Genomic DNA, 61,382 nt, shown 5'->3' with positions numbered 1-61,382 from the left:
TAAACAGAAAAAATTCAAAATAGCGCCAACAAACTTGTATTATTCGGGCGACTTTAAGCTTGTAGTTTTAACTTATTGTTAACTTAAAAACTATTTATTATGATTATTATTATTATTGCCTCGTATAAAGTATGTTTTGTGTATATTTATGGTTTATTTCATTATATTTGCAAGTTTAAAAGATTTTAAGTTTGCCAAAATTGTGGTTACACCATTTCGTTTCTTAAAAAGGGGGACAAACAGAAAAACAGCTTTAGAAGTACGATTTGGAAACGTTCTCCATAGTCAAAGAATGCACTGCTATATTTAACTAATTGAAGTGTATAAACATACATGCTGTGTGCTAGATGTTATGCCTTTACTGCCTGTGTTCTGTTTGTCTTGTTAAATGAAAATCTTTTAATTATTTAATCTAATCACAGTCTTGTTTTTTCAACCACTCTGTGAACCCCTGAGACATGGGACAGCCCCTGTAGCGAGGCTTTGGCCCATTTGAGGGTCCAGCAACTAGCCAGGAACAAAGGGGGTGTCCTAGGTTTGATATGCTCACAAAAAGCTTTCCTGTTTATGCTGATGGATTGAAAAAAAGATATTAAAGGGTTGTAATACTGAAATCATCTGTATCAATTTCAATACCAATTTGTGCTATTGAAACTAAGCTATTCTTTAGAGCCAAGATGCATTTGGAAACCCAGCCAAGAGCTTCAGCAAAATATTACAGAGATCAGAAAAGCTGCAGGAAGGTTTTCTTGGGAGTCTCTAGGGTAGTAAAGGGGTGAGTGGTCCTTCTGTTTCTCAACCAACTGTATTTTGTGTCTATTTATTTAGAAGAGGGGACGCAGTAACTTAGTGATGTTTTTCTTACATTTTCCTGGAATGGTAGAACAAATCAAAGAGTGAAAATTATCAAAACAGGTTCTGCTGACACAGATGTCAGTGGAAGAAATACAAAATCTCATACTTCCAAACATGACCAAATGAACAATGTCAAAATTGAACAAAGAAAAAAAAATAAACCTTTCAGTTTAGTCTAGGATATTTATTACTGGGATTTCAGCTGAAGATGCTTGAAAACTTTTTCATGGAATTGTTTAATTATTTGTACTTTACATGCCAGAAAAAAAAATAAAATAAAAGTTACAAATATTGAGTGACCCAATTTTTATTGACTGTCAAAACAATATTGAATGTTATGACCAACCATTTCTGTCTATACTACCGGTAAGTTGTTTCCTTACCCTCACCAGTTAGTTTTATAATAGGTCTTTTATAAGTAGGCATATATTTTATATTAATTCAATTAACGGTTTGAGATTATGACAGAAAGAATGGAATATATCTCTGCTTTAAATATGGTATTTGTAGGTTTTCTACACAGGTCTTCCTAATGTGTTATTTACAGATATGTTTTAAAAGTATATTTAATTATTACAATTAAAATCAAATGTTTTTAACCAGAATTAAAAATGGACAAAGGTTTTTGGAATATGATAAAATTGACTTTATTTGAAAACAATGGAATGACTACATTTGACATAAATCAGAGAAATAACACAACAGGTAGCAGTGGAAGTCGGATGTGTAGACGAGATAACTACTCATTGGAATTTCCATTGTTTATCGACGCCAAGGTGGTGCCGCTCAATGCATGGCAACTTCATGTTGCTGCAGTGACTGTGGTCCCTCAAGAACAACCTGCAAAAGTGAGCACATACACATTCATTTCAATGGCTTGTTTGCTTAAGTCATGACTTCCTAGTTGTTAAAAAGTAAGGGCAATTTAGTTGCAATTAATCCCGAGAGGTTTCTTTTCCGAGGACTAAGCATTAAGCACCAGAGCTGTATTTACTTCTTGCGTTATCTTTGAGTCAGCACTTACATTTGGGTTATGCTGTGTTTTAGGTCCACAGTACATAAAAAAAAAAAAAAAAACACAACAACACCTTCTGTTGTCCCAGACTGTCTCACCTTCACACTCGCATGAATGGACCTAAAGTCAACCACACTATCATTATAATAAAGCTCAGCTTTGTTCAATACCCCATCTACAATATCACCATCAATAATAAAAACCAAACAGGAGAGGAGAAACCATTACCTTGCTCTTGTTGTCTTGCTCTTCTTCTAAAGGGAAGCTGTAACTGCACAAAGGATTTTCTTCGCAACAAAATGTTGATATGCTAAACCTTCCCATTACGTAGCTCTGACTGTCATTGTTTGTTTGTTTTTTTACTTTGAGTAAGCACCATTCAGAAATGGTGATCAGTTGATCTGTAGGTGCAGTATATTTTCTCTTCTACACAATCTTGGGCCAATGGGTCCAAGATTAGGATCCTACTGTGAAAAATATATGGTCCTGCAGCAGACCACCCTGTATGTGCCTCACACAATACAGTGTATTGTCTCAATTCATTTTTATTTTAAAGTTTGCCAAGAAACACAGAAAAATTGGAGTTACTCACAAATCCGGAGGATCTAGAGCTCTTCGTGCTCAGGAAGCACTGAAACCTGGCTCGAGGGCTCCTGGCAGACGGCAGGGCTGGTAAACTCCATCAGGTATTCACAGCGACTGGGCTCTGAGGTCGATGTCAAAACTGTCTCCTTTCCACACGTTAACTTAATCTGAAGGACAAAGAAAATAAATTTTCTGTGCTTTGTCGAATGACAAACATTAATGGGCTCAGGGCTGATTGGTGGAGACTCACTGTGGTGGATCTGTTAGGGCCTTGCCAGCACCCTGTTCCATGTTCATACTTCATTACAGAGTAAGGGTTATCCTCAGGACCTGCCCATTGTCCCCATGTACTACAGAAAGCAAATGATGGAAAGTATGGGACGAGTAAAGGATTTAAAAAAAAAAAAAAAAAAAAAAAAAAAAAAAAAAAACATAAAATAGTAAGAAAAAACACAGATATTCTCTTACCCAAGGTTAGTTTCTGATCCACCATACTTGGGTTTCTGGGATACTCTGTTGAACGGACAGAGCCTGTAGATGTACCTGAAACCAAAACATTAATTTAGTCCTTCAGAAGTAGGAACTTATAAAAAAAAGAAATAAATAAAAGACATGTTCTTCCAAAGTCAAAGTGTGCACATACTCGCTAGAAGTCAACTCATAACACTGGCTATAGAGGTAGGCAAACTCAGCAGTGGGTCCAAAGTCAAAGGAGATTTCCTTCTCAAGGTTCCTGCAGACAGAAAGCAAATCCAAAATGTAATCTTCTTTAACTAACAACACACTGCAACAAAATAATCCTTTGTAGCTGTTAAAAGTTAGACTGCAGTCGTGGTTACAAACACTGATTGCATTACTGCTCCTTCCGAGTTATTCAGAGTACTTACTTGATCTGATCATCAACTTCCCGGAGAGCTCTCTCAGCCTCATCAAATGCATCCCTGGCTTTCTGAGCAGCTGGGAATCAAAAGTACAGAATAAAAATATACCCTTAAAGTAAATTCAGTCCTAACCCATAGCTACATGTGTTTACATACAGACTTACAAAAAGTCAGAGCAAATCATGCCCTCCTGTTAATGCTTTTGATAAAAGGCAAGCAATACACCTCTGTCATATAAAAGCATCACATCTGTTCAATAAATCACATTGTTCTTCTGAAAAACGATTTATTTCTGCTACCACAAGGAGTGTTCACTTTCACGTTAGCACATTCAAACTAATAAGTATGCAGTCACATCTGTGCCTTTTTCTGTTAGTATTTCACAGCATGACTCACTAATAGCTGAGGACTGGCTGAGTCAGTCACTTTCATACACACTTACCATCAATAAGGTTCTGCGTTTCTTGGTCGTAGGGTGGCATGGTCCCCTCATCTTCGTCATCCTTCTTTTCTTGGGTCTGCACCGTAGGAGGGCTCTGCATATCAAACACAGATAAGAGTGACTTACTAAAATAAAATGTAGTCATTCAGCATACTTTGGAGAAATACAGTGGGCTTACTTTATAGTCCCCATCATCTGGGTCATCATCTTCATCCTCTTCATCATCATCCTCTTCATCATCTGGGATGTCCTCTTCAGGGTACTGCTCAGACTCATTGTCCCTCATCTCCGCCGGTGGAGTCTCCACTGGTACTGGGCTGTCTGTGTTGGCCTGATGCACAGAAAGCTGCACATTTAGAAGAGCTGAGGCTTTTCAGACATGGAACTTATTGGAATAATCATCAGGTTCTTACCTCTGATATGTATTTTTCTTTGATGTTAATCCAAACAGACTCAAATGCTACGGCGTCCACTTTGTCCACTCCTCCCAACAGTCCCTGTACAAACCAAAGACAAAATTCATATTCAATATGCTGCGTTTTAAACTGCGCCTGTTACGTTAAATAAAACACATTATTACATTCACACGAACCGGCATAGCGCGGCAGTAAATAGAACGGTCATTTTGGGAGTCTTTGGAAATCTACCTGTAATGTCGATTAGGTATGAAGATGTGTTGCTTCATTCTCTTCTGAGAAGAATTAATCCACTATATCTTTGCATAGCAAATGTGTGTTCACTGCTATATTAATGTTCTGAATGTCAAGTACAGCCCCTTTAACATTAGTGTTTTACAGACATGGGGGACTCAAGTCACGACTTGACTCGAGTCGCAAATTTTAGGATTTGAGACTTGCTTGATAAACATTCATAAAAGACTCGACTTGGACTTGATATTCATGACTTGAGACTTGAGTCAAATGACTTGACTTTATGTTTAATAAATATATATTTTTCCCCTCTGATATTGATGAGGAATTAACTTTATGATTTTAGTGCTGTTGCATGCGTGGGAACCCATTGATACGATGACGTGGTGGCAGACCTGCAGTAAACGAGACTGGCTACGGCTAGTAATTTAACGTCATGGATCCCTCTGCACCAAAAATAATGAAGTTTGGCTATAAAGATTAGACATCGGACCAGGCAAAGAAGAAACGAACGGCAGTTTGCAAGGTCTGCACCAAAAAAAATTTCGACATCAACCACCACCACGTCGAATTTCATCAGACACTTCAAATTGGGAGAGATTCGGGTTCCAGTCCCCATATTCAGCTGAACCACTATTTGGACGTTTGTGATAGACAGAACTCCCTTTTTTGGGCCATGAATAAGCACACACTCCCCTCTTTGTTCAGGTTGGCGGTAAGAGAACGAAAACACACACACACACACACACACACACACACACACACACACACACACACACACACACACACACACACACACACACACACACACACACACACACACACACACACACACACACACACACACACACACACACACACACACACACACACACACACACACACACACACACACACACACACACACACATCTTTAAGAGAAGGAATGGTTAAAGGATGTATTTCTGTCTCATAAAAGTGAGGCATGTTTGAAAAATATTATTTGACTTAGAAACCATTATACTTGAATTGTTTGAATGAATTTCATGATTTGATGTCATGTTTGAGTCATATTGAACAAATATGTTTTTTATCTGTATAAATTTAAACTGTTCAGATGTATGTGGCTTGGACTCAATGTCTTTTGAATATTGAGTAGGAAAAAATGCAAATAAAACTCCAGCAGTTCATAACCACTGTCTTTAGCTTGTTTCAAAATGGAAACATTTGTATGACTTTATTGTCACAAAAAATGACTTGGACTTGCTTGAGACTTGAAGGTTAAGACTTGAGACTTGCTTGTGACTTGCCCATGTGTGACTTAGTCCCATCTCTGGTGTTTTATAAGGAACAATACAAAAGAAAACATTTACCTGAGCCTCTGCTTCTGTGAATGAAACATCTGAATCTGGGTCGAGCTCAGAGTGGGACAGAAGCTCAGCCACTGAGACACTGAAACAAACAAAAATACATCATTCACTGAGTTATGGTAACAACAAGGCCAGCTACAAAAACACTAAATTACTACCACACTAATGATAACCCAAAGTTTACATATGAAAGGAATGAACATGTTATAAAACTATTCTCAGACATTTTTTTGTTCAGAAAAAAATTATTTGGTCTCCATAGATTTCCATCAGGGTTTAATTCTGCAACAAGACAACTTATTAAAAAAAAAAAGAAAAAGCAAAATAAACTATCACTCCAGATTTATAAATGCTGCATTTCTTCTTTGCACTATTGTATTTAACTTTTAAAGTTGTCCGTGGTAAGATTCACAACACTGTCTTCCCTCATTAGGGGTGCTAATCATTCTGGAAGGTGCTGATACTCACAAGCCATCTGCATCATCATCTAGTTCAAGAAACACCTCAGCCTTTCTAGCCTTGTCCTTCTCCATTTGAATAACAGCCTTTTGCTCTGAAACAAACAATTTTAATTTTGAGTTATCAGTACTTCTGACGACACGTTATTTACAGTGTTATTACATGTTTTGAAATTTTTTAACTTCAGGCCTGACGTTTGAGAACTACTAGTCTATGTGGTATCAAGGCAACTTAGTCTAGCTAAGAAAATGTCGATAAGAGAGACTATACTATATGTAATATAATGCTCTGTACAAACAGTAGATGGTGATATGCTTTCACATCCTAATTTACCTTCCCAGGCCTTCAGGTGGCGTTCTTTGGCCTCTTTCTCTGGCTGCTCTGCAGTCTCTTTTATAGTTCTCAGAGCCTCCACTCTCTTTTCAAAATCATTCTTACTGAGCTGAACATCTGCATATTTGGCCTGTTGAGACAAATCAAAATAATACAATAAAAAATTTTAATACCTGAAAACTCTATTCAATTTACGAAACAATGTCTATTTTTACAATGACATTTCCATAGATGCACTGGTGGGTAAGAAGGAGACCTTATATTCAATCCTGGCAGAAACAGGAAGCCAGTGAAGTGAATGGGTGTGATGTGGTTGTATTAAGATGGCCAGCCAGCGTCTAGTTTCTGGATGGGAACCAGGCCCATTAAGAGTAAATGAGTGGTATGTGCTCAACATTTGGTCACTCCTACTACTGCTTTCAGTTTTTCTGTGTATAATAACAATAGGCAAAACATATGTCACGTGATATATAGGGCTGGGCAATATATCGTTATATCGATATGAGGCTAGATATCGTCTTAAATTGTGGATATCGTATTAGGACACGTGTTGTCTTTTCCTGGTTTTAAAGGCTACATTACAGTAAAGTGATGTAATTTTATGAACTTACCAGACTGTTCTAGCTGTTCTATTATTTGCCTTTCCCCACTAAAGCGTGATTTATGGTCCTGCGGAGGCTCCACGCAGAGCTTTCGCCATAGCATACATAAGTGTCCTGAAGTTTATACTTGTGCGTTGGCGTGTGCGTCAATTTATTTAAGAGAATAGCAGGGCCGGCATGTGTGTGTGTGTGGGGAGTGTGTGGTAGAGCGAGTGAGAGAGTGGTGGCGATTAGATTTGGAGAGAGTAGCGACTCTAGAAGCATAGTGAGAGAAACAAAGTGTCTCCCCTGTGCTTCCTGACCACGGTCGGAAAGCTGTGGCAGGAAAAGTTAACCATCTCCTTGATTTCAGTCAGGGGAAATGCTACCAAGCCACGGCAGGCTACAGCATAGGGTCCAGCGTAGGGTCTGTGTCTCCATGTACCCACGGCATAGATTTAACGCAGAAGCATAAACCACGCTTTAGTCATTATATCCACTGATGATTATTTATCAAAAATCTCAATGGGTTATTATTTTGTATAAGCACCAATTGTCAACCATACAACATCGCCGCAATATCGATATTGAGGTATTTGGTCAAAAATATCGAGATATTTGATTTTATCCATATCGCACAGCTCTAGTGATGCAACTAGATATGCAACAGTTGGCGTAGACACCTTCAAACATTTCCACTGAAGTGTCAGTATCTCTGTATAACAACATATTTGACAATGCGATAATCAAGGTTTCAGAGCTCTCTTAATTATTACACAAACAAATACCAAAAGGTTTTCTTGTCATTCACACCTTCTTATCCTCTAGGCCCCTCTTGGCCTCCTGGATAAGTTGTTGTTTAAGCAGAAAGCCCTCCTTAGCGATCTCTGCCATCTTCTGCAGGCTCTCCCTTTCTTTGCGCCCCAAATCCCTGCAATCGCACATGATGTAAAGAAAATACAAAACATTTAACATTTTCTGGAAACTAAATGTGTATTTAAGCACATGTATAGGATCTATGGAGAAGCCAGGCTTACACTATGAAGCATGCTTGAATTATTAGCGTTATAACCCAAAACATTCCCACCTGCAGGTGTTCTGACAGGCAGCACCACTGTTGTATTCATCGGTTGTGTCACAGCAGTCTGTCCAAGAAACACAAGCGTTTAACAAAACCCTGCCCCCACAACACACCTGAAAAGAAACAGTCAGCAAAGTTCGAAACTCATACCACAGATTCCGTCATTGATGCGGGAGGAAGGGATGAAGCCTGGTCGGAAACCTGCATTAGTGCAGTGAAAGCTGCCATTGGGACAAGCAGCAGTGCCTGCAAATAAATGTGTTATTACTGTAGATATACAAAACGGCTGCTGGATATTGTCATGACCTTGCAAAATGAGAATTATCAAAATCAGCTTTAATGGCAAAGTATGTGTAAGTACACATACAAGGAATTTTAATACATTTGTGTTGCTCCTAATGTACATACACAGAAATAGACATATGGCTAAAAACAAGAACAACAAACAACCCTACAAACAATAACTACTATAAATATTAGACTATGTAGATATAAATATATATTAAAAAGTATCACACACACACACATATGTATATGTATGTATGTATGTATGTATGTATGTATGTATGTATGTATGTATGTATGTATGTATATATATATATATATATATATATATATATATAAATAAATAAATAAAACACAACAATGAAATGTGTAAAGAGTAATACTAAGTGCAAATGGTGCTGGAATGAATATGGATGATTAATGTTAACAGGTTGTTTTATATACATGAGGTAGGTGGATATGACAGTATACAGTGTATACAGTGATGTTTCAATTTATATAGAGATTATATTAATGTTAAATGTTAAAGAACAGCGAGTATTTAAACTATGAAATATATAATTTACTGGTAAAGTGGATGCTTGGTGTCATAGGGTTATAGCAGTGATTTTCGTTGCACTATGGACTGGTGTTTACTGTTCATTAATTCATTATACAGACTAAGCAGGGCTTCTACACATTTATTAGTAACTACTTTGTTTAATTCAGTGAATTATGGGGAAGAAAAATAGTACTAGAGTAGTACAGGAGTCGCCTGCATGCAGGATATACGCACCTGGCTCATCAGAGCCGTCTTGGCAGTCACAGTAGTCATCATTCACCCTGTCAAAAGGAATACTGCGGGAGCCATCCAGGCAAGTGAAAGGTTTGTCTTCTTCATAGAACTGCCGTTCTTTAGAGGTTGAACAGAAGAAGCGGGTCAATGCCATGGCAGCTTTAAAACTACAGGAACTCAATGTGAACTTTCACCCCAGCGCAAAATATACAACTGTACTCATATACCTGTCTTATTATAGTTGTGATTAAATTAAATCCTTACTTGACAAAGGGACACCGCGAGGGCGTTGGACTTCCACCGCTGAGACTCCTCCTGAGACACCTAGCAGCAGCAGCAGAATGTACTGACAGCACATCATGATGGGGCGGGCTCCACACTGGATCAGTATTTAGCAAGATTCAGCTGCACCGGTAACCGCCTCAATCACACAGATTTAGTAGTTTAATACAAGAAGCACTCTGTAACAACTAACATGCCATGACAAGGACGAGAGCGTTATAAAACACAACATTGACAAAACTGCGCCCGTTCTTACGTAGGCCTATTTCGACAAATAACGTAGCTAGCTAGCTAGCTACAACAACGTCTTGTCAACGTAACGTTAGCCGAGAGCTAACAAATGAATGCTATCTAGCGAATTTAGCTAAAGCTTTTGCTATAAGCAGCCCATACAAAATACCAAGAGTACGTATATTGTTACAATAAAATCACAAAACATCACAATACTATAAGGTTAATAAAGTGGGTAAAGACAAATAAAACGTTTTCTTAGAACAAGCTAATGATTATTACCAGTAAATACGCCACCTAGTTCCGTAGTGTCAGAGCGCATGCGTTTATCACCACTCCGCTCTGTCTTGTTTCACTCTGATTGGACGACGCTTTGTTTAGCCCCTGTGATTGGCGGAGAGCCTTGGCACCCGTCTGAAGTAGAGGATTCTGAGGGGAATGCAGCCATCTCATGCCAGAGCCAGTTTTTTACATCCATGGAGCCAGACAGGTGCAGGCCTTCTCTTATCCATGGGTTCAGGTAGTCATAACTCTTTGCACCGTTATCGTTATCCTTAAACCATAATTAATAACGGCGTAAAAACTAACGAGTAGGTAACGTTCAAGTGGACAGTTATAATTTTAAAACTACCACTATCATTAAAATGTATCTAAAAACTAGTATAAATGTCTTTAACAACCAAGGGGCGTTGCCTGCAATATCCAGTTAATAATACAGTCTTGCTGGTCTTGCTACAAAAATAAGATTTGGCTACCAGCCCCTGGATAAATAACAATATAATACATAACAAGTATAATGCTGACATTTGATTTGTAACAAACCACCTAACAGTGGACAAGCATACAAGGAAACTGTAATAACCGCAAACACGACAACTGTATTGCATTTAATTTAAAAATCTTACTTTATTTGTATTTTTAACACACTTTACAGTACCGAACAGTGAAATAAAAGAAAAAATATACTGATATACTATAACATTGTTTTATATATAGATGTTTGCTTATTAAATGCATTTATTCACAAAATGAAACCTCAGCTCTGTTAAGAGGAAAAACCTTTCATAAAAATAATATAAAAAATAACTTGGACACATTTTACACATTACAGCAAGATCATTTACAAATATTACAATCATTTCATGTTGTTTTTTCCCTTGAATAATCTTTCTTACTCGTGAATAAACACATGAATTAAAGCCCAGAGAGTTATTCACAGAGGGAGTCAGTCTGCGACAAAGTAACCTGACAGCAACCCAGATGGGGACCAAAGTTACTAACAAATTGAGGTGGTGAGAGTACTAGAGATGGCCAAGTTAGATAAGGACACATTTATTTCCTTTGAATATGTCACATCCTATGTGACTACATCAGCTTACATTTGACTTTATCAGTCAAATTAGTTCAATCTCACATTGACTGTTAATAGAGAATGACAAGTTTGTTTGATTATGTCTCTGGAAAGGGGTTAACATTGACTACTGCACAATGACGGTTTGTGATTTGGCCCAATGGAATATAATCAACAGGTGACTGCCAATGACCAAACCACTAGCACAGACTGTACACTACCTGAAACACACTGTCTGCCTTAAAACCTGGTGAAATAAAGTGCTGGTACAAATATAGTTGATTTTAACAATAGATGTGGACAATTAAAAAAATGTCAGCACAAGTGAGCGAAAACATAACCAGAGAATGAAAAGGTGATGATGTGGCCTGCAGTGTTTTAGTGGTTCAGTTAACAACCTTTTTATTTGTCAACCATTATGACTTTGATAAATTTATAATTTACAATCCAATATTACAATATATACAAGAATGATAATGTTTATAGCTATATCATCAACACGTGATTCATTTTCCAGACCATCCACCAGAATGATATAAAAATAAACTGTACACAAACTGTTCAAAGAAAACACTACCTATGGTTTTCTTTTCATCATTTAAAAAGAATGGCAGCAATCAATCAATTGAATAATTTTCTTTTAAGAAACAATTGCTACAGTATCGTGTTTGTATGGCAAGTAAATATTAACGTTTTTATAGCTTATGACATAACAAGAAGCCACAAAAACAAAGCAACATATTTAAAGTAAAATGCCGATGCAAATGGGAATCTTTTATTTAAATCACTGCAATAGTAATCCTGGATTCCCATTCCACAAGATGAAAGCCTGTGTGGTGGCCCGGCAGCTCTGCTCCATCCTGCAACAGAGCGGGTCAAACACACAGGCTTGTGTTGCACCGAGCTGTGGTGTCTTCAGATAAGCTCAGTTACTGACCTGCAGAAACTTGCTCTTACCCTTCAAAAGAACCACACTTTTTAATAATTTTTTTACCCTGTGAAAAACAAACACCTAAACAAACTGTGACCTATTTAAGCTGAGCTGATAGAATCATGAACAGCATTCAACAACATGTGGTGATGCCAGTGAGGGACCTGTGACACATATGAGAACATCTTTAGCATATACCCTCTGTTTCTGTTTCTCACTCGCTTACTCATGACCACACAATAAGCCACGCAAACAAATACATGCATCAACTCCATCATGTCAACAAATCAATATCTGTTCAGATTCAAACAAAGGACATCCATAGTCATTCTCTTAACTCCCATTCTTACTTCCTCTGCATGCCTCCAGGTAGCTATAAGATAGTCCTTTTTCCATCCTGATTAAAAAACAACACATTCTTTATGTTGGTCCGAGCACAGCAACAACATAATAACTAATTGGCAGCAATGTTTCCCTTTTACCCTCCAAATGCAATGCTGGATACATTGTGTATTGACACACTGATACTCACAGAAATAAGCATACAGACGTGATATAAATATACTAGGATATCTATTATATCTTATAAATCTACATACTGGCAGGTATGTATCCTGCATCTGACATTAAGGCAAAAAAGCATCAAACATAACAAGGATGAATAGGGACTGCCAGACCACCTTAATCACGCTTCTTTCTACTGACATTCTGCCACTCTGATTTTCTTATTCATCTATGTTCCTTTAAATCGCTTCACCCACTGAAGTTTCTCATCGTTTACTTTGGTGAGAATCATTGTTCATGAGGAGACATAACCACACAGTGCAAGTGGGTGTGAGATGGCGAGTGGAAATTTGTTCTGCTGATAAAATAATGATGTATCCCTTCAACATTTTTAGCAACTGTTAAATAGAAAATAGGCAAAACTTATGCTTCAAAGCATTACATGGCTTATTCTCAGAAAGTTTAAAAAAAGCATTCTAATAAGAAAAAACATAAGCTGGAAAGAGTCCACTGGTGGTTGTGGTGGTGGTGGTAGTGATTGCTCTGCATCTACAGTTCTGAGTTATTAGATTACCAGAAGAGCAACAAAGGAAGACTTACAGCTTAAAACATATCACCACAGAAACTGTACGTATGAGATACACACCACAATACCATGAACAGTAAAGAGAGACAATCAAAAATGATAACAAAATCAGACACTCCTGTACCACAATGCATTGCTTCACGACAGCTCCATTCAGGAAGCTGGTGTTTCAGAAAGGCACAGAGCCATCTTGCACCAGTAGCACTCTCCTCGTAAAGGGAAAAGGGGTAAGGGACCTGGCGGCCCCTTCGTCGCAGCATCTTATTTTTCTTCATTATCTTCCTCTCTCCTCCTCCAACTCTGTGGATGTTCTTATTTTTCTTTCCGACAGAAATGGAAAAAAAAAAGTCACTCGGATGTGTAGCTTTTCTGAGGAGAACAATTTCTGTTGAGGTTCTAAGAAACATGAATTACTAATACTGACTGAACACAAGTTAATACTCCATTAAGAGATGGCTTTTTCCAAAGAGATTCATTACTGGTCAATGTCCTCATATACATGCACACATACAAACATACTGTGTCTGTGTGTGTGTGTGTGTGTGTGTGTGTGTGTGTCACTTTCTGTGTGTTTGTGTGTGTGCATCCAGTCTCAGAGTGCTACGCTTTCTGCAGTTGCCCATCATTCATGCTCTCCTAAATTCCTCTTAAGTCTAAAGTTCGTTGTGGAATCAGTCGGAGGACTTGTCACCAGTCCAAATCTACAGTTGCTGTGTAATTACCTTCTCTTTAAGTGATTTTAATTTATTCCCTTTTTGAAAAATATATTTAAAGGTCTGTATTGTCATTGCAGTCTTATTTGTTCTTGGTTTGGCCATTGAAAGGATGAACAAGATAATGTGTGCAAGTGAAGAGGGAGATACGGGAGCAAAACTCATGTATCTTCAGCTTGTGAAGAAGAGTCTTCCTCTTCCTCTACAGGACTTGTGTCAGAAAGTCTCTCCTTTTCAGATCTCACCTCTAACTGAGCTTTCAGCTCCTCCTCCACCTCCTCTTCCTCCATTGCCACCTCATCTTCCTCTTCTATTATGTCCTCATTTTCCTCCTCTACCATTATGTCTTCCTCTTCCTCTTTTTTACCCTCCTCTTCCTCCCCCTGACTGCAGTCATGTGCCACATGGTTCAGCGTAGGCTTGTCCCCCTCATCTCCCTGTTCTCTCTGAGAGCTGTCTTCGAGGGTGAGCTGAAACTGAAACTTATCCATGCAGGCATTTAGATCCTTATCCTGACATACAGGAGGTGGCGAGGGGCTTTGTGGGATAGTGCTCTGGTACCAGTCCCTGTTGTCCTCCAGAGTGTCCAAGATGTCCTGGGCATCAGGGTGCACAAGGTCCCCCCATGTCTCCCACAGCGGGTGGACAATATAGTCAATAAAGCCCACCTGCGTCCAGAAAGAAAGTATGATGGACATAATTTAAATCACAGTGGTGTAATTTCCCGACAAATCAGCATTAAAAATGTATGAGGGTGACTGCTGTGATCAGAGATGACAGATTACTCTGCACTGTGCTTATCACCTTTCTTAAAGCACTAACACACAGTTATGCACAGAATCATATTCATGCATTGTATATTTCAGGGCTGGTTATTTACCTGGCTCTTTTCCACAGATGCAGTGTGTTTGTCGCACATGGGACTGATCTCCATCCCTCGCTCTCTCTCCTTATCTCCCTGCCTGAAGAACTCCTCCATGATTCTCTCCGTCCATTGTCGATACACAGCCAGGGGTTTCGTGGGATTGCTCAGGTCAGCACAGTGCACCATGTTCCTCAACACCTGCACAAACACACAGGCACATGTCACACACTATATTATGTACATGCAAAGTTTTAAGCACTGAATTTAGATATGCATAGAGGTCATCTGCCAACAAATGTTTTAGCAGCTGAAAGGAGGTAATGCACAAGCAGCTTTCTAATTATCCTCTTTCATTTTGACTTTATTCTCAATTCCTTTGCTCTTCTATTAATTGCTAGTACAACTCCGAAATCTTGTCCCACTGCTTATAAACCTGGAAAGCTTTATCAACTTGTATCCTCCATCTACACCTGCTCCTCCCTTATCCATTTCCTTTTGCAAAGATTTGTTTTTATTGAAAGATGCTCAGTTTACAGTGGAATTGCAATATGTAAGACACATACACATTTCCATTTGTGCATGCCCTTTTTCCATTTCTGCTCACGATTTTGTTACCTACTTACAGTAAGTATGTATATCATTTAAAATGCTCCACTTATTAGTGTATTCAGTCTGGCTTAACTTCATTGGCCCTCTTTCACCTGGTATTAAAATTTGATATGGTTGTTCGGATCACAAGTGAACAGTGTGAAATACAGGTGAAATGACACATTGAGGATGCATTGAGATCCGATCACTCAAACCACATTCGGAGGTGGTACAAACCACATGTGTCCACATTCGTGAAAACGGGTATGTGTCCTCGGCCACATTAAGGACCGCCTATTCAACTGTGAGTGGAATTACGTACTCATTCAAAGTATTTCTCATGTCACAGAAACCAATGAGAGTGAATCATGTGTTCCGGTGCAGCCTGCTCTTATATCCCTGGCTGTCTGGAGCTCTGTGCCCCACAGTTGCCTGGAAAAGGCAGCCTCTGGTACACAATAACCTTATTTTAGTTTCATAAAACGTTCTCGAATTCACTAATATGTAAGATATCACTACAAACATTCCTGTTCTTATGTTGTCTCCTTTTGTTATTTATTAGTCTCACATTGCCAGACCTATCTCCACAGCGCTGTTTAGAGTAAGCTGGCGAAGTGAGTGGTCAAAGCAATGGCTGTGAAACGGTTTCATTTCCTATAAATTCCTTACAATAAAACTTTTTAAATGTGTTTATTAATCAGCAGTAACGAGAACTTTAGTTAGAAGCTACAAATGTACTGAGAGCTGAACACACTGAGTCTTTTAAAAACCTATTTTTCTCCTGCACATGTCCCGCCGCCCGTCAGTAGATATCCTTATGTCGGCACTTTTCTAATTAATGATTTATGTGAGAGTAACAACTGACATTAAAACCAGGTCAAAACAGGCCTATTCTTTCCTCTTCCTACCAAAAGGTGCAGAAGCTTTTATGTTTTAGCACAGCAACTCTACCTGCACTATTAACCCCATCCTCCTCACTCCCTCTTTTAATGTCAATCTTCAATTCTTTTGTGACATTTGGCTGTGTGCCTTCAAGTCATCTAGTTTCTCCAATGGTCATGAAGAACTCTTCATCCATCTAATATCAACAACTAACAAACTAGTGTTGTTTCTTTAATAATTTCCAAAACTCTTGAATAAAAGAATTGTCATAGAAACAAAAGTTGTACCCCAATCAGTCAGGATTCAAACTGGCATACTAAACCAACACTGCGCTCCTCCATGTTTCTGAGTTTCCTCCTGACCTCAGTTTAGATGACAACAGCAACCTCCTTCTTAAAACTCTTATGCTGCTTAGTAACTCTTACTTACTTACTCGACTCTACTCTACTCTACTCAACTCACTCACTTATTTTAGTACTTCCTCGGTCGAGGTTCCAAGGGAGCAGAGCCGATACAAGAACGACATTTTCAAGTAGCGAAGCTGTGACTATCAGCTGAGAATCCCGCTTACACTGAGGGAGTACTGATGGAGTACTATCTGCAGTGGAAAACAAAAACAAAAGTACCTGGTACTAACAAAAGTGAGTTGAGTCAACAGAACCATACCATGTAATGAAAACACAGCTATACAGACAGTGGGATCGCTGGGCATGTTTCTCTTCCTGCCTTTCCATGGTCCTCTCAATGAAAACCCGGATTCACTGTATCACAAATATTTGACACAAATCAGGTCAAATATATTCACGCATGCCGGGCTGTCATCAACCAGTCCAGAGATAACCTTTCTGTAAAACCTTGCCGTGCACTGGAGTTCTCTGTCATTGACAGCATAAAGTAATACCTACTTCATCTATCAAATGCTTAAAAGTCCCATGGCATGAAAATGTCACTTTATGAGGTTTTTTAACATTAATATGCGTTCCCCCAGCCTGCCTATGGTCCCCCATTGGCTAGAAATGAAGATAGGTGTAAACCGAGCCCTGGGTATCCTACCTTGCCTTTGAGAAAATGAAAGCTCAGATGGGCCGATCTGGAATCTTGCATCTTATGAGGTCATAAGGAGAAAGGTTACCTCCCCTTTCTCTGCTTTGCCCGCCCAGAGAATTTTGCCCACCCATGAGAGAGAGACATCATGGCTTTCAAATGAGCAAAGTGGCCGTTGGTCAAGGCCACGCCCCCACTCTCTACCTTGCCCCCCCCCCCTCTCTCCTCCGCAATAGCTACAGACACAGAAATACTAAGGAAAAGCAGAATTTTGGGAAAGAGACTTCAGATACAGTATTAGGGGACCACTAAGGTCTATATAAAAGCATCCAAAGAGCACCATGTCATGGGACCTTTAAGCACAATCCTCGATAACCAGATCCTACAGATGTCAATCAGTGGTGCATCTTATGGCTCTACCTCTTACAATGCCCAAGCTACTAAAACATACTTTAAAAGAAGAGACTACATAACCTTTCTTAAGCCTGCTCCATGTTGTCTTAACTGTCAACAAACATTACCAGCACTGGAAACATGGAGAAAATACAAAAAAACCCAGACAGACAAATCACAGTTCTGGTGGTGTCCATGTACACAGTGCTACGTCTACATGCCATGACATTTTAAGGAAATTGAGGAAAGGAATTAACTGTCAATGCTTCAGTAAATGCTAAGTTATTTTGTAACAGGCTCAGAACATCTGCTAAATGGCTAAATTGTTAATTGAAGTTTCTTGTAAATGAACTGGAAAATGACGTCTCACCTGTATCCTGTCAGTGTAATGGTCGAGCAGCAGTACTCCAGAACTTGTCACTTTCTTGGTTTCCACCATAGTCTTAAGGTCTGCCAGCAAACTCATGTGTTTAGACATATCTGTTGCCAAAACCTGGGAAGAAAATTCATATGAATGCATTAGAGAACACCATAGAACGATGGAGAATAGAAAGGTGGTAGGAGACAAGTGAGATCTTCATGATACAGAATGAGTGTGTTGACAACACTTACCATATCAATGACAAGTTTCCTTAGGCTCTGTCTCTGCCTCTTGCTAAGGTTCTGGAAGATGTCACAGTTGTCCTCATGAAGCAGCTTGAAGCCCACAGCTAGGTGATGGTTCTCCAACACAGACTCATCGTTGTACATCAGAGCTAGCTCGGAGTCTGAAGAAAGCACCATACAACACATACAAGTTAAAAACACAGACTGTGGTGGCATTATGTCAAAATGTACAACAGGTTAGTAGATTTAAGGAAGAAGCACAGTGCAAATAAAGCTTTAGGTACAAATATCTCCATTTAGAACAACTAAAAGCACACAATGTAAAGACTAAACAGATTAATGTACTAAAAACAACGAGCAAACTGAGGATGACTGCAGTACCAAAGGCAAAAAATATAGGATAATTTCAACTAAAGTGAGTGTATTATACTGAACAGAAACATAACTTAAATAATTACATAGACTAAATCTATGTCTCTAAATCTATTTCCCAATCCTTTACAGCATAATGATAAATAATAATTTGATTTAGAAGACAAATACATTTTATCATGAGGAAACTGAAACAAAAACTGACATCATATTTAAAATAAGAGTTTAAAAAACAATATTTAAAGGGGTGATAGAATGCAAAACCGATTTTACCTTGTCATAGTTGAATAACAACAGTTCGGTGGGTAAATAGGACATACATAGAAGCTCAAAATCCCATTGACACCCCTTTACTATGAAAATCTCATATTTTGAAACTGCCACTGAAAACGGGCGAATCTCAACAAAGCTGGAAGCTTACGTAAGCATCTCAAGACCTGTACCTTTGTCACGCCCATGGGTGTATTAAGAGAATGGTCACGCCCCAACATCTACATAGGCTACACAACTGACCTGAGATCAAGTAGTCTTCTGAATCTAGGTCGCGCAGATCTCTGCTATTCCATTACAAAATTCACTTCTGAAACTTTTTTATGCGAGAAATCAACCATGTAAAGCTCAAATATGGGCTGTTTTACGAATATTGATGGCTAATTGCAAATTTTGTCCGACTGTGTGTCGGAGTTCAGCGGCCGGTGCTGCCTGGGTTGCTACATCACCGCTATACCCGTCCTCCTTCACAGACCCCGGCCTGCTGTGAGCTCGATAGAGCTCTGTCACGGCCGGGAGCCCGGTGCTCAATACCCACGCAAACTCACCCTTTTCTGGGTGACTGGACTACCAAACGCTGCTGCCCTGACCGAGCTCCAGGGCCTGCAGCTTGCTGTTCTCCCTCCCTTCTTCCTGCTAAATGGTCGGCCGGTGAGTGACTGAGAGCGCAGTCAGCGAGCTTGTTACACCCGCAATCTCTTACCGCAGGTTCCAGTTAATCTTATAATGGATATGTGTGTTGAGATATTTAAACAAACAATCAGGGAAATAAACGCCTCTTGTCCGGGCGTCTCATTGATAGAGCTGTGATGGTGGTGAGCTGGAGTCCATCAATGAGAGCTAGCTAGCCTCCTCCTAACACCTCTGACATTCACAAAAGTGCATTCAATTGAAATCCGAAATCGGACAAGTGTTAGCTAAGACCTTGCCTTAAAATCAAATCGGACACAACGGTTAGCTTTATAAGATATTGGGGTAGATGTTATATAAGTGGCGTGACGAAATTCAAACCGTAAATATATTATAGTTATGCCGGCAGCCGGCCGCGGAGACCCAGTAGTTCAGTATCCACACAGGGTGACTTTGCCCTTGGTATGGAGCCCAGCAGGCTGCCGCTTTCTCGTCAGACTGTGTGGAGCTTCTAAAGTCCGACACGTCTTACCAAATTTTCAATTAGCCATCAATTTTTGTAAAACGGCCCATATTTGAGCTTTATATAGTTGATTTCTCGCATAAAAAAGTCTCAGAAGTGAATTTGGTAACGAAACATTGCAGTGTCTGGAATATGAGATTCTGTCGCGTCTCTAATGTGTGTGTATTGGGGATTCGTTCAACCAATCAGCGCACGTCTCTAATGTGTGTGTATGGCGATTCGCTCAACCAATGACCACGTAGCTCATCTAAATATTCATGAGCATACCATATTTGGAAGAAAAGCTCTTGTTACAAATAGGGCCAAAACACAGGGATGCATAAGGGCCAAAATATCAACCAGGCCATTTTCAGCCCAACCAATGTTACATACCCCATTAGGAGACCTTAAGGAACAGTGTGAAATACCCTATATAATCATTCTATCACCCCTTTAAGACAAACCTTTACTGGATCGAAAGAAATTGAATACCAGGTATTATCAGAATAGCTGACCTAGAAAAGTGGCCTTTTGGTGATTATTTTCATTGTGGATTAATCTGTCAATTATTTTCTCGATTAATCGATAAGTTGCTTGGTCTATAAAATTTCAGAAAATGGTGAATCATGCCGATCAGTGTTTTCAAAGCCCAATATGACATCTTCAAATGTCTTGTTTTGTCCACAACTCAAAGATATTCAGTTTATTGTCATAGAGAAGTGCAGAAACTAGAAAAATATTCACATTTAAGAAGCTGGAATCAGAGAATTTCTGAAACCGATTAATCAATTATCAAAATAGATGGCGATTCATTTAATAGTTGATTAATCTTTGCAGCTCTAGTGGCCTCATCTAATTCTTAATATTGGATCTTAGCTACGTGCTTCATGATCTTTCTAAAATCAGAGACTTTCACAAAGTTGGCAAACGACGAGACCTATCATTAGTACACTGGTTCTTTTATAGCTTCCCTCCCTTTGTTGGAACTTACTAGTTTTAGTCATATACAACACGTATCAGGGGTATTCAATCCTGAACCAAAAGTAGCTTTTTGTTTGTCCTTGCCATCATGATGATTGTTTTTCCCAATGTATTTTATATATTTTTTATAATTTATATATCTTTGTGTGTCATATCTTAATCTCATTTCAACTCACTTGTGTTTATGAGGAATTGGTTGGACACTCCTGGATGGTCCACATCGTGGATGGCAGCGGCAAATAACGCAGCTAGTATCTCTAAATCAGTGAACACAGCCTGTCAGAGAAATAAGAGAGAAAAATAAGCAGTTAATGCTGTTTACAAATGCCTATGACTACTATATTCTGTATAGATGGCCTGGTATCTCTAAAAGTCTGTGCATGTGAAGTTAGATGTGTATTGGCAGTATTGACGAGTAGAGGTATTTACATCTAAAGCCGGTGTGGATAGCAGTACATGAGTAGACTGAGTGACATCTGCAGCGTGGAGGCTGTTGTGGTAGGCCACATTGGCATGGTAGTGGTCCTCCAGGGTCATCACATAGGTGACAAATGTATCCACAGGGATCCGAAAGGTCTTCAGTAGATCTCTTTCCTACAGCCACAGGGATCATCATAGTCACAGATAAGTAATGCTACATGATAAACTATATAATCCATTTTTAGTTAAAGTTCAATCTTCCTGTCTCTCACCTGGAAGATGGCAAACATTATGCAGCTGAGGGGTCGGTTATTAGAGAACTCTGCCACACTAAAGATATTAAGGCCCCATATGTTCAAGTCGTTCAATTCCTAAAGGCACAACAGACCACATTAACACGCATCAGTACCACAATCTAGCAGTTTTCCATCTAAATTCACCCATAAAGGTGCAAAGATACAACAGTTGTGTGTTATTTAGATTAGATTACAATTAGGTTGCATGAAACTTGCAACATGCAACATGTTTTGAGGCAACATGTCTTTGTGATGCCATTGGTTTCTCCTCTACTTCAAAACATTTTTCCACAATGAGAAATAAAAAAGCACTTGCACTGACTCTGATGGACCAATGCCAAAAAGATTTTTTAAGTTGTGGAAACATTTGCTGCTTTTAAATTCCTTTGCAGTTGTGATATCACATCATTGCATTTTCCTTTTAACTGTTCATATAATCGGGTATACAGATGGTCAAAGAAAGCTACGGAAATGTGAACTGAAATGCATGTGTGCATAACAAATTATATTTACATAAAGAGGTAGAATATGTAGAGAAGAGTGACAGGAAATACATGTCTGTTTTCCTTCTTTTGTGTTCTTTTGTTATCTCCTGTGTGGCTTTGTTTGTGCATGTCTATGCAATAACTTGCTTCTCAGCTGCTTTTTCATCCATCCATCCATCCATTTAGTTCGGTTCAGATCTTTATGGTCACACAGCAGCATAAAAACATAAATCATGAACACAATAAAAACACAGTAAGATAATGATGTATTTACCCTGGCTAACGCATCCTCGTGTTCAGTCTTCACACCGAATCGAGGCATGGTGGAGTTTGAAAGGCTGGAACTGTGTGTGAGCTTCTTCACACCGCTGATGTGACACATGGGTTTCTCCCTCTCCCTCAAAGTCGGGGATGGGATCTCCACCTCGTTCTGCTTATCTGGGAGGGGGGTTCAGAGTCAGAGGTCAGCCAGGATGGGTCAAAGCTTATAAAGACTTGCTATCGAGGTTGGTCACAAATGGATGTTTTCTTTACCTAGAAAGGTAGTGGAGATGTATTCTGACACCTGGTTCCCTGAGCGACTCATCTCTGACAAATGGGACAGCTCCCTGTTCAACATCCTCTTGAACTGAGGGGAGGACAGACAGACACAGAAAGTGAGTGATTTGAACAGTACAAAGTAGAAGAAAGGTTTACTAACATATCCAACAATGTAGAGACTTGCAGATTGGTAAACCCTCAGAATTATTACCATTGACCTTATAGATTCCATTTGTACCGACACATTCCAACAAAGCATTCCTCTGAGTCCAATATTAAAAAATAAATGATCACCCTCATTCTGGCTTAATTCACTAAAGGGTGAGAAAATCAATGATGAATCATGCCTCCTCTTTTTGAGAACATACTGTTCAAAACCCCTATATCAGTGTGCTTGCATTTTGATTGCCATGTATTTATATGCTGTAGCAATGTGGCATTTTAATACGTATTCTTCTCCAGACATATACAGTGGCAATCATGAACAACTTGTCTGCAGGTCCTCGCAGTACAAAAATACTGAATTTTCTCTCAGCTTGAGCATGTGATTATTTTATTTCTATAGATAAAGGTGGTGTTCGGAGGCTTGATAGTTACCTGTTGCACAAGTCATGTGAAGGTACAATACGATACGGACAAGACCCCTTTGGTCTGTGTCCTACCGACTGATCTTTCACACCTAACAGTCTCCATGGCAACCAAAGTGGTTGCCGTGGCAACTGCCTCCTCACAGTCAGTCCTTCAGCGTGATATGAGAGCGGTGGCTGCTTGGGTGACAAACTGAGGGAGTAGGCAGGTGTCTCTAACCTTTACCAAGGTCACCCCTTAGTTCCTCTGCTGTCTTCCTCTCCACGCCTCTCTGTTCCTTAAATCTGCTCCCCCCTCCCTCTCCAGGTAAACAACTCTCCACTACTGCCCTTGAGTCCCAAAACCCTCCTCTATCACAGGCTCCACTTTGCCTTCCTGCCATTTCCCACAAGCATTCCCTCCATCTTTCACTCTTTCCCTCTCAGTTATCTCTCTTTTTCCACCGATCCCACCCAGCCTTGCGCTCATTACATGATAGGCCAAGCAAATAGGTATACTCTGACAGCAAAATAGAAATAGAACTGTTAAAAGCCCTCCTAGGGACAGGTGTTGCGAATTAGCCATGGCTATAAACACTGTGATACAGGCATGGGATTGTTATTTATGTAATAATCTATGTTTTTTGTATCTGTCCCTATTTAAATAAACTACAAATAAATAATAAATAAAATCATTGAAGCAGTTGGGGAGAATCAGTCAACAGTAGCCAGGGAAGCAAGTCAAGCCCTGTGGCACACTTAGGCAACAGGCTCAGCCCAACCTCCTCCTCTCTTTCTCGCTTTCTCTCGTTCTTTCCTTCCCTAATGCTGTACTGCTGAGTCATAGCTGCCAACCAACACTTCCACAGTGCCAGTCCGAGTGCCAGGACAAACAACACTCTTCTGACACTGACTAATGAAGCAAACATGCAAACGCTGCACAGACATGGCCACCAATACACACACACACACACACACACACACACACACACACACACACACACACACACACACACACACACACACACACACTTATACACTCGCATATGTGAGGGACCCAGGAGGGCTTTATTTTTTCTTACCGTACATGATTAAGAATAACAATAACCGAATAACACACGTGCTAAATGTGACCCTTCTCTGAACTAAAACCTGTACCGACTCAGACTGTAAAAATATCGGCAGAGAAGAAACTCATGTATCCTAATGTGCCCAATGTCTTTCAAATCTTAATTTTTTTTATGTATGTAACATGTTGGCACACCTGAGGACAAAAGAAATATCTACTGAGTTTTGAAACAATAAGCATTGTCCTTCACTGACAATACGCTTGGCTTCCTTGAGGTCTGTAATGAGGCCAGCCTCAGGGTAGCAGGAAAGAGACACAGAGGGATGTGGGACGCAGGTGTGGAGGATGGAAATGGACATTATGTGACACTGCATTATACCTGCAGTAAAGATGGCTAGACTACTTATCACAAAGTCCCAAAGCTATTTCTAAGATTTGAAGCAGCTCGGTGTATTCTCAAAGGACAACAGTGTAGACCAGATATAGAAGGATGAAGAATGAGAGTGAAATTGTCTTTTTGTTTACAATGCTGCTGCAACGTAGGAACACTGAGCAGAGTTATTAAACTTTCTGCCTTCATTCCTGTTCCCCTTCAGTGGATCATGTATAAAATATGTACAGGAACATACTGCCTTACAGTTACTCACAAAGCCATTGTCAGACCCACAAAACCTTCCTTCACCACATAAATTCAGTATATAATGTCCCCATGTAGCACCGTGTAAGACTCTCCTATATAAACACATACAATTCTCACATTTTTAAACCATAACTGCTGGTTTAAAAAAAGACATAAGAGCATGGTGTAAGCAAATAGAGTTGTTAATGCATGCTTAGATGTAACAACTTGAAGAGTTCACAGCATCTATCCAAGATGGCCACTGCCAGGCCTTGTTTGCCCTCTGCAAGCTCTCCGAGCCCTACCTGGTCCCACCAGCCGATGAGCCAGGGCCTGGAGCAGGTCTCACAGAACAGGTCCACGAAGGGCGTCCTGCGCTCTGCCGCCGTCCCACTCCCCTCCAGAACCCCTCCAGCAGCCGCACCAAGATCCAGCTCTGCCCCTGCCCTCCCCTGCAGGGGGCTGTAGCTGGAGGAGCGGGGCAGCCTGTAGCCCCCTGGTACAGGCGAGGGGCAGGGGGATGGCACTGGCTCAATGGCCTCTACCACACCCATGTTGAGGGTGACAGGGGGTTTGGGCCGATGGCACAGGCAGGATGTGCGGTAGTGGAGTGGAGTAGGGGCACTGCGGGTGCCCCAGTGGCATGAGGGCGTCGTCAGGTTTTGTGAGGAGATGCCACAGCCAGTCAAGCCGGGACACTCCAGAGTGACGGCTGCCCCGAGAGGGGTCGAAGGAAGGGGGGAAGGGGGTGAGGGTAGGGGCTGCTGGTACGGACTGTCTTTGCCTACATGCAGTACCCCAAAGCAGGCCCCCCAGTCAGTCCAGAGTCAGGCTCCAGCCTCAGTGTGGTCCAAAGATGAGGGTCCCGCTGATGGGCAGACCAGGAGCCCCCTGGATCCAGCTGCTGTAGAGACTACATCTCATCCCATTTGCTGAGCAGACTGACCCAAATCTACAGTCACTGCAGGGTAGAGGTGGATGGGAGCCGAAAGAGGGAAGATGGAGGGGAAAAGAGAGGGAGCGAGGGACCGTCTGAAGGGCACAGAGAAGAGTCGATGGAGGAGATCAGTGGGAATGGGAGAGAGATGTAAACAAAAAATTATGTTGCAAGAGCTAAGCCTCTTGACAAACAGTAATAAAAGATTTAGATGATGGAGGGGAGAGAGATTGGAGTGATTACGACGGCAGGACCGAAAGATGACCATAGAACCGAATGATGGAGGTAAAGGGTAAGGATGACAGCAGGAACATCGGGGAAGGAATAAGGGAGAAACAAATGACAAAAGCAAGAGAAAAACAAGGATGGAGAGGATGAGAGAGAGAGAGAGAGAAAGAGACAGAGAGGGATGCAGGCAGGCCTGAAGCTGACGGCCAGGCTGAAGAATCACACCAGAGCTGTGGTCTGGAAAAACAGGCTCCCTCTCCCTGCGTCGACTGCCCCTCCCCCACAGTACAGATCCAGAGGCCCGGCCCAGTCCTACCGGTGCGTCAGCCCGCCTGTGCCGTCTCACACAGATCCCAGCAACACACAGTCAGTCCACAGTCAGACAGGCTGCCTCCTGATAGCTCCGTATCCCAGTCCCCTGCTCTGTGTCAATCCATGCCTCAGCTGGCCAAATTGCCAGAGGTCTAATCCTGCCGCTTTGGGTTGCCGTTCCTCCTCCAATGCTCTGCCTCTTGCGCCATTTCCCTGGATGCTGTAGACAGCTCTCGCAAGCTAATCAGGCAGTGTGGCTGCAGGCGCATGCATGTGTGTGTATGTCTGTGCTTGCTTCTGCTCTCAGCCTGAGTGCGCATGTGCGACAAGGCAGCATGTACGTCTGTCGAAAATATGTGTGTGTGCAAGGCTGTGAGTAAGAGTGAGAGACTGAGTGGGAATATTCATGTGTACCTCCATGTTGGCACAGTGCGGAGGATTTCTGTGACTTAGTTGCAGCTCTGAAAAGGCAGTAACATATTCACAGATACTCTGTTTACCCCAGGAAACTGTATGTGCACACACTCTAAGCACTCTCCTGGTATCTCTCCCTCTGTCCTTTCATCATAAGCCTGACTGATTCTAAACATTAAGAACCTTGCCATTCAGTAATAGTGATGTGCAACATGGGAAGAATATCTGGAATGAAACAAACCATGTACACGATGCTGTCTCTTTAAGACAGAACACTATTAAAGGAGCATCACCTCTATTTCATTGGTTCTTGCCTTAACCACATGGCTTGTGGTCAGAGTGGCAAGCCAATGACTAAAAGGGAAGGGCAGACCCTGCTGCTGTTCGATAGCAACCCATAGCCAAGGTTACAGCAGAGACATCAGCATCAGGGCCCATTCCCCCTCCCTCTCATGTCCTCCATACCCACAGACCGTCATCCTCCCTTCCCTCAATCTTTTCCTCTGCCCCCGTGCCCCCACAAATACAAATGCACACCTAAGAAGTCTGCATACATCGAGCATGTACACAAAAGCTTAACTAGATATGATCAGTGTGTTTAGTCTAACAAATGCCATAAAGCCCAGAGATGCTTGAATTCATTTAATTATTTATCAATACAATTACAACCACTGGATTGCAAATAAACCCAGGAAACAAATATTTTCAAGAATTACTACTTCTAATGAACACCGCTTTCCAAATTGAAGCAATCAACAGTAGAAAAAGCAGCTTGATTACTTCAACAGCTGATAAGTTCCAAACAATATTTGAGGAAAATGTATGAAGGTTCAATGTGACGGGTGTTAGGGGAGGCTGGACAAGCCAGATGAAGGATTTTACAACCAAATGCAGTGTTCTTAAAAGTATTTTTAATGAGTTAGTTTTACAAACTACTCCTGCACATTGTTGTTGTTGTTGTTGTTGTTGTTGTTGTTGTTGTTTTCAATTCATTTTAATAATTGACCTTGGTGGAGCTGCATTGTTTGTATTTATTTGTAGAATGAAAGCTTGAACAGAAGGTTAGCCATAATGGTTTTTATACACTGAGTGATACAGCTGCAATTCAATAGTAATCAGTTCTCATGAAGTGATTAAATGTCCTTGTGAACCATGAAATACACAGTTTATACGTTGTACCTCAAAAAGCTTGGCACCATACTGAATTAACGTTGAGGCCGACGGACAGTGAAAGTGAACATGTTTGTGTGTAGACAGGTGTGCACCTTGTTGGAGGCCATCTCGCTGACCGAGCGGTGGGTCTGAATGGTCTCCAGCTGGTCCAGACACCAGTCCAGTTCCTCCAGAGTCTCCCGAGCCATCTGCTGGTATGTCTCCTCTGGGGAGGACAGACAATATACAAACAGTGATGACCTGATAGAATATCCTCTATTTAAAATGACCTGTGGCCGTAGCTCAGTAAGTTAGTTGACACAAATGATAGAAAGTGTATGCATTTACTTGCTTCAACTAGTAATCCATATGTGTACAAATAACACTTGAACACAACAACTGAATCAAAGTTATTTGTGTTTTCTGATGCGGTCACATTGTTTTTTAATCAGTATGTTTGTAAACAGAGTAAAAAGGTCAATATTTTAAATTATGATCAGCTGAACAGCTGATTCAAAACATATCACTCTAAACTTCATTGACAGCTCTAAATATATGTATTCCCATTAGAAAACAATCATAGGTTATTTGTGTTTTCTAGGCTGTAGAAATAATTTCATATCAGTAATATGTATTAACACAGTAAAGTGGGCCTATATTTCTTTTTTAAGATAATTTTTGGGCATTTTAGGCCTTCATTTGACAGGACAGCTGAAGACATGAAAGGGGAGAGAGAGGGGGAATGACATGCAGCTGCGTCGAGGAGTAAACCTCTATATATGGGCACTCGCTCTACCAACTGAGCTATCTGGGCACCTGAGTGGGCCTATATTTTAATTATGATTAGCTGAGTTACATAAAAAGTACAGGTCATTTTAATTTACATACAAAATTAGATGACTAACTTTAAGTTTTTCTTGAATTCCGATATATATATATATATATATATGAAAATATCAGAAACTGATTCTTAATACTTTGGCGAAAACATGTCCCACTAAGAAAAGTGCCAATTCTATTGGAAATTAATTACATTTTCATGAATAAAAAGAATCAAGGTTATAATCAGGGGGTCCTTTGCACATATGTAAGGTTCTTTTATAGTTTTATTTTGAATTTTTATTAATTTAATGATTATTTGCTGGCCCATTGCCTACAAAATCAGTTGTCCTCGGATAGGAGATAATCATTTCAACTTGATTAACTTAACTTAACAACTTGATCTTTACCACATGAAATAGTACATTGTAATATGTTTTAAAAACTATAAACAGTGAGTTTTTAACAATATTAACTATTATTTTGTGGTTGCTCAAAATGTGTCCCACATATTCGTCACCACCGTCAGATATTTATAAAAAGCAATAAAGTCAGGCAACTAAAAGGTCAACTACATTCCTGAGGACCCCATTTTCAAACCTTCAGCTCTACTGCATGCTTCAAGATCACTCAAGCACCCTTAAATTTGCTATTTTCTCTTAAACTCTCTTTTGTATAAAAAATATTAGATTAGATTATGACATAAATGTATACTTTTTAAGAAGAGGTCTGAAGTAGCGAGCAATAGAGGGGAAACAAGATGGCTAATGTGAACAACTCATGCATATCATGTGAAAGATTAGGTTTTTGTCACCACCGTCAGACGTCACCACCGTCAGGTTTTCGTGGATATCCTCACAGCTGTGGTTCGGCCTTGAGGCTGCGGCCGAACCACAGCCATGAGCCCGTATTTATTGTGATCAACAATTATATTCTAGCCTCCGTTAAGGACTATTTGGAGGTTTTTGTCACCACCGTCGGACAAAAAACCTGACGGTGGTGACAAAAACCTACTCTTTCACATGATATGCATGCTCAGGATTGTTATTTTTTGGAACCAATGGTTAAATGAAGTTGTTAAGCAAGAAGCCATCTTGTGTGGTATACATTTTGGAATTGTATGTTGTTATGAGGCCACTGTCACCAGATTAGAGTCACCACCGTCAGTTTTAAAGTCACCACCGTCAGAGGGAGTTTTATTTGTTTTAAATGAATATGCTTACAATATGTTTCTTCAGTGCTGTTGAGTTATTCAAGTAAAAGTCTCTTTTAATACAAATATATGTTTGTTAAATAAAAAAACATTACTTTTTTCTATTTAGGCTTAAAGTAAACATTGTATGATGTTAGATCTTTTAGAGGAGTACACGTGAAACAGTATAAAAAATGAAAAAAAGTGAATATTCAACATTTAACAGCATATCTGTGTACAACAAATATCAGATAATGATTTAAAAACTCTAAATACATATTGGACCAAATAAATAAAACATAATATGCTTTTTATTGTGTCTGACGGTGTTGACAAAAACAAAGTAATAACTGAAACGTCTATTTTATGAAAAAAATACAAAATGAGGAGGTTGCACCAGTACATTGCTGAACAGCCAACACTTTGGTCTATAATGATATACCTTCAGATTTTGTAATTTAACTAACTTTTTATTTTCAAAATTAAAACCTGTTTTATCCAAATTCCCAAGAATCAGTGTTCTGCTTCCTAAATACTCACAAAACTGTAGAATGCTCCCTTTAAATTTCAATTAATTTGTTTTTAAACTTTATTAACAGAAATCACCGTACATTTGTGGGAATAGCATCCAGGCAAGAAAGATGTACATGCTTTCTGAACACTGATTGCACTTTGTATAAACACAGTAAAACAGGGCTAAATTTGAAATTCAGATTTCAGAAATCAGCTTAGTAACAAAATATATATTATGTATACACACATATATCTATTGGACAGATTCTGTGATTGTGCCTCTAATATTAATTGTTTAGTTAAAACTATATGCAAATTTTCATGTCAGACATGTTACAGTTGAAGCATCAAATTCTGCAGTGTAAATTAAAAGAGTTTGTGGTCTTGCAATGCTGCTTGCCCAACATTTTTACAACTGTATACAAGGTAAAGGGGACTGTACAGTGAAAACGAAGCTTTGCATTCATGTCCTTTATACATCTAGAAGTAAAAAGGGATTCAAGTCTCTCAGCATCAGCTTTGGGTATTTCATAACACACATATCTTTAGTAGCTTTAGCATCATATGTTGAGTAATTTAAGATCTATACAATATCATTAAATGTAGCCTTTGCAGCACAGTTAATTAAAAAATCAGCCATAATAGCCACATGATGTTCTGTAGTGTTCTGCAGTAATTTTCATTACTGATGATGCATTCTAGGAGTGTTGGAGCCTTAGTGTGTCCATACAGCCGTGTAAGGGGACCGTGGGACTTTTTGGACTAAGAGTTTTAATTAGCTGACAACATACCAGAGAGTGTAGCTTGGGGAACAGTGGGTTGGCTTGTCACTGGTGACCTCCTGTGGACAAACACATCATTACATCAGAGTGAGAACCACACGGTGCTGCCACCTGCTGGGGTTCAACACACATTCAGCATTACAGGATAAGGCAACAAAAGGCTTGGCTCACAGAGGGGGTATACATATTTTTATGTACAGTATGTTATTCATTTATATGCCCCTAAAAAGAGACCAATGGAGGAGTGCATGTCGAGATTAAAATGTCTTTGAATATTGAATAAAACTGCAATGTGGGAATCGTTTAAAGTGCATAAAAATATCCTTGTTTCATTTAAAATATTCAAGTATCCAAAAATAGTCAAAGACAAAGCCTTAGCTCTGCTCTCCTTTCAAGAAGCCTTCGTGGTTTCATAATTGTGTAGTGAGGGAGGCATTTTCAGGGCACAACACTGAATAATTATAGATGCTGATAATTTTGTGGTGCATTGCTTTATATATCATATTGACATGGTGCTAAAAGCATGCCAACTCAAGCTCCTTTTATCTGCTGCATTACAAAGGAGAATAATTTTAGTGTTATTGACCGTCTCCATCGTCTGGGTACAGAGACAGAGTCAGGGACATACATCTGAGGCATGATGTTCTCTGCACTCAGTCCTCAGCCAGCGAGTTGCAGAGATGCCAAATAATGCAGATCATATTTTCCTTGAGCACAGCTTGATAATCACAAACTGGTTAATCATGATGACAAAAGTGTTTCCCCACGGGAGCAAGGAGACATTAGCAAATACACACACTGCAAACTAAGCAGACAGTCGTGACGAGTGTAAGTGGAGGGAAGGGGTGTTTGACAGCATGATACTGACTTGTTAGTGGGTGTTGTGACATTGGCGAGGATGGTGAAGTTGCTTCTTACAGTTCGTAGGCTGGCCAACACCTGGGGGATGGATGGACAGCGTAGGAGGGAGAGAAGGAGGAGGGAGGGAACAGGAGGGAGGGGGACAAGTTCACTGCACTAATTAACCACCTTTTCTAGTCATTTACAGAAATTAAACATCTCAGAAAAGTAGCACAAGGAAAACATACCTGAGCAAAAGGGGTAACGATCATGTCTTCGGCGTGCCTGCAGGACAGAAGATGATAACAGAAAACAGCAGAATGAGATGAATGTGAGGGGTTTTGGCAGCTGAGGCACTTGGTATTAGTGTTTATATGAGAGGCTGTATCTGTGAAATGGATGTTTACAATGACCTATGTGGATCTAAACAGAGAACTAGTCCTGAGATACACCAATGGAAGGTTTTATCTGTGTTAAACTTACTGAAAGACAAGCCAGGAAACAACAACAACAATTAAACAACAATTAATGTTAAAAGGATTCATCATGAAATAAATAATTATAATATGTTTATTGGGATAATGTACAGTGGATGAAGGATATGTCGCGTGCGTATGCAGTGTGTGGACACTGCAGGTTTAAGAAACATTTTAAAATGCTGTTCATGTTCTGCTACGTGATGCTACGTGATGGATTCAGGATGATGGCCTCATGCTTACCCCTCACTGTTGATGGAGGAGTTGCGTGACATGGTTTTGGGGGATGTGTCGTAGTCTGAGTCTGAGCGGTACAGGAAGGACTCCCTGCGCTGGCTCTGGGGGAAAGAAGGGTGGAGCACCAACCCAGGACTCGCCTGCGAATCCATGGGACTGCGGCCTGGCGAGGGACCATTCTCTGAATCGAAGCTGAATAGTTTGAGAGGACAGGAAGGAAACTGGTTTTACATCTGTTAGCTACATTTACGTTTGTTTCGCAGCTGCTTCTCTTATCTCACAGACAAGATGAGCCTTAACATCCAAACACAAGCCACAGAGGCCATCCTCCTGTAGTGTTTCTAGATTCTCAGAGAGGAAGTTGAAGAAGGAGAGATGTGACAGATGATATAGCATGAACCTATGCAGCGTTGACTCTGATGTGCCGTTGGATTGGCAGACTGCCACCGGGCTGCCCTGAGAATTACACTTTACTGACAAGTCATTTTATTTTAAGTGAGCAAAATGAGCCACATCAACTGCAGCGTCTCTCTGGGCCAAAGTTGTCTGTCTGAAGACATGAGTGATAACAGAAAGGACACTTACACATTTCGAGACTGCTTATACTTATCATCAGGAAACATCAGCAACAAAGGAAAAAGAGACAAAGATATACAATATAACATCCAACCCAAAAATATTCTGCCAGCAGATCGCTGATTAACATTAAACCGAAAACACAAGGCTGAAACTAATCTCTTTTCAAAGACGAGCCAAGCCAAAGGGGACAGGGCAACATGTTTAATAAGTGTACTGTTACTCCATCATTTTTTTTTTTTCTGATCCCAACTTATCTGACAATATTTGTGAAAAGTATACGGCTTGAATTTTTTATCAGGTTTGTTATACACTAAAACTGCTACAAGACTTCAGATATACTTCAGATATAAGATATATAATAATGTGGATCTATAATTGTCTCTTTCAGACTGCAGTCAAATGTTGGGATGACAAGGACAGATGAGGAAGCAGGTTGCAGTGTATCTGCAGAATCTATTTTTAATGTTGGATAACTTTTATCTCCATAACACAACCCCACTTCTCCGAAACTTCTCAAACTTTGTCATCAACATAGTTATGAACGGTTTTCAGTTTGACTTCTAAAATTAAGCGTGAAGTGCGATCTTTTTAGAATTTACTTATAAATTGGCCAACTCCTCTTCCCCAGAAGGCTTTGTGAATGTGGCTACAGATCAAATTATCATTAAACAAGTTTCCCCGGTAATGAAAAACACATCAAAAACGTCTGCCAGGGGGACCTTCTGCAAGCTGCACGCGCTAATCCCCGTTTGTTTTTGTTTTTTGCAAACTTTGAGAGTAATTATGAGACATTCTGAATTTCAGCAAATCCCAAAATCTAATCCATCTGACTATGGTTATTAGAGTGTCTGCATGGAATAATTTACTCTGACATCTTCTTTTGGAAGTCGCATTACAAACATCTGTCTATAATGCTCACATCTCATCTGAGCTGATACAGAACAATCACAAATCACTACAGCTTCGTTTTAATAGAAATAGAGAAATGTTAGTGAGGACTTGGTCAAATGATAGATCAGCAGCTGGGATGCAGAACTGTACCTGCAAATACAGTGAGATGAGCGTCTGCGCTCCTGAATACTCCGGTTCAGTTTCATGCGTCGAAACAGAACAGAGCCCCCGTGTCCTCGAGATTGATCGCCCGGTGACACAGGTGAGGGGAGAGAGGGCGCAGGAGGTGGACCCTCAGGACTCTCCCACAACCTCAGTTGTCGTGTCAGCTTCCTGTGACTCATCGCTACCAGCTCTGGCCCTGGTGGAGCCGACCAGTTAAAGAAAACTCCCCCAGCCTCCACTTAAATCTGTCTGTCTCGCTCCGTTTGGCTGTCTGCCTCCCACGCAGTCCCCCTCGTCGACTTTTTAGTGCGCCGACTCACGTCTCAGGCAGACAGAACCGCAGCACCTGCCGTACGTGGTGCAAAGTGTTCTCAATCCAGAGCTGGTCTATTAACACAGGCCTGATCCTCCCTTTAGTCCTGCTCTCCCACGTGCCTCGTGCCTGAGGAGTCAAAGTGCATCAACATGCATATCCTGCCCTGTGATCCTCAGGCCCTGGATGCTTGAACTCCATTTCCCCCCTTCTCACATCCTCAGCCTGTGCAGGTTTGTTTGAGGTTTGTCTGTTCCTCCCAGACGAGAGCTCTTCTGATATTTCACCACCTCAGCTCTGTTTTCTGCTGCTGGGACCAGCCAGCCCAAACTGGACCTCTGTCCCCATCTGGTCTCCAGGTTGCTGTAGCTGCCGTCTCACATTCACAAACTCTCGAGACACCCAGGCTGCAAAAACAACTGTGATGATCTTTGTTAATACCCTAATTAGCCAGCCTTTTGCCCTTCACGTTGTATCTGTTACTTTATATCTCTTCCTCTCCTCTCCTTATCTTACTGCTCGCAGTTCCTCTGCAGCAACAGGAAGGCTGATCAGTAAGAGTAACAGACAACAGGGCGCTAGAGTAGAGCAACACACAGAGGCTGTGTAATGAGGATTTGAAGAGAAGATAGAAACAACCCAGGAAGAGGAGGAGAGAGGAGAGAAAAAAATCAGGGGGAAATGGGTTGACTCAAAGCCCTGTGTAAATGTTTACATGTTCTACCAAAGAGCGTGCAAGGTTTGCACCCAAAACATTTCTTATGTTGACATCAACAGCCTTGCTCACCAACAGCACTTTCCATGGACTTTAAATGTAGAAGACACCTTGCTACCTTAATATTCTCCATGATCAACAATTAGACCATGAAAAAGCTTTCATACAAGATGCATCAGGTCAACCACAAGTAATTCAGTTAGACAGCCTCAAGACCGATTTTTGTTTGGTTTTGTTTTTACACTCAGTCTACATGGTTTCTCAACAACACACTGCAACTCAAAAATGCTGAAATATTTGACGCAGTCTTAATAAAATCTGTTGAACCACTGCAGGTATCATCTTTGCTTGAAGCCCATGATGTGTTATTACTTTAATAATAGAAGGTATAGATTGTCACCAACGTATTACTGTAACTCATGGAATGACCAAAATGGCATTTGGCAACAACACTGTTGCCAAGTGTGGCAATTTCCTTTAAAGAGAGAACTAAAGTAGTAGTGAGCAAGTTATACATGAGAATTTCTCAGTAATGATTGCACAGCTTACTGCATCACATTCTTGTGGCACTGTCTAATATTCCACATCTTCGTAGTAACTTAACTGAGAAATGAAACTTACAGCTGAAGACGTTGAGTCATGGATGGAATATGCACAAAAACATACCTTTACAGTAATATAATCATCAATCAATTTTGTTTACAGTAAAATGTCAATTAACAAGCAGTCCAGTGTTTCAGTTTCAGATAATGAAGAGAAATGCCTTTTAAGATGTTCTAGTAATTTTAATACCTGTACTGTAGGTGAAAAATCAATAAGAACAGATCATACTTTCCAGCATCACATCTTAATTTCTGCTTGTCTGAATGGAAAACTCACTCCAAATACTTTTTGATTTTGGTGTGTTGGCTAACCTTTAGTCAGTGTTTGGAATACATATAGGGCATTTTAAATTTGTTGATTGGGATAATGTGCAGTTACTGTGGTGTGTGTGTGTGTGTGTGTGTGTGTGTGTGTGTGTGTGTGTGTGTGTGTGTGAGAGAAAAAAAATATTGTATGTCAGCCTGTCTGTTTGACAACCTACATTTGTGTGTTTATTTGCGACTATCACAAAACACAAAGAGGAAAGATACTGTATTTAAACTTTGCGTGTCCCAATTTGAATATACACTCTGCACATACCAAATGAGAGCACAAATGAGACGACTTGTAAATAGTGTCAGTTTTTCCCTCAGCCTCTTTCTGCAAGAGCAGTTCACAAACAAAAAAGCCAAGCAAAACCTGCTGCATGAATTCAGTGTTCCACCTTTGAGCAAGCAGCTTAAAGCTCTAGCACAGCGAAGAACACAGTAAAAGATAAGATGCCTTGTCAAGCTGTTTCCTCCTCTTCTCCTGCCTTCCACATTCAGTAGCATACCCTTTCTTCCGAGTCTCGCTTTTCCCTCCCTTCTTTTCCTGGTATTGTTTGTTTAGGACGCAATGGGAATGGATGGTGGCACTTGTCTTGGAAAGTCGATTATATAAAGGCCTCACATACAGCCTGTTTGAACAGTGCCTTTCAAAGACAGACTTTGGAAAAATGTCAAGAATTCTAATTCACATGACAGTCACTATTGTAATCCCTGGAGAGCTGATGAGGAGACAATTATTCTATCTACTATTAAATACACGAGTCCCAGCTCAATAATAGCTGGCGAAACCTCTCAAAGTGACTCATGCACACACACACACACACACACACAGGCAAAAACACCCCCTCCCCCCATGTTGCACTTAAGCACACACACAAAGATGAGCATTAACTCTGAAGCTCTTTTGTTTTCACTCAAACACTATAAAAAGGCAAACTAGATGCACAGACACACACAATCTGTACACAGGGTGATTATAAGCCGAGCTGTGGGCAGCTCTCTTGGTTTCAATATGTGAAAGCAGAGTCCTTGGAGTGTATCGCTGTGGACAATGACATGATGATCAGAGGTTTCAGAGGGAAGGGGATTTGTGTCAGCTGAGTGACTCCTTCTTATGGAAGATAACAAACTGTCTCTGTCAGGATGGAGAGGAGCACACTAAAACTGCTGTCTCTCATTCAGCCCTGCTACCTGAACTGCTTCACTCTGTTAACTCACTGGAGCTCTGTGACGCACGCCAGAGACAAACCTATGGTAATGCCTATGTTAACAACCCGACTCATTTTGCAAGACAGAGAGATATGGTCGCTGACTTGGAAAATGTAAAGCTCATTTATCCCATGTGCAGTAGCTGTGTAACATCAAGCTGAATTGGATTTTAAGAAAGAAATCTTACACACATGTATTACTGTGGTACTAATGTGGTTATTAAATTAGAATGATGCATCTTCTTACAGAGAGTCCTTGTGTGCAGAATAATCTGGGGAAATTGAACTATTCAGCAGTAGCGCTTCATTTTTTCTCTTCTCTGCACATTTCTGCAACAAAAGGGGGAGCTTGATTTCAAGTCATTAATACAGCAGGCTTCAAAGGGCTTTGGAGCTCTGAGTCAATGCAGCGATTAGTTTAATTAAACCTATAAGTCTTTGCGAGAGTGTAGAGGAGATTCACATACATCCCCTCCATTGACCCTCTCTTTCAATCGATTATCCATTAACAATCATCACAAGAAAGCCCCCGGATGGTGCTAGCATGCTGCCACATCAACATTTTCCAGTCTAGTTGGTGTCAGCTCTCCTTTCCCTCCATCACACTGTATGGTGCTGTTAATCAGGCCTCTCTGTCACTGAGTGAGTCGAGTGCAGATGTGAGTTGCGCATGCTCAGATTTAAACAGTTTATGGCATAACGTGTCATACTGAAATTTGTGAAATCCATAAAATAATAAACTTTTCTCATTACAAACAATAACAGAAGATGGAAATCATTTCAGAAACGTTTTAGCTATCTATGATTGTTTGCTTGCCAACGTTAGCTCAAAACGTCATTCAAGTGACAGCCTTTGTTGTGTTTGATTGCTAACTTGTAGCCAGCAGTGAACAAACTTCGTTATGTAGGTCCATTTTTATTGTATTGACATTACAGAAGTCTCTCGTTAGCTCGTTAGCAGGTTCTTGTAGGCTACTTGTCGCAAAGTGAGCCATGCGCAACTCACATCTGCACTCGACTCACATCGGGCAGTGACACTCTCTGAGGGGATGAGCCAACTCTCATTCATTTAAAACAACACTAGAGAACTTTTCCCGCTTCGGTCCCCCTACAGGTTGGAAGCGGAATTGTCCATTACATTACATTATGCAAGTTCGCCAGATCGGGTAGCGCAGTGGTTCCCAACCTTTTTCCTTGGCCGCTCCCACTTATGTCTAAGAAAAGCTGAGAAGAAAAGGTCTACCTCAACCTCAAACCAGATAAAGACTTGCGCCCCCACTGTGATCTTTGCCGCCCCCCTAAGGGGTGCCCGGACCCCAGGTTGGGAACCACTGGGGTAGCGGATCTGTAGTTCGAATGAACTGGACAATGTAATGTAATGGACAATTCTGCTTCCAACCTGTAGGGGGACCAGAGCGGGAAAAATTCTCTAGTGTTGCTTTAAGCTACTTTAAAAAACAAACAAAAAAAAACAGTCCCAGTCAATCTCTCCCCCCACCCCCTTTTCTTCATCCTCTTCAGTTCACTAAGTTAATGATTAACCAGCCTGAGTCCATCACCCTCTCTCTCCCCACGAGACACACACACACACACACTGAGTCCATACTCTCAGCTCAGTGAAGAATGACAGTTATTTCCTGCCTCCGCTTCCTCCTCTGCCAAGCAAGCACAGATGCTTATTTTCACGTGCAATTTCACCTCCCCCCGTCCCACGTCCCCTCTGTACACCCCCCACCCACCCATGAGCTGTGCCTCACCCAGGCATTTAGCACCTGGCTGATTGCTACCAGTGTGGGGGTGGTAGTGGGGGGAGTTGAAGGGAAGAGAAGCGGCCTCTTGCAAATTGGGAAAGGGTGCTACTTTTATAGACTGACCATATAATCACAGCTGTACTCTATTGCTGCGGTTGAATCATCCACGGATCTATGGAGCACATTAGGGTTTTTTATTATGAAGCACTCTGAGGCTGGGGCATGCTTTTAGGCCAACATGCCCGTAACTGACACGTCTCAAATGACATGTCCAGAGCAGGCTTGCCATTTCTTGCCTCGGCTTGCCCTTTGCGCCTCTCAGGCAATCACAAGAGAGATAGAAAGACAGAGCACGCTCAAGTCTGCTTACATTTTAATGTCGACATTTACAGTACGATGCACAAGAGGCAGAAGCTCTGAAGGGAAAGTGCTGGCGCCACGCCACATGGGCAAAAAGAGGGCATCTGGCCACTGGAGCTTCACAGAGCCAGGATGAGAAAAATATGACATACATGGAGGAGGGGAAAATACAAGGCAGGACACTGGAGCAGAAATTAACAGTGTGACAGTGATATGTTGGTCAGTAGTCACACTGTAAAATGTGATTTCTTTTTTTTTTTACTAACTCAATGGAATTAGATCAAATATTAGTCATCCCAATCACAACCCTATCATCTGTGTAATATCAAGTTGAATTGGATTTTAAGAAAGAAATCGTATACACATGTATTACTGTGGTATTAGTGTGGTTATTAAATCAGAACGATGCATCTTACAGAGAGTCCTTGTGTGCAGAATAAGCTGGGGAAATTGAACTCAAGCTTCGTGACTTCTTGCAACCTGGCAACTGAACACTCATTAAACTCATCAATTATGTTATCCAAGAAACATCATTATCTTACTAGCATATTTCCCAGCATACATCGCATTTGAGCTCTCCAGAAACCTTTAGGTTACTTAACGTAACCCCGGTTCTTTGATAACAGAGTGAGGTGTTTCACTATGGAAATCACCTCGGCGTGACCAACTACGGAAGCTCCAGTGACACCATGTCTGTCCGTGACAGAAAGGTTGAACTGTGCTAGGGCCACGCCCCCTCATATAATCACAGTCGACCAGCTCCTTACAAATCATTCCAGATAGGTTTCTTTCTGTGTCTCTGCAAGGATGGACATGTTGGTGAAACACCTCACTCTGTTATCAATGAACCGGGGTTACGTTAAGTAACCTAAAGTTCTTTTTCTAACTTCGTTCAGTGTTTCACTATGGGAGATATAGACCACTCCCGGATTGCATGAATCTCTCAAAGTCAAAATCATATTGAACCGAGAGTCACACTGACCCTGGCGCCGTAGCCTCCAGCACAGCATGTGCCAACGACGGTCCGTAAACATCCAGCCTGTAAAACCTCACCAAAGTGTGAGACGTAGCCCAGCTTCCCCGCCCAAATTTCCTTTACTGACACACCCCTGAAAAGGGCCCATGAAGTGGCCATGCCCCTTGTGGAATGAGCTCTCAGGCCCTGGGGGGCCTGCAAACCTTTACACTCATAGGCCAATGATATGGTCTCCACAATCCAGTGGGACAGCCTCAAGCGGGACAATGGCTTGCCCTTATGGGAAGTAGCCCAGAACACAAACAGCTGATCCGCTTTTCTGAACCCAGCCGTCCGACTCACATACATGTGCAAAGCCCGGACACATAACGAACATAATGAAGTCTTTGCTCCTCTCCTGAGGAGAAAGGAGGCCGGTGAAAAGCTAAAAGCTCCACAGAGACACCTATAGGCTGACTCCACCACCTTAGGCACAAAGGCTGGGTTGGGCCTCAAACAGACTTTAGAGAGCCCTGGGGCAAACTGCAGACAGGTAGGGCGAATAGATCAAGCCTGTAAGTCACTTACGTGCTTTGCAGTGGTTAAAGCCAAGAGCACAGCTGTTTTAAGAGAGACAAATTTCATCCCTACTGCTTCGCTAGGCTCAAACGGGTGATGAGAGAGGGCGTCTAAGGGCGCTGACACACCAGGCCAATTATCGGCCGTTAGACAGTCTGGCGAGGTCAGTGACTCAAATCTGTTCGGTGTGTCCCATGCCGTCGTCCGTCTGGGGGGCTGTCGGCGTTCATTTTGGCTGACCTGACATGTTCGGTCCGCGGCAGGGCAGTCGGGACTCACCCGGAAATGACGAGCCGGATGAGGTGACTAGAGTCTCTCAAAATCGGATGAAAACCTTTTAAACTGACCTTTGTTGAGCTGAAATGAAGACAGATTCAGCAACTGCATGGCCTATTTCTTGCTTAAAATGTTTTCAGAAACCTGTTTCAGTGAACTATTTTAGTACAATATGAGATCGTATTCTGAACGGCTGCCATGACAGTCTGGCTTTGAATTTCTGGAGAAAACAAACCCATGTGACGCGTTCGTCCAATCAGCTGCCTTGGGCAACATTACAGATTAGTGCCACCTGCTGTTATGGAGATGTATTACGTCTCGTCTCCTCTCGTCTTTTTGGTCTGTTCTGTGGCAGTTTTTTGGACCTCGGGGACGCGACTGATCATATCGACGGGGTTTTCTGTCAACGGTTGGCCGTCGGCTATATGTGTCTACACCTTAACACGACCGACAAATCCCACAGAGGAACCAGGGGCCTGGAAACTGGGAGCTTGCGGCGTGCCCCTTTCATAAAATGACAAACTAAGGGATGTTGCCCCGCCGGCTTATCCCCGAAACCCACTTGACAAGCTGAGACAACAGCTAAGTACACCTTAATTGTCGAAAAAGCCTTCCCTTTATCCATCAGGTACTGCAGGAAACACAGCAGGTCCACCACAGAACACTGAAAAGGGATGGTATCCCTATGTTCGCACCACTCCTCAAAATGCTGGATGCGGCCCTTGCACTCTGAATGGTGTCAATGACCTGCTCTGGCAGGCCTGATGCATTCAGGTTCCACCTCTTACAGGCCAAGCCCAGAGCGCTATGCAGTCTGGGTGAGGGTGATAGATCTCTCCGCCCGATTGGGAGAGAAGGTCTCTGCGTATGGGGAGAGGCCACGGCTCTCCTGCCAGGAGCTGTATTATCTCTGCTACCCAACGCTTGGATGACCACCGCGGCGCTATCAGGATTAGCAACCCTCTCACCCTCGCTAGAGTGGGGGAGATCAGACTGAGTTGGGGGGGGAGGGGGGAGGCATAGAGTAGCACGTTTGGCCATGGGTGGGTGACAGAGAGACGAACACTGGACAATGTGTGTTTTCCTGTGAGGCGAAGAGATCTACAGCTGCCTGACCGTATCTCTGCCAGATCCGTTCTACCACCTGTGGGTGGAGGGTCCACTCTCCGTACAGAGGATTCCCCTGTGACAGGAGCTCTGCACCTGTACTCCATGAACTGTACTCATTACCGTTCATGGAGTATTACAACAAAGTCAAGTGACCAAGTCAATTAAAACTGAAAAAGTCTTACATTAAAACAATGGCCAAACAGAACAAACCCATTAACTTGTTCATTTAACACAGAATGTAAATGGCTGGTCATTTTTAAGTAGAGTGGGTAAATTAATGTTTTTACAGCCCGACCTCCCTCAGATCCACCCCATCCACTGCCCCGGCCCTGTTGTCTGCTTCAGGCCTAGCCTCTCCCACCTATCCACCTCTCTGCTGCGCTGTGGTCAGATCACAGAGCCGGGGATTACAGCAGATTATCCTGCCCACAGGATCACCAACCCCTACTCCGCCCAGCCAAACACAGAGAGCCGGCCTCAGCCTCTGAAAGTGCAGAACACATGCCTTTCAGGAAGAACCTGGGGGGATTGGCCGCAATCACACACCTGGCAAATGCCACAGGAAAGGGATTTATTTTATGGTCTACACTAGACAGGATAATAAGCCTTTATTCCGCTCAGCAACAGGCCCTCCACATTGTGAAAGGACAGCCACTGCCAGCCCTTTTAATCTATTAATGCACTGTACAAAATAAATTCTACCGGAATTGAGTGGTTCACATTAGACACACAAAGCTCTTAGCGCAGTTTTTTCTTTCACCTGAGGAATTTGGGCTCCATTGCTCTGTGGATTGTCTTACACTTTATATTCTTCGAAACCCACCAGAGGCGTCTGTCACTTTACATCACCATCAGCAGATCTCTGAACTCCAGAAAAATCACAGGAGTCTCTCCTCAGGTGGAGACTGACTCCTTCTGCCACCGTCGTCGTGTCTGCTTCACGGGTTTGCTCCACTTTCAACTCTGTTTAGATGCAACTTTGTGACATGGCCTACAGCACAGCACACGGCTGTTGTATGTCACATTTCAATTGCAACAATACAGTGGAGTAAGAAAATATTATAGGCCAATCACACATTTTTTGTTGTGCTGGTTCTGTATCTCGAGCACATAGGATTTGATTTGAAACAGTGAGGTTAAAAACACGGCTCCTAGCTTTAATATCAGGGTGTTTAGACAACAGGCGAACAGTGTAGAAAATTTTCTTTTTTTTGGTCAGAGGACAGAAAGTAATTCAACCACTCAGAATTAACATTCATGTTTTACATTTGGATGCAAACCCTTGCAGATCATAGTGTAAATCTCTGCCAGGCCTGTACTGCAGCCATCTTTAGTTCTTGCTTGTTTTGCGGCCTTTTTGCCTTCAATCTGGTCTTCAGGAAGTCAAACACATGCTCAGTTGAACTGAGTTCAGATGAGTGTCCTGGCCAGTCAAGATTAGTTCACTATTTGGACATAAACAATGATTGGTTGTCTTGTCTGCATGTTTAGGGTCATTTTCCTGTCGGAAAATAAGGTGACTTTGTATGCAAGGAGCCACAGATCTTAACAGACACTGTCTTGGAGTAAAGCCAAAGAAATGAAAATCCTATTTCCAACTGCTCTGTGTCTCTGCAAAACATTTTTCTGCTGTTGTGTGTTGCATTTTTGCAGCATGTAATAGAAACAGGAGGCCACAAGTTCAGCACAGCTTGTATTTATTTCAGTTGCGTTCTCGTTCTGTATCTCTTGTGTCTTCTATCCATCAGTGTTTCTGCCTGTCACAGTGTCTTTCTCACTTTCTCTCCTTTCTAAACTGCAAAATGATTAATTACATCTGAGATTGGGCACACCCAACACCAGCAGGAACTCATCTTTCTCCTGCTTCTTCCTCGTCTTCACTCTTCATCCTTGCCCCTACAGGAGCTCCCTGCTGTTTTATATGTAAATCCCCCTTATGATCCCAGAGGCCGTTTAATGTGAATGGTAAGTATTCAAGAATCGCGACTCACAACAAACACCCAGCTCTTTTTATAACCAGCGTTTCGATTCCCAAATATCAGGGGGTTAACCAGAGGAACTGTTTGTTTAATGAGCATTGTTACTCTCAAAAAGTAGTGTTTTGTAGTAGGTGTGTGTTACAGGATCTCCACTGTATTTCTCCACCCCTCTGCTGTTGTAGAGACTGAGGCTGGGCTAAACAGATGGATCTGCTGACACAGAGAACCATCCTGAGACATGACAGATGGAGAGACGTGTTCAATTGGTGCTCTGTTTAGTTTCCTTCTCCTCGTCGCGGAGAGTAACTGTTCTGCAGCAGCGAGAGCAATAGAACGATATGGATTTGCTTTTGATGTTTAATGGAGTTTCTCAGAGAGGAGACGCTAGCAGACGGGGGTGTGATGGAAAAAAGGAATAGGGGTCAACAAGATCAAAGCCAGCTGAATAATGCTCAATGAACGAGATTTTAATTGCACTGACCAGCATTCCTAAAAAGTGGAAGAGTGCTCTTACAAAACCCAATTAGTACACATTGTGGAGCAGAAATGATGAAGAAAGAAACGACTGAGAGAAGCTGGAAATGTGAGCTGGACTATAGAAAGTAGTGATAGCCCTGGTGTCTCTACTATACCACCAAATCCATAAACCTCCCTCCCCATGTTGTGGCCCCCCTCCCTCCCCAACAAGCCCACACAAGGAGTGGTATTTTTAGAGCATCACCCTATCTCTGAGATGGAGCGCGTAACTCCCTCTCTGCAGGCTGGGGCTGCTGGGCCTCTTTTATTTTAATCCAGACTAGAGAGAGATGAAGTGCGAGAGAGAGAAATGTGAGTCATACAGAGCTACCTTTGTGTCACCATCTATCTACTGTATCTATCTATCTATCTATCTATATACCTATCTATCTATCTAATGCTGTGCGTTTCATAGCCTGAAAATCAACATATTTATTCTTTAATTTTAAATTCTGTCATATTTAATCCAATCTCGAAGTGAAATGCAGACTAATAAGCAGTCTTGGTATCCAATTCGTCATACATATTCCGCAGCACAAAGATGGTTGGCTGTGTATTACCCTGGAATGATAGATAATTACTGATATAATGTGAGGCAAAAACAAATGCTGGGCAGGGTGCAGCTGAGTGAGAAAGCGTACAAGGTTGATTTGCACACACAGTGAAATGGTCCATTTAGCTTGATGCTCTGGCTCTGACTCTGTACTGTAATGCATTCATGGCGCGGCTGAACAAAAGTGAGTGCACCGTGGAATTGCTTCTCCCTTGTTCACATTGTTGTTTTGTCCTTCATATTTAACCCCATGTAAAGCAGTGCTATACAGTAAGGAAGTGGTTTAAAAAGTAAGGCAGTCTTAAGTTAGTCCCAGTTAATGAATACGACTAGAAAAACAGTCAGCACTATGAAGCAAAACCAATTTTACTTTTACAAAAGCCCATAACTATGGTCATAATCCATCATCATTTGGGTAGGGACCGAAAGAATATGATCGCAGATACAAGCAGCCGAAATTAGATTCGTCTGTAGGGTGCCTGGGCTCACACTTAGAAAGCTCAGACATCCGGATGGAGCTCGGACGAGCGCCACTCTGTCAAAAGGAGCATGGTGAGGGGGTTCGAGCATCTGATTAATATGCTTCCTCCCTTTGGAGATCTGCAACAAGTAGGAGACCCCGGGGTAGACCCAGAACATGCTGGAGAGATTGTATCTCTCATCTGGCTTGGGAGTGCATTGGGATCCCCCAGGAGGAGCTGGACAATGTTTGTTTCCCTTAAACCCTGTTTTCCTTAAAAAAAAAAAAATTTAAATAGTTTTCTGTTCACTACGGTTATTTTTTGGTGAGGTTCCATGAATTACTTGTTTAGGGAAAGATCATATCATATTTATATATATATATATATATATATATATATATATATATATATTATATAGTATAAGGTTACAACAGTAACTATGTGGGTAAGTTAAGGAATGATTGTGGTCATGATTACTGTAAAAGAAACCAACGTTAACTTGGTAGGTAATGGGCGGGCTCTCGTGTTAAAGTCGAAAGTAGAAGTTTTGTTGACCCATGATATTCATGAGGGACTACAGTCTTAATTACAAAATTAAAAACTGTACTGCAATTATTGCTGTTATAATAGGCATTAACTAGGAGAATCATGAAAGCAAGAGAACAATAAGAAAATCATCCTGGAGATAGCAGTTAGATCATTAGTGATGACAAGGCAGGATTATGTGTGTGGATTTATTTGTCCTAAAACTGCCCCAGGGTCATTGCCTTGCAGCGGGGCAGCGAATGTGACATGCTTTTCTGATGAGTCATACTGTACAGTATGTCTTTCATTTTTATTCATATGTTATTTAATTGCTTCCCGTCCCTTGTATTCACTTCCTTTCCTCACATCACGCATCTGTCTGACTCTATTCTGTCACACTTTAGTGGTCAGACTGGAGAGGTTGCTGTTTTGACTATGCTAAATAAAAGCTAAGAGACATGTCAACAAAACTGGAAAAGATGGATACATTTTGCTTTTATTTGCGGTACTGTTTATCTGTGCTCCTGTTGTCTTTTTCCATCCCCTTCTACATTTGTTTTTCTGTTCCATTGACCACTGAATAATGTGTTCTTATAATGAATCTTAGAGGTGCACATGATAGTTGATAATGTTGTGTTCTCCTACTAATGGGAACAGAAGCAGGACATGAATAACAGATTTTGAACAGAAAATTGAGTGAACCTGGGGAGCCAAGTGCTCCCTAACTGATGGCAAAATTATGGAGGAAAAAGCTGTGATTGGGTAATGGGGCCTAAACGGCATGGTAGAAAAGGCAGTCTGAGTCTAGCAAACCGTTTCCAAAATGTCAGAGTCTGGGAATATGGGCTGTGAAAATCAGCAGTATGTCCAAACAGAATGGATGTCTCCCACTCTGCATGTCCCCAGACACTTTCCGTCTCACAAAAGCTTTCGCACAAGCACATGAAGATGTTCAGCCACGCTAGCTGTGCCAGTGCGGCTCTTCAATGAGGCTCCTTTCACAGATCAGAATTTGACAAAAGGGTTGCACAAGCGCTGTGCACTGCGGTTAACTATCACTTTTCCACTGGCAGCTACAGAAGGCCTCACATGCATAATATGGAAACTGCTGGAAAAGTCAGGAAGCAAAGTGGGGGAAATTCATGAGGATTTCAAGCCAGCGGTTGCTGGAGCTTCGTGACGGCACAACATTATGGTGACAAATGCTTTACCATCATGATGAACACATCTTTAGGAGATGTGCCATGCCCTGCGGGGTGCAAAAAGAGGACATTACACACACACACACACACACACACACACACACAGACACAAGTCTTTCACATTATTTCTCACTCTTGCTGCCTTGACATAAACACACATACATGTACACAAACACACACTGACACACTGATGCTCAACCAAATGTAGACGCTGCCACACTCAATATCTTCCTTATACATATTGAAATACAGAATGGAAACTGAAATAAAGCTCAATAAAACACTGGGGGCTGAGGCTGGTTTGGTTTAATCTCATTACACTGAAAGCCTGAGGCCTCTCTTCTTCTATTTATAGCACCCTGAGAGAGAGGAGGGCCAACATTCATGTACACAACATCACTGGCTTGTGCAACTGCGGCCGCGAGTGGCAAGGGACACGACCAATCGCAGACAGGTCTTGCGTCAAATTTGATGTGACAAAATACACAATTGCCTATGATCTGTGAAGACAACTGCGTTCATTCTCTATTCTCCAAACACATGCGTGCTTCCTCATTTGCCACATTTACCTTCTGTTCCTTTCCGCTCTGCTTATCTTCACACCTTCTCCCTGGTGTCGGCGCCCCACCTGTTTGATGCAAAGGAATGGGCTCAGGGGTTGTCTATTAAAGCAGGCAGCATCTATGTGCAGGGGAGCACCCGCTTCTTCGTCTTGTTCTTTTTCCTCTGCATCTTTGATTACACCCATATGTTTCTCTGGTATTTTCTGGTACTCAGACTGAAGATGAGGATGAAAGTTCTTTGATGGATTCTGCTGGTTTTGGCCACTTTCAAGTATGTGCCTTAAGAATATGCTGATGCAAACATCGAAATGATTAGGCCCTCTTGCTTAGGGACACTTTGAAACTTTTGCTGGGCACTGTCAATGTTACTTTGATCAACCCCCCCCTTTTTTTTTTTTTCAAAAAAACACCAACAAAAAAAAAAAAAAAAAAAAAAAAAAAAAAAAGAAAAAAAAAAAAAAATTTTTTTTCTTTTTTAACAAAACACCAAAACCCCAAACCACACAAGTAATCACACTATAAGACCCTTGATACACACACAACAAAAAGAGAGAGAGAACTCGGACTAGGGCCTCACTGGTGTTAATTACTTTGCCTTTGTTGGGGGTAAAATACACCTCCCAGTCTACGTCAGCATCATTAGAAACCCTGTATAATGGAGAATGTTACTTCCAGTGAGGAACATGCTGTCTTCACTTAGAGACTATTTTTACATAGGAGTACAAAGGAATGATAGAGTCACATGGTGCAACGACAATCACCTGAGACTCAATATGCGCTCAATATCAGCAAAACCAATGAGCTTGTAGTGGACTACCAGAGGAACAGGAAAGAACACAAGCTGTATGACAGTAGACAATGTTTCAAATATGGATGTTGCTGCAAAGAAGCTACAAATTCCAAAACGTGGGTGCTTCACACATCTTTTACTGAGCAGCATAAAAGAACACAAACAATCACTACAGTTTGAACGTGGGCATCCAAGATTACCATACTGTCACCAACTCAGTATCCGACCAAATGTGAAATATGGTCACAATCTCCCGTTCTGCTCCTGAGTTATGGCGTTGAATAATGGCCAGAATAGCTTTTTTGTAGAACATTATGATGTCAAAGTCAAGTTGACCTTTTGGATATAAATGTCATCACATCATAATTTTATCTTATTAGACATTTGTGGAAATTTGTCATAATTAGCGTATGAATTCTTGAGTTATGTCCCAAAATGTGTTTTTGTGAGGTGACCTTGACCTTTTACCACCAAAATCTAATCAGTTCATCCTTGAGTCCAAATCGACGTTTGTGCAACTTTAATGAAATTCCCTTGAGGCGTTCTTGATATATTGCTTTCACGAGAATGGGACGGAGAACGTTGGAGAAGTTGAAAACATTATGCCTCCATCCACCACGGCTGTCGCCAGTGCAGAGGCATAAAAACATCCAGATCTCAAACTGAAAAGTAGAGCATCAAATGAAAATGCCATCCTGAACCCTCGGGCCACACTTCTTCTTTTCCACTCTGTGCCCTCCAACAGCCTGAATGTTGAGTGTTAATGTGTGAACATGAACATGACCTACAAGAAATAGGCTCACTGCTCTGACAAAACAGGTTATGCTCCAACGTTGATCTAGGAGCAGTCAGAAGTTGGAACAGCAGCTCTTTTTTCTCACAGAGGTGTGCATCAGCCTCACACCACACCTTAATCAGTCGGCTATAAATCATAAGCTGCTTCATGCATTATGTAAAGTTCTCAACTGTGCCCACAAACCTTGTTGCAGTTGCAAAGATTGCCAGTGTTTTTTATATCTATATTCCTCACACAGACCTATTGCATCTGTTTTGTTTTCATGGGTTTCTGAATCACTCTGTGTCAGTGACGATACAAATTATTTTGCCCAGACTTAGACAGGAAGCAACAAGCATTATGTATTCCTAAGCAGAAGCCTCAGCTGGCATCAACACATCAACAGTGACATACTGTAAAAATACACTGTAGTGTGCACACAGGTACCAAGCACTGCACCTCGTTACATATTAGTAGGCAATAATACATGGAATTTTAAGCCCTCACAGTGTCACATATTTTGGAAAAATTAATAATTTCAGTAACGGAAACAAATTACATGGTGATAAAATTATACTCTTATACAAATCGTCTGGATTGTTTCAAGACTGCTTTGTCATAAAGCTAAAAGGAAGCCTTTAATTGACTAATCCGTTATCCAATAATCTCTCACTTAAACGCCGTTTGGACTAAAGTGGCCCTGTTTGAACTGGATCCATCTCTAAATACTTTATCTAGTGTTTGGCAAAATCCAAAGTTATGTATTGTAGATCTCCCCTTTTTTGGAGGGATTGGTTGAAAAATGGAATTGTCACAATGGGGGATATGTATCTCGGTGGCATATTGAAATCCCATGAGGCTGTTGTAAAGCAATTTGGAATCCCTAGGTCTCAATTAAAAAAAAAAAATAATTTTGATATCTGCAACTTCGCCATCTGTTGCTGGAGATTTTTGGATCCAGTTATTCAGTCCTGAAGACACCAGAATGGTTAGATAAGGTGTTATCTACATTTGCTGCGTGGACAAATGTTGTCCACAATCGAGAGTCTGGACTTTTCCCGGTGGGCCGGTAGTGTTTCGAGGCCGCGAGGGCCGGTCTTATAATAGTTATACATTGCAAGCTCTTAGCAACACCATCCGGCGGCCTGGTGTGCGACCACTGCCCAGCTGCTGCCAGGCTGCTGCTAGGCCGCTGCCCAGCCGCTGCAAGGCCGCTGCTAGGCTGCTGCTAGGCCGCTGCTAGGCCGTTGCTAGGTCGCTGCCCGCTGGTCAAACTGTGCAGCCTCTGCTCAACCCGTACGGCGGGCCGCAGCAGCCTCTTATTTCAATACAAACACGGGCTAATCAGAAAGCACTAACGGTCTCAACCATGTCTAGGATTTTCAGAAATATAGGGGGATCAGTGAGCGGTCCCTCCCCTAATGGCATAGCCCTGGTCGGCCTATGACATAAAGCCATCGAACACCTCTTTTTTTCTTCGTCACGTTTGGAAGTCTATCGGTAACATTAACAGACAGTGTGTGAGTCTAATGATGGAAAGCCAAAAAAGAAAAGGGAAAGGTGGCGCTGAGATGGTCAGACTCAAAAGGAAAAAAAGGGATCGTGTTGTTGTGCTGTGTGTTGTTCATTCATTCATCATATGAACATTCCCCTCCCATAATGAAAGCCAACGAATTCTCTGTCTCATATTTTGAGATCTCTCAAGCAGTTAAGCAAAGGCTGAAGTGTGTCCTTATTATTGTTTTTTACAGGCAAATAGATTTGTACATCATCTGCAAAACAATGGAAAGAAATGTTATGTTTTATTTTTAAATGTGTGGAATATTGAAGTTTAACTTCATGGAAAAGGTCAGGAGCCTTCTGGGTATTATTCTATGCTTATGCAGAACCTGGGGGGATGGCGCCTGGAAAGCCCTCAAGAAGACATGGGAAAGGGATCTGAGTATTACACTGGATGATGAGGAGTGGGACAGAATTTGAGGGTGCACCTCATTCAGTTCAAGATTACTGTATGCATCACTTCTATTGGACTCCCTCCAGATTGTTTAGAATTGGTCTAAAAGACACACAAAATTGTTGGAAATGTAAGACAGAGAACGGCCAATTAATTCATGTCCTATGGTCCTGTGATTAGGAGGTTCAGGCAGGGACGGGAAATGGTCATGTTGTAAAGTATATGTTTTGTATGTTGTTTCAAAAACAAACAGTAAAAACAGTAATGATATAATATATAATAGTATAACACTCACAGGAGCCAAGTACTTTTACTTTTGATATTTAAAATACATTTTATTGTTTGCATACTTTTACGTAAGTAAAGGATTGAACTGCTTGCAAGATACAAGTTTTTCATCCAACAGCTCAAATGACAATAAATCTTTGCTGGCTGATTATGTTTTTTTGCTTTCCAAATCAGCACACTATGAAACATTTAGTGTCACATTAAGTGTTATTGTGCAGCATTTTTTTCCAATCAAGATTACACAACAATGGTGGAGCTGAGTCAGACCAAAGGACAGAAACAAACCATTGCTATATTCCTGTCTCAGGCGTACTTTATGTCGGTCAACATTGTCTTACCATAGAATGATATATAGGCATATATGAGTATGATTTAGAGAAGAACTTCTGAACAAAGCTTTTGTCATACTATCTGGGACTGGGCCACAGTGTGGAAGTCTGTGACATGGTACGCCACTATTAATGCCATCTGTCCCTCTTCTCTAAGCAAGACTGACACTCTTTCATAATCATCCAGTGAATCTGAAATTCTGCCAGTAATTTTGGGCAACAACACAGTCCTGGGGCAAGAGGTCTGGAAGTGATACCTCAGAAGAGACGTTGGCATCAGCAGGCAGTTGAACGAGCATGCAGTCTTCATCTGTGTCTGCCTGTGCCAAGCATGGTCTCCAGGTGCACTCCTCCATCCCTTTTTTGCTCTGATTCGTTGTGAGCTCTTTTTGTGAACAAGGCTCTCCCCTAACGTACCTCACATTAGTCTGATATGGCGCTCTGCTTGACAGGTGTACTCTACTTGTTCTTTCTGCTCCACTATGTGTGTGTGTGTGTGTGTGTGTGTGTGTGTGTGTGTGTGTGTGTGTGTGTGTGTGTGTGTATTTGTGTGTGTGCGTGTGTGTATATGTGTGTGCGTGTGCGTGCGTGCGTGTGTGTGTGTGTGTGACAGAGGGGTTGTCAGTCTCAGTTATTCAGCTCTGCGCTAAGACAGCAGCCTAAAGCACATTTCAGCAGGGTTGTCCTCTCAGTGCTTTCACTCTGTGCCACAGAAGCAGAGAGCACCAACTGTGTCTGGATTGTGGTCTGTCTCACCTGCTGGGACGCGACATGGACTCAATATCCTTGTTCACACGTCTGCCTTGTAAAGAAATCTCACACAGAACGTCCATCATATAACAGTTTTTTTTCTCAAGAAGAGCTGTTTGCTGAGAGGTGAAAGACTACCATTTATTTTGAAATTGAATACACCGCACAATTTAAATTCTCCTGAGTCTCAGCAGTTTGAAGCGGATGACTTGATTACACTAAAAAGGTTTTTCCTTTCAGTTCCTCTTAGCGCCTATGGGCTTGAAAAATAAATTACTATTACTACTACGAAAAAGCTAAATTTTATTTTGCGACATAAGAAAAGTAAATCCAAGGAAAAAGTTCATTCTGAATTCACACAGGATGGTTTTAAGTTTGTATTTTCATCGCACAGCATAATTATTAACAGTTTTTCCTTCAAATATGAGGCTCTTTGATGCACGGCTCTGTTTGAACTCCCTCTTTAACGGCAGCTGATTGCTAACCATATAATGAAGGTGTTTGTGTCTACTATGCCCTTGAAGTCTGTGATTTTTCAGGTAACGACTGGATCATGAAGAATGAAAAATGACATCAGTGTAAATTACCTTTAAGGAGAAAAATATAGAAAGAGACGAGGCACTGCACACTGTCAGTGGTGGGCAGTTCATTCCACCACTGGGGATATGAAGGTTCAAGGGGTGAGAGACTCTGCAAGCAGCTGATGATCTCAGTGGACAAGAGAGTGGGATGAAATGATAGATAGATTTATGATAGAGAAACTGTGTGCTTAATGCTGCTGTAAGCAAGAACAAGACTATCAGAGTGAATTTCATAAGCTACAGGGAACCAGCGAGATGGCCACACAATAGAGAGACAAAGCGGAGAACAGAAATAGAGATGGAATCAATGCTCCACATTTACACTGGGGTGAAATGAAGCACTGGGAGGATAGAGGATCAAAAAGAGAAAAATGCAGCAATCAAAGGCTGTAATTTTTATGGACAAAAGAGTGATTCAAGAAATATTATTAAATGGCCAGCATGAGGCTTAACACAATCACACTTGTGAGAGAGGAAACTGTTGCATTATAAACTGTGGCCAAAAGTTCCATTAAGGGGGTTTAATGGACATGACAAACATGATGAAAAGGAATTAAGGACTGGGTGCTGTTTCAGACAAAATGTAAGCAGACTAGCTGCACCAAAACTGGGTGATATTTGTTGGTCACAGGTGGACTTTGGATTTTTGATGCCATGGCTCATTTTGTTTCTTTTTGCTGGGATCCTTGCCCATCCACACAAAAACAAAAAGAACTGACTTGTGTATCATCGCTTCAAGAGGATTCAGTGTGAAAGTAATTAAAATGCAAAGATGCCAAGGTTTCTAGCTGTTTCACGAAGCAAACTGACTGTGCTAAATGTGGTTATGTGGCCTAAGTATGTGAGGAGCCTGTGAAAGCCTCCTCCTATGAGACGAACACAAAGAGGGACCTTGGATGAGCTGCATACATCCCCTTTGAGTGAACAAAATGTACAGTGTCATTGCACCAAGATCTCAGCAGGGTTTTACCTGAGGTCTCTGGGATCTCCCTGAGCCAACCAATAGCGACCACCGTTCCAGTACATAAACTGTCTCCAGATACTAATTAGCACCGAGAGTAGTGAAAAAAGCACAACGTATTCACAGAAGAGTGCAATCTGTAGCTTAAACAGATGGTTCCACTACGCAAATGAGATAAGCGTTCTATTACTTAATGCTATTAAAACACATTTGTTGGGATAATTAATGAATACTCTCTACGTACGCATGAGGCTTTTTTGTTTCTAGAGTGTATAAATGTAAATGTATGATCAACAACAAAATACAGCTGTTGTGGTAATTAACTGGAGCTGTACCTCATTATGAACTAAATTATTATGGCAGCCGGCCAGTCAGGAAGGCAAAAGAGCAGCTCCAGCTTACAAACAGCCCTGGATCTCAGCTTGGGGGAGAAAAAAAAAATGCATGTGTAAAGACACATGCATGAAGTGGTAGGTGAGGGAGGGAGGGAGGCAGGCTTTGGCTGGAAAGTGTTGCAGAGGACTGAACCAGCTCTGTGCAGTTCTTCAACAGAGGTATGTTAATATTCACTTTCTCACCTTATAAACATACAAGTCATGATGCATATCCAGTGGGATCTACTACATACTGACAAATTATACAGTCAAGCCCATCAGTGCCTGTAGGCTTTGCCTTTTTTGGGAAAATGAAATCTATTCTACAAATGCACAAAACAAGTAACCATAGCAACAGAATTGCGGGAAGAGCTGTTACTCATTCAGTGTCAGTCAGTCATCTTCCTGTTGGAACTTCCTAGAGCATATTGGGATGGGACCTGATGACTGATACACTCATATTAGCATCCTCTGATAAAAGGACTGACAAGACGGTCGAACAAAAGACACCGGGGGTGGGAAGAGGAGGCAGACTGACACTCTTGGGGGGAAGCTGATTGCCACTAAGACTGCCATTTTGTGGGATACAACATAGAGACAAAAATAGACAAGTGAAAACAGTCACAGACAATGATTCTTCAAACAATTATGCTAAACAACACCCAGAATCCCTCTTGTATGCTATCCATCCCTCGACTGGTGACTGTTGGGAGGGCTTCGTTTTCAAAAGCAAGTGTATCAATTACAGTAACATGGTGCAATCTGTTTCTCTATGAACCTTTTCCTAAACCATTTCACCAGCATCTCTCAGGCCGATTGATCTTTTGAACCTCCAGATGAGGTCTTGACCGACGGTCTGCTTCCTTGAGATAAAGTCATCACTGGTTCGATCAGTGACCAACCAATCAAAGACCAATTACCTTTTCCACTCTCCAACAACAAAGTCAGCGAATAAATTTGACCATTTGATATTTATCATTATAATGACAAAAAAATATTTTTGCTGAGCTAAAAATGTTGAAAATGTATCCTGAATTCCTCTATCTATTAAAGCATCCCAGCATGAGGATATTCTGCTTCAGTTTTTTCTCAGAACTGTTGGTGACCAATGTTTGTTTAGTAACTTGGACCTTTGTCAATCTAAGGGGGCTTTCACACCTACCTCGTTTAGTCCGGACTTTCTGACTTTTCAGTTTGATCCAAACCAAAATTAGAGGTGTGAAACCTCCCACGTACAACAAACAGCCGAAATTTTGTCCAACTAAAACAGGTAAACTCGGTCCGGATGAAACTGGTTCGGACTTTCAGACCAAATACAGGAAGTTCTGGCAGGCTATCATCATGTTAAAAGAGAAACGTAGCTCCTTTAAGGAATAGCTCAGTGCTTAGTGTGTACGTGAGAGAAACGGGGAATGCACTCAGACCAGACAGCTGTCGGCTATCAGAGAAGAGAATAAATTTGCAGTTTACTTGTTAAGTGGTCGTATATATAAAGTGTGGGTTTCAGTTTGTCTCTGAATGAATGCTGTAGCTGCTCAAAACCCAAGTAAAGTTCCTGTGTCTTGCTTCTCAACAACAACAAAAAGGAGCAGCGGTAGCATAGAGAGAGTAGGAGTCAGTTGGAAAAAAACTCACAAGAATTCCGACACCAGAGAGAGGATACGAGAGGACGGGGAAGTCCGTCTACAAACCAATCAATTACAAGCATTGGGAGACGCGGCTCACATTTGATGACAACAGAACATAGTTATGTCATGTATAGTTCTTTAGTGCACATGCAGTGTGAAACCAAAACTAACCGGATCAAATGTTTACAATGTAAGAAAAACATGAACCTTTCAGGTGTGAAAAGGCCCTAAGAATGATTTAGGAGGCAAGTTCTTGTCTGTCTTTTTTTCCACATCTTAGGGTTCAGTGAAATGCAGCAGTAGTGAGACCAGATGTGCATGGTGCTGCCTTTCATAGGCTGGAACTCAACGCAAGTTAGCCTTGAGCTAAAAACACAGAGCAGCCAGATGTTCATAAAGCTTGATAAATCCAGCAAGGAGATGAAGCATCCAGCAAGGAGATGAGGCATCCAGCTCGAAGCGTCCTTTATTGGGACATAAGTAAGCATGCAGAATATACAGTCGCTCTAATATGTGAAAAGAATGAAAATAATATCAACACAACCAAAATCGCTCTTGCTTCCCACTGATATGAAAACAGATGAATTTAGGGCCTATTGTAATCCATACAGCCTACAGGTCAAACACTAACCTGTGCACAGCCCACTTATGGATACCTCTACACCCATACACATACACACATTGTGCACGCTGCAATTCGTCACTATTCATGATACACAACATTTATCTACCGGCCTTCATTTCTCTGTGCACCCTCTTTCCCGACCAGTCTGTAGTACAAACACCCACAGACCTCTTGGATGTGGTGAGGCACATACACACATGAACACATACACACAGTTGGAGCCAGCTTGGTGTGCTCTAAGAACTGAGCTTGTCGGAATCGAATTACCTCTATCTTTTTTTCTCTCTCTCTCTCTGCCCTCTCATGGTTTTCCGCCCACAGAAGAAGAAGGGCAGGCAGAGTCAGTCCCAATCCACTAAAGATTGGACTGCCTCAAAGTGTGTCCTGAGGACTGAAATACAAATCAGCCCTTCCTCCAGTCAGCTGGAGTTGGCCCTTCTCCCAGGGGCCTGCCGGGAAGGCCGTCTGTGGCATTAAAAAATGAAAGAAAGAAAACAAATAATAACAGGATAAAAAAAAACAGGACCCCAAAAGTCCCTTTTAAGACCCAGCACACTCTCAGGGATGTGTTATTAGTCTAATAATCACCCTGTTTAATGTGTTGCTCTTGTTGAAGGAGCACATTTGGCATTCGTCTGTGACTGGAAGAGGGTGAGGGGATAATAAAGGAGTCAGAAACAGTCCAGCATGTAAACTAACTCTTTCACTTGGAGGAACGTGGGAATTTTAGGTCACACAAAGGACAGAGTGGAATAGGGAATGACCTGGAAAACCAGCATTTATAGCCTTGATTTTCTCTCTCTGACAATCTCTCCTAGAAACAGGGATATGAACATACATAATATAACATAAATGAGTCACGTTAACAGCCACCCTAACCCCTGTCCATAATGAACAGGCTGTCAATTCTATGATGCTCTTTAAGATATGGAAAAGCAAACAATAAAAACAACTATGTTACTGCATTCTAAGGATAAAAGGAGGAGGATAAATGGAGCAATTGTTGTGTAAGGACAAAGAATTGGTATCAAAATGATATCGTTCCATGACTCACTTAATGAAATGCCTTTATCTAATCAGCTTGATTAACATGCATGGTATAATTTGATTTAAGTGCTGGAAGAGTTGTTGGCTGGTAGAGGTTAAGTATCATATAATTCTGCTGTGTCTGATGTCCTTTCCCTAATGCGGTGATTTTTTTACTGTCATGTCTGATCATGTCATGTCTGACCCATGGTGGGCCAATTACAAGCTGTCAGAATCCATCTGTGTGACAGTCCAGGTAACACTTCATAACTTTTCAACACAACCTCTACCTCATCCACCCCACCTAGGAGGTCAGATGTCAGGATCATATTCTTGGAGATCAGTGCCCTGCTAAAGGGCACTTCAGCAGGGTGCATCCTAGTAAACAGGGGGCTTTCACTTTTGGTCACACCCACTGGGCCCCACACCTCCCTCTGCAAACAAGCTGATAAAGGCCTGGATTGGATGGCGATATTTCAGTACTGCACGCTCGAACGCACCCACTAGACCTTTGGTGCCATTAAACCGACAGTGCCTCGTGTCTCTTATCGAATATACATGTAACATGTGGACGCTCATAAAAATGTTACTGGTATGGTATTTACAGATGCTGCTCATCCGTTTCGAGTAGGCGGACTGGTTTGCGCTTTATACCCATCTGACAGTCTATCCAAAGACGCATAACGCATCAGCACCGAAAACCCACGCGTCCCGCCTCCTGGTAGAAAGCGCTTCATATCAGTTAACCCTTCAGGCACACTGCGTTATTACGCACTCATTAAAATGCACCCCCTCCTTCCTTCTCGTTTACGCATATGCCTTGTGGGCTGTCATGGGCTATTATTGGGATGTTTGGAGTGCACACCCCTCTCTCGCCTACCGTTTATTCCCGACACAATTTCCGATCGATGTGTTTGTGGTCCCGTGGAAAGAGGATGGCCAGGACATCCGAGACTTTTTCAGTCCTGGTCGGTCGCTCGTATCCACGGCGTCTGAGCGCTCCATGTGCCGGTGGTGATGCCGGTCGGTATCGGAGTAACCCCGGTGTTTGATTTTGATCGGGGTCCGGGGTTGTCTCCAAAGATGCTGCGGAGGCTTCAGAGTCGCCTGTCCTTCCCGGGGAACCGGGAGCGACAGGGACAGGCTCTTCTTTGCGCATGGTGGTGGTTCCATCATAGTGCAAACAAAATGTAAAGATCCCTTTTAAACTTATTGATTAAATGATATGGCTGTATTCGTTTATTTGAAGCATAAAACAAAACGTTTCATGTCCCTTTCTGCCACTTGATCTCTGAGCGAACAAATCAAAGTGACCAAGTCCAGCACAGCCCAGATCTGAATCTTGTTTTTTGAATAACATCAAAAACTGTCACAGTGGTAATCTGACAAGTCATCCAAAAATCATTAATTTCATTGTTTTCAGTGGTGATCAGTTTTAATTTAGTATAATCGTCGCTCCGCCGTGATCCTCACGAGTCCTGGGTTTTGGTGATGAGACACCGGTCCTGCTGCTTCCCCTGAAGTTTGACGTCTCGTCGCCCATGGCGCACAACCGAATGACTATTTATTTGAGAGAATATATTGCTTTTTATCAGCCACTTATTGCAGAGACACATAGATCGCCGGGGCTCGCTTCTATGCGTGTGTGGTGTGGTATTATTGCTGCCCTATGTCTTTCAGATGAGCTGAAATTTCCAAGCAATTTCCATAAAAGTACTCAATCTATCACGGTTCATGTAGAGCTACGGCATCTCTGTGTGCGCATAGACCGCAGAAGACTTCAATAATTCCTCCATTGAGATGTTGCATCCAAGGATTTTCAGCAAGATGTTGTACTGGACTCAATAACCATCCCTTCTCAAAACATCAGGATGGTGTGAGGAATGGTTGGACATGTCCAAAAACCACATGCGATCCTTTGTTCCTTGCTGTCCAGACTCTCTTCTTCAGGTTTTGTTTTGTCAGAATGCATCATAAAAGGACGCAAATTAATATTTGCGGATGTTCAGTCATCATGTTCAGTGATGTGGGCCATTATCTTCCCATTCTCATATTTGCTGGAGTTCGACGACAACAGCTTCACCACAACGCTCTCTCTCTCTCTCTCTCTCTCTCTCTCTCTCTCTCTCTCTCTCTCTCTCTCTCTCTCTCCCCCCCCTCTCTCTCTCCTGGAAAGCCCAGTCTATCTGTGGTTGGGTGGATGTTCTCCTCAGTGATTTGCCAGCACTGGAGGGTTTTGAACCTGTTATGTGCTCATCCATTATGTTTTGCCCCATCCGTGCATTCACTGCACATTTCCTTGACAGAAAATAAACACAGCAAATTGCTCAAATGATGGCAGTTGAAAAAGAGGCTTACAAGATCAGGCATGACATCTTATCATTTTGTAGCTGAAAATTGTCACTTTGATTTAGCCAGTCCATGCTTGAGGAGTGCATGTTTATATGCCCCCTGGAGTGACAACACTGACACCTTCCAGTCCGTCCCATTGTGTTGCTGCTCCCAGTATTTTTAGATGAAGAACAAACGTAAACACTATCCCTTTGCTTTGTGTGCTTTGCAGGGCACTCACATTGTTAGGTCAAACGTTATATTCCCATAAGGTCCACCACAGCTAATGGTAGCCTACTGTAAACACCTTGGATGAAAGCATCTGACTAGTGACCTTTATGACAATGAGCTGACTTCTGTCTGTCTGGGATCAATGGTTTACTTCAGTATTTTGGTCTGCAGTGCATTTTATTTGATGCTAAATCAGATTGCACTCTTG

At 41.6% G+C, this 61,382-nt stretch overlaps 2 protein-coding genes across 5 annotated transcripts; both read right to left on the bottom strand.

Annotated features, from left to right (window-relative positions):
• Positions 1–1,477: 1,477 nt before the first annotated feature.
• On the bottom strand, positions 1,478–10,216 carry prkcsh (protein kinase C substrate 80K-H). The gene is made up of 18 exons (XM_039826129.1): positions 10,087–10,216; positions 9,556–9,712; positions 9,292–9,408; positions 8,382–8,477; positions 8,238–8,295; positions 7,964–8,081; positions 6,570–6,699; positions 6,246–6,330; positions 5,781–5,859; positions 4,192–4,275; positions 3,957–4,109; positions 3,779–3,872; positions 3,343–3,412; positions 3,099–3,188; positions 2,924–2,998; positions 2,706–2,805; positions 2,463–2,622; positions 1,478–1,695 (listed from the first exon to the last, which is right to left on the bottom strand). The coding sequence occupies exons 2-17, from the start codon at positions 9,650–9,652 to the stop codon at positions 2,476–2,478; spliced, it is 1,593 nt and encodes a 530-aa protein (XP_039682063.1). The 5' UTR covers positions 9,653–9,712; positions 10,087–10,216; the 3' UTR covers positions 1,478–1,695; positions 2,463–2,475.
• A 474-nt stretch (positions 10,217–10,690) lies between these two features.
• On the bottom strand, positions 10,691–59,788 carry pde4a (phosphodiesterase 4A, cAMP-specific). Of its 4 annotated transcripts, none has more exons than XM_039824360.1 (15): positions 59,493–59,788; positions 32,926–33,111; positions 32,455–32,491; positions 32,235–32,305; positions 31,376–31,425; positions 28,174–28,286; positions 22,758–22,851; positions 22,498–22,661; positions 21,715–21,813; positions 21,452–21,616; positions 21,199–21,298; positions 18,274–18,428; positions 18,032–18,154; positions 14,770–14,952; positions 10,691–14,557 (listed from the first exon to the last, which is right to left on the bottom strand). In XM_039824360.1, exons 1-15 carry the CDS (start codon positions 59,786–59,788, stop codon positions 14,051–14,053), a joined length of 2,343 nt encoding a protein of 780 aa, XP_039680294.1. In that variant the 3' UTR covers positions 10,691–14,050. The 4 variants fall into 4 exon arrangements, with proteins under 4 accessions (XP_039680294.1, XP_039680295.1, XP_039680297.1 ...); XM_039824361.1 differs by lacking the exon at positions 59,493–59,788 and adding an exon at positions 34,540–35,454; XM_039824363.1 differs by lacking the exons at positions 32,455–32,491; positions 32,926–33,111; positions 59,493–59,788 and having other exon boundaries at positions 32,285–32,371.
• Positions 59,789–61,382: the final 1,594 nt, after the last annotated feature.

This window comes from Perca fluviatilis, chromosome 15 (assembly GCF_010015445.1).
Source record: "Perca fluviatilis chromosome 15, GENO_Pfluv_1.0, whole genome shotgun sequence".
NCBI classification, from domain to species: Eukaryota; Metazoa; Chordata; class Actinopteri; order Perciformes; family Percidae; genus Perca; species Perca fluviatilis.
This window is presented reverse-complemented; position numbering and strand designations above follow the sequence as displayed.

What these genes read in the sequence shown, in the direction of transcription:
- pde4a (XM_039824360.1), bottom strand. Translation starts at nt 59,788, where the DNA reads ATGATGGAACCACCACCATGCGCAAAGAAGAGCCTGTCCCTGTCGCTC. An exon ending in GTCACAACACCCACTAACAA is followed by an intron (nt 31,426 to 32,234) that starts GTCAGTATCATG and finishes GTTTGTCCACAG; the next exon opens with GAGGTCACCAGTGACAAGCC. An exon ending in CCAATTCCTCATAAACACAA is followed by an intron (nt 18,429 to 21,198) that starts GTGAGTTGAAAT and finishes TGCTTTCTTCAG; the next exon opens with ACTCCGAGCTAGCTCTGATG.
- prkcsh (XM_039826129.1), bottom strand. Translation starts at nt 9,652, where the DNA reads ATGATGTGCTGTCAGTACATTCTGCTGCTGCTGCTAGGTGTCTCAGGA. An exon ending in AACGCAGAACCTTATTGATG is followed by an intron (nt 3,413 to 3,778) that starts GTAAGTGTGTAT and finishes TTTGATTCCCAG; the next exon opens with CTGCTCAGAAAGCCAGGGAT. An exon ending in GAAGTTGATGATCAGATCAA is followed by an intron (nt 3,189 to 3,342) that starts GTAAGTACTCTG and finishes TTCTGTCTGCAG; the next exon opens with GAACCTTGAGAAGGAAATCT.